The sequence below is a fragment of the Hordeum vulgare genome, chromosome 6H (assembly GCF_904849725.1).
Source record: "Hordeum vulgare subsp. vulgare chromosome 6H, MorexV3_pseudomolecules_assembly, whole genome shotgun sequence".
Lineage (NCBI taxonomy): Eukaryota > Viridiplantae > Streptophyta > Magnoliopsida > Poales > Poaceae > Hordeum > Hordeum vulgare.
Genome location: NC_058523.1, coordinates 442,564,919 through 442,637,007, shown reverse-complemented (window position 1 = coordinate 442,637,007; position 72,089 = coordinate 442,564,919).

Below are 72,089 nucleotides of genomic sequence, written 5' to 3'. Positions count from 1 at the left end.
GCTGGAATGACATCAAGGGCCAATTTCCGATAATTATATTATTCAAAAACCGGTCATAACAAGGCATGTATTCCGTTTATAGTCATACATGCTTATAATAAGATCTTGCATGCCATCTTTTGTCGTACCATCCCGGCGCACCGGGGTGCATAAGGAAACTAAGGGATATTAAGGCGTCCTTTTAATAGAGAACTCAAACAAAGCATTAACACATAGTGAATACATGAACTCCTCAAGTATGGCATTGACCGGAAAAAATACCAATTCTAGTCACCTTGGGTATGAGGATCATGACACGTAATCGGTTCGTATAACTTGAAAGATAGGATTCGAACACTCTCATATTCATAGAAACCTAATAGGTTCAGATCTAAAATCATGGCACTTGGGGCCTAGTGAGAATCATTAAGCATAGCAAAATCATAGCAACATCAATCTCAGAACATAGTGGATACTAGGGATCAACCCTATCAAAATAACTCGATTACATGCTCAATCCTATCCAATCCCATCAGTGTCCAACAAACCTACAAAGGAACTACTCACTCCCGGTGGTGAGCATCATGATGTTGTTGATGGAGAAGGGTTGGTGCTGATGACGAGATGAATCCCCATCTCTATAGCCCCAAATGGACTCTAGATCAGCCCTCCCAAAGAAGAATAGGATGTGGTGGTGGCTTAGTCTTGTATAACACGACAAAAACTTCTCTCATTTTTTTTCTCTAGAATCAGGAATCTATATAACTCGAATTAGGTTCGGAGGAGCCACGAGGTGGCACCAAGCCAATAGAGCGCACCAATAGGTAGCCCCCCTCTGGTGGGTCTTCGCTGTTGGAAATATGCCCTAGAGGCAATAATAATTAGTTATTATTATATTTCTTTGTTCATGATAATCGTTTATTATCCATGCTATAATTGTATTGATTGGAAACACAATACTTGTGTGGATACATAGACAAAACACTGTCCCTAGTAAGCCTCTAGTTGACTAGCTCGTTGATCAAAGATGGTCAAGGTTTCCTGACCATAGGCAAGTGTTGTAACTTGATAATGGGATCACATCATTAGGAGAATCATGTGATGGACTAGACCCAAACTAATAGACATAGCATGTTGATCGTGTCATTTTGTTGCTACTGTTTTCTGCGTGTCAAGTATTTGTTCCTATGACCATGAGATCATATAACTCACTGACACCGGAGGAATGCTTTGTGTGTATCAAACGTCGCAACGTAACTGGGTGACTATAAAGATGCTCTACAGGTATCTCCGAAGGTGTTCGTTGAGTTAGTATGGATCGAGACTGGGATTTGTCACTCCGTGTGACGGAGAGGTATCTCGGGGCCCACTCGGTAATACAACATCACACACAAGCCTTGCAAGCATTGTGACTTAGTGTAAGTTGCGGGATCTTGTATTACGGAACGAGTAAAGAGACTTGCCGGTAAATGAGATTGAAATAGGTATGCGGATACTGACGATCGAATCTCGGGCAAGTAACATACCGAAGGACAAAGGGAATGACGTACGGGATTATATGAATCCTTGGCACTGAGGTTCAAACGATAAGATCTTCGTAGAATATGTAGGATCCAATGTGGTCATCCAGGTCCCGCTATTGGATATTGACCGAGGAGTCACTCGGGTCATGTCTACATAGTTCTCGAGCCCGCAGGGTCTGCACACTTAAGGTTCGACGTTGTTTTATGCGTATTTGAGTTATATGGTTGGTTACCGAATGTTGTTCGGAGTCCCGGATGAGATCACGGACGTCACGAGGGTTTCCGGAATGGTCCGGAAACGAAGATTGATATATAGGATGACCTCATTTGGTTACCGGAAGGTTTTCGTGCATTACCGAAAAAGTTTCGGGCTCATCGGTAGTGTACTGGGAGTGCCGGGAGGGGTGCCGGGGACCATCAGGAGGGGTGTCACGCCCCAAGGGGTCTCATGGGCTATGGGAAGAGATAAACCAGGCCCTAATGGGCTGCAATAAGTTCCCACTAAGGCCCATAAGGTTTGAGAAGGAAAAACACAAGGTGGAAAGAGTTTGCAAGTGGGAAGGTGGAATCCTACTCCAAGTAGGATTGGAGTAGGACTCCTCCACCTCCCATTTCGGCCAAACCTTTAGGTTTTGAGGCTGCCTCCTCCCCTCCCTCCCTCCTATATATAGTGGGGTTTTAGGGCTGATTTGAGACAACTTTTGCCACGGCAGCCCGACCACATACCTCCACGGTTTTACCTCTAGATCGCGTTTCTGCGGAGCTCGGGCGGAGCCCTGCTGAGATTAGATCACCACCAACCTCCGGAGCGCCGTCACGCTGCCCGAGAACTCATCTACCTCTCTGTCTCTCTTGCTGGATCAAGAAGGCCGAGATCCTCGTCGAGCTGTACGTGTGCTGAACGCGGAGCTGCCGTCTGTTCGACACTAGATCGGATCGGATCGTGGGACGGATCGCGGGACGGTTCGCGGGGCGGATCGAGGGACGTGGGGACATTCCACTACATCAACCGCGTTTCTTAACGCTTCTGCTGTGCGATCTACAAGGGTACGTAGATCGGAAATCCCCTCTTGTAGATGGACATCACCATGATAGGTCTTCGTGCGCGTAGGAAATTTTTTGTTTTCCATGCGACGTTCCCCAACAGTGGCATCATGAGCTAGGTTCATGCGTAGATGTTTTCTCGAGTAGAACACAAAAGTTTTTGTGGGCGGTGATGTGTGTTTTGCCGCCCTCCTTAGTCTTTTCTTGATTCCGCGGTATTGTTGGATCGAAGCGGCTCGGACCGACATTACTCGTACGCTTACGAGAGACTGGTTTCATCGCTACGAGTAACTCCGTTGCTCAAAGATGACCGACGAGTGTTGGTTTCTCCAACTTTAGTTGAATCGGATTTGACCGAGGAGGTCCTTGGATGAGGTTAAATAGAAATTCATATATCTCCGTTGTGGTGTTTGCGTAAGTAAGATGCGATCCTACTAGATACCCATGGTCACCACGTAAAACATGCAACAACAATTAGAGGACGTCTAACTTGTTTTTGCAGGGTATGCTTGTGATGTGATATGGACAATGATGTGATGTGATATATTGGATGTATGAGATGATCATGTTGTAATAGTTAATATCGACTTGCACGTCGATGGTACGGCATCCGGCAGGAGCCATAGGGTTGTCTTTAAACTAACGTTTGTGCTTGCAGATGCGCTTACTATATTGCTAGGACGTAGCTTTAGTAGTAATAGCATGAGTAGCACGACAACCCCGATGGAGACACGTTGATGGAGATCATGATGATGGAGATCATGGTGTGACGCAAGTGACAAGAAGATCGTGCCGGTGCTTTGGTGATGGAGATCAAGAAGCGCATGATGATGGCCATATCATGTCACTTATGAATTGCATGTGATGTTAATCCTTTATGCACCTTATCTTGCTTAGAACGACGGTAGCATTATGAGGTGATCTCTCACTAAAATTTCAAAACGAAATTGTGTTCTCCCCGACTGTGCACCGTTGCGACAGTTCTTCGTTTCGAGACACCACGTGATGATCGGGTGTGATAGACTCAACGTTCACATACAACCGGTGCAAAACGGTTGCACACGCGGAACACTCGGGTTAAGCTTGACGAGCCTAGCATGTGCAGACATGGCCTCGGAACACATGAGACTGAAAGGTCGAGCATGAATCGTATAGTTGATATGATTAGCATAGAGATGCTTACCACTGAAACTATTCTCGACTCACGTGATGATCGGACTTGAGATAGTGGATTTGGATCATGTACCACTCAAATGACTAGAGAGATGTACTTTTTGAGTGGGAGTTCTTAAGTAATATGATTAATTGAACTAATTGTCATGAACATAGTCTAATGGTCTTTGCGAATTATGATGTAGCTTGTGCTATAGTTGTACTGTTTTTAATATATTCCTAGAGAAAATTTAGTTGAAAGTTGATAGTAGCAAACTTTGCGGGCTGAGTGTGTAAAACTAAGGATTGTCCTTGTTTCTGCAAGAAGGCTTATGTCCTTAATGCACCACTCAGTGTGTTGCACCTTGAGCATCATCTGTGGATGTTGTGAACATCCGACATACACGTTTTTGATGACTACGCGATAGTTCGGTGCAAAATACTTAATGGCTGCGTGGCGCCGAAGACGTTTTGAAACGTCACGGAACATGAGTGATGTTCTAAAGAGATGAAATTGTGATTTCATGCTTGTGCCCCTGTTAAGAGGTATGAGACCTTCGACAAGATTCTTTGTCCATGAAGTAAAGGAGAAAAACTCAATCGTTGAGCGTGTGCTCAGATTGTCTGAGTACGACAATCACTTGAATCAAGTGGGAGTTAATCTTCCAGATGAGATAGTGATGGTTCTCCAAAGTCACTCGCACCAAGCTGTGAGAGCTTCGTGATGAACTATAACATATCAAGGATAGATACAATGATCCTTGAGAGATTCGTGATGTATGACACTTCAAAAGTAGAAATCAAGAAGGAGCATCAATGGTTGATGGTTAGTAAAACCACTAAGTTTCATGAACGGCAAGGGCTAGAAGGGATACTTCGTGAAACAGCAAAACAGTTGCTGCACTAATGAAGAGACCCAAGTCTAAACCCAAACCCGAGACTAAGTGCTTCTGTTATGAGGGGAACGGTCACTGAGGCGGAGCTACCCGAGATGCTTGGTAGATAAGTAGGCTGGCAAAGTCAAAAGTAGTATATTTGATATACATGATGTTGATGTGTGCTTTACTAGTACTCCTAGTAGCGCGAGGGTATTGGATACCGGTTCAGTTGCTAAGTGATTGGTAACATGAAATGAAAGCTACGGAATAAACGGAGACTAGCTAAAGGCGAGGTGACGATACGTGTTGGAAGTGTTTCCAAGGTTGATATGATCAAACTTCGCACACTCCCTCTATCATCGAGATTGGTGGTGAAACCCAAATAATTGTTATTTGGTGTTTGCGTTGAGCATGAACATGATTGGATCGTGTTTGTTGCAATACGATTATTCATTTAAAAGAATAATAGTTATTCTATTTTCTTGAATAATTACCCTCAATGGTTTATTGAATCTCGATCGTAGTGTTACACATGTTCATGACATTGGTGACAAAAGATACGAGGTAATGATGATAGTACCACTTACTTGTGGCACTGCCGCTTGAGTCATGCTGGTATAAATTGCATGAAGAGGCTCCATGCCGATGTATCTTTATACTCACTTGATTTTGAATCACTAGTGACATGCAAATCATACCACATGAGCAAGGCCTTGTTTTCATTGAGATGAAACAAGATAGTAACTTGTTGGAAGTGATACATTTTGATGTGTGCACTCCAATGGGTGCTGAGGCACGCAGTGGATATCATTATGTTCTTACTTCAATGACGATTTGAGCAGATACAAGAGTATTTACTTAACGAATCACAAGTCTGAAATATTGAAAGGTTCAATTCTGTTTCAGGAGTGAAGTTTGTCGTAATAAGAGGATAAACTGTCTACGATATGATCATAGAAATGAATATCCGAGTTACGAGTTTTGGTACGCAGTTAAGACAATGTGGAAATTGTTTCACAATTCATGCCACCTGGAACATCATAGTGTGATGATGTGTCTGAACGTCATAGCCACGCACTATTTGGTATGGTGCATGCTATGATGTCTCTTATCGAATTACCACTATCGTTTATGGGTTATGCATTAGAGACAACCACATTCACTTTAAATAGGGCACCGCGTATTTCCGTTGAGATGACACAGTATAGACTGAGGTTTAGAGAAATTTAAACTGTCGTTTCTTGAAAGTTTGGGGCTTCGACACTTATGTGAAAAAGTTCCAGTCTGATAAGCTCGAACCCAAAATGGATAAATGCATCTTCATAGGATATCCAAAACAGTTGGGTACATCTCCTATCTCAGATCCGAAAGCAAAGTGTTTGTTTCTAGAAACGGATCCTTTCTCGAGGAAAGGTTTCTCTCGAAAGAATTGAGTGGGAGGGTGGTATAACTTGATGAGGTTATTGAACCATCACTTCAACCAGTGTGTAGCAGGGTGCAGGAAGTTGTTCCTGTGGCGCCTACACCAATTGAAGTGAAAGCTGATGATGGTGATCATCGAGCATCGGATCAAGTTACTACAAGCCTCGTAGGTCGACAAGGTCGCGTACTACTACAGAGTGGTATGGTAACCCTGTCTTGGAGGTCATGTTGTTGAACAATAATGAACCTACGAGCTGTGGAGAAGCGATGGTGGGCCCGGATTCCGACAAATGGCTGGAGGCCATGAAATCCGAGAGAGGATCCATGTATGAAAACAAAGTGTAGACTTTGGAAGAACTACTTGATGGTCGTAGGACTATTGAGTAAAGATGGATCTTTAAAAGGAAGACATACGACGATGGTGATAAGTCACTATTAAGAAAAGCTCGACTTGTCGCAAAGATGTTTCCGACAAGATCAAACAGTTGACTATGATGAGACTTTCTCACTCATAGCGATGCTAAACGTCTGTTAGAATTATGTTAGTAGTTGCTGCATTATTTATGAAATATTGCACATAGGATGTCAAAACATTGTTTCCTCGACGGTTTCCTTGAGCAAACATTGTATGTGATACAACCAGGAGGTTTTGTCGATCCTAAAGATACTAGCAAGTATGCAAGCTCCATCGATCCTTCAATGGACTGGTGCAAGCATCTTGGAGTTGGAATATACACTTTGATGAGATGATCAAAGATTTTGGGTTTGTACAAGGTTTATGAGAAACTTGTATTTCCAAAGAAGTGAGTGGGAGCACTATAGAATTTCTGATAAGTATATGTGGTTGACATATTGTTGATCAGAAGTAATGTAGAATTTCTGTGAAGCATAAAAGGTTGTTTGAAAGGAGTTTTTCAGAGGAATACCTGGATTGAGCTACTTGAACGTTGAGCATCAAGATCTATGGAGATAGATTAAAACGCTTAATAGAAGTTTCAACAAGATGCATGCCTTGACAAGATCAGCAAAGAAGGAGTTCTTGACTGTGTTATAAGGTGTGAATTTGAGTAAGACTCAAAACCCGACCACAGCAGAATAAAGAGAATAGACGAAGGTCGTCTTCTGTGCCTTAGCCGTAGACTCTAAAGTATGCCATGCTGAGTACCGTACCTGATGTGTGCCTTGCAGGAAGTCTGTTAAGAGGTACACAGAGTGATGCAGGATTGAATCACTGATCAGCGGTCAAAGTTATCCTTAGTAACTAAATAGACTAAGGAATTTTTCTCGATTATGGAGGTGGTTAAAGAGTTCGTCGTAAAGGGTTACGTCGATGCAAGCTTTGACACTAATCCGAATAACTATCAGTAGTGAAACGGATTCGTATAGTAGAGTAGATATTTGGAGCATTTCCGAATAGCACGTAGTAGCAAAGATGACATAAAGATTTGTAAAGAACGCACGGATCTGAAAGTTTTAGAACCGTTGACTAAAACCTCTCTCACGAGCAAGGCGTGATCAGACCCCAGAACTATATGGGTGTTGGATTCGTTGAAATCACATGGTGATGTGAACTAGATTATTGACTCTAGTGCAAGTGGGAGACTGTTGGAAATATGCCCTAGAGGCAATAATAATTAGTTATTATTATATTTCTTTGTTCATGATAATCGTTTATTATTCATGCTATAATTGTATTGATTGGAAACACAATACTTGTGTGGATACATAGACAAAACACTGTCCCTAGTAAGCCTCTAGTTGACTAGCTCGTTGATCAAAGATGGTCAAGGTTTCCTGACCATAGGCAAGTGTTGTAACTTGATAACGGGATCACATCATTAGGAGAATTATGTGATGGACTAGACCCAAACTAATAGACGTAGCATGTTGATCGTGTCATTTTGTTGCTACTGTAGTCTGCGTGTCAAGTATTTGTTCCTATGACCATGAGATCATATAACTCACTGACACCGGAGGAAATGCTTTGTGTGTATCAAACGTCGCAACGTAACTGGGTGACTATAAAGATGCTCTACAGGTATCTCCGAAGGTGTTCGTTGAGTTAGTATGGATCGAGACTGGGATTTGTCACTCCGTGTGACGGAGAGGTATCTCGGGGCCCACTCGGTAATACAACATCACACACAAGCCTTGCAAGCATTGTGACTTAGTGTAAGTTGCGGGATCTTGTATTATGGAACGAGTAAAGAGACTTGCCGGTAAACGGGATTGAAATAGGTATGCGGATACTGAGGATCGAATCTCAGGCAAGTAACATACCGAAGGACAAAGGGAATGACATACGGGATTATATGAATCCTTGGCACTAAGGTTCAAACGATAAGATCTTCGTAGAATATGTAGGATCCAATATGGGCATCCAGGTCCCACTATTGGATATTGACCGAGGAGTCACTCGGGTCATGTCTACATAGTTCTCCAGCCCGCAGGGTGTGCACACGTAAGGTCCGACGTTGTTTTATGCGTATTTGAGTTATATGGTTGGTTACCGAATGTTATTCGGAGTCCCAGATGAGATCATGAACGTCACGAGGGTTTACGGAATGGTCCGGAAACGAAGATTGATATATAGGATGGCCTCATTTGGTTACCGGAAGGTTTTCGTGCATTACCGTAAAAGTTTCGGGCTCATCGGTAGTGTACTGGGAGTGCCGGGAGGGGTGCCGGGGACCATCAGGAGGGGTGTCACGCCCCAAGGGGTCTCATGGGCTATTGGAAGAGATAAACCAGCCCCTAGTGGGCTGGAATAAGTTCCCACTAAGGCCCATAAGGTTTGAGAAGGAAAAAACACAAGGTGGAAAGAGTTTCCAAGTGGGAAGGTGGAATCCTACTCCAAGTAGGATTGGAGTAGGACTCCTCCACCTCCAATTTCGGCCAAACCTTTAGGTTTTGAGGCTGCCTCCTCCCCTCCCTCCCTCCTATATATAGTGGGGTTTTAGGGCTGATTTGAGACAACTTTTGCCACGGCAGCCCGACCACATACCTCCACGGTTTTACCTCTAGATCGCGTTTCTGCGGAGCTCGGGCGGAGTCCTGCTGAGATTAGATCACCACCAACCTCCGGAGCGCCGTCACGCTGCCGGAGAACTCATCTACCTCTCCGTCTCTCTTGCTGGATCAAGAAGGCCGAGATCACCGTCGAGTTGTACGTGTGCTGAACGCGGAGCCGCCGTCCGTTCTACACTAGATCGGATCGGATCGTGGGACGGATCGCGGGACGGTTCGTGGGACGGTTTGCGGGGCGGATCGAGGGACGTGAGGAAGTTCCACTACATCAACCGGGTTTCTTAACGCTTCTGGTGTGCGATCTACAAGGGTACGTAGATCGGAAATCCCCTCTCGTAGATGGACATCACCATGATAGGTCTTCGTGCGCGTAGGAAATTTTTTGTTTTCCATGCGACGTTCCCCAACATTCGCTCCAATAATTTTTATATTATCCAGGAAAAATCTCCAAAAAGTTTCATCCAATTCCGAGAACTTTTATTTCTGCACAAAGACAACACCATGGCAGTTTTGCTAAAAATAGCATCATTGTGGATTAGTTTTATTCAAATCATGTAAATTGGAGTCCAAAACAAGATCAAAAGTGTTTGTAAAAGTTGATCCGTTTGGGACATATCATAAGTATCGAACCCACATAGAGAAAAAAGGAAGGTGCTGCTTGCCTAATAAACGACAAGTGTAGGGGATCAGTTGTAGCCTTTTTGATAAGTAAGAGTGTTGAACCCAATGAGGATCTCAACATAGAATTAATATTCTCTCAACTTCTGTCAACCAGTGATACAACTCTATGCACACCAAACGGTTTCTTTACGGGAATAAAAAGATGGCTTTGTAAGATAATAAAGAACTTGGAAATAGAAAAATCAAGTAAAAGATATTGAAATGAAAAATGAAAAAAAAGATCATCCCTAAGCAATTGGATATAAAATGATAGTGATAATCATTTATTGTAGTTTTTTGCGCGGGAGAGGCCTACGCTAACGATTAGCAAAGTCCATTGTCTAGACGTACTTATGATTGGAACTGTAGCAAGCATCCACAAATACTAAATATTCATTAAGGTAAAACCCAATCATACCATTAAGTTCTAAGGTCCCCTTTTATCCCATATGCAACAAGTGACAAACTTGGGTTTAGGTTTCTATCACTCCCGCAACCCACCATTAGCAAATCAATCACATATTGCAATACCGTACAACGTGAATCCAACACTTGTGCGCGAAATTGTAGGCATCATAGTACATCACCATAATAGTATACAACTCATATCAGCCATAACCTATCACAATTAGCCGTAGGACAAACACAAATTATTCATACATAATAGAGGTGCAACATATCGTAGGATAATAATATATAACATCAAACACCATGTTCAAGTAGGGTTTACAACTGTTTGAGGGAGAATACTCTAGATCATAGGGAGGGATAAAGATGTTGATGATGACACCGAAGTTGATGGATATGATCCCGTGACGATGATTCCTCCGATAGCGTTCCGACGCCACCGAGACAGAGGGGATGAAAGTGCATGTTGCACTTAATTTTATTTTAGTGTGATGACAACATGGTTAGTGAAACTAATAAGTTTCTTAGTTTTATTTCGGAGTATTAGTTGCATGAATATCATGTTGGATATGTATGCCCCCCTATTCAAAAATATCAAAGGCATGATTTTCCCGGTGACTCCAAGTTTTTCGATTTGAGTCATAGGAAAAACTACAATATTAAGGACGGTCATCATGAATGGATATCATGTGGGAATGCTTCAAAATTTATACACCAATTCTCCCACACACCTACCGATATAATCCTGGCATAGTGCGCTTTTTGGCTGTGCCATAAGACTTTCAATAGAAATATGTTGGATACTCCGTGCATGCAGGGTCTTGGACCCCCTACGCACAGGGTAGTCAGCAACTTTGTGGACACGACCCCCGTGTGCACATGGTGGCATGAAACTCTCTATAAACCCCATGTGCGCGGGGTCCTGGAACACCATTCAAACGGGGTCCTAGACCCTCGTGCCCATGTGATGGCGGTTTTTCTTCTGGATACCCATTTGGCACGGGGATGATTTAGCCCGTGTGCACGAGTTCTAACACGGACAAAACCCCATCCGGCGAACAACACTATTAACCACCCCCTCTTTCATCTCCAACCCTAACCTTATGTCTTGTTGAGCTCTACCATTGGAACACTCCCTTTTTTATCATTCCTCTTAGTTCTTCGACTCAAACGTGTTGGAACTTTGGGGATTGAGGGGGCAAGACCCGATCTACACTTTGACCAAACAAATTCATATTTCATGCAAGATTTGTTCATTATTCACTTGTTACTCTTGTATCTTGTTCTCCTAGGCGGTTGGGGTTCGTCTGGAAGCCTTCTTGCTTGTGGTGTGCTCTAGAGACATATGAAAAGATGTGGTGGTGGCCTTGAAAACCAACTCTGAATGATTCAAGGTTAATCCGTTGGGAGTGATTTGAGGAGAATGCGACAAGATTTTGGTAGTGTTTCGCAAGCTTTGGATTCGACGCTGCTTCAACGAATATTAGCTCTTCCCCGAGGAAGAGTGAAATTTGGGATAAAATTTGCATCCCCGGTTCACTTGTGGTTAATCCTTTCCCACACTTTGCCTTGCCTTATATGCTTGTAGACTTGCTAATTAGATTGTTCCCTAGAATATTTGGCTTCAAGCTTGCTTGTCATATAGGTTGTGTTCAGCTATTTCATATCTAGTGAACCATATTTATCCGCCTATCCCTAAAATTGACAAACAAGATCAAAATGTGTAGTCTTCTATTCACCCTACCCCTCTAAAGGACTGTATCGATCCTTTTAGGGGGAGAGAGGCCCCCTCCTTCTTATTGCTTTCCCTTTTTTCCCTAGATGGGAGAAGGATTCCCCTCCTCTGGTCCTTGGCCTCCATGGCTCCCGAAGGGCGGGATCGCCTCCAAGATTGGAACTCTCCTCCTCTATTTCACTTTGTTTGATTATCTATTTCGGCATTGTTTCTTTGGGTGAGCATTATTTCTTAAATATATGGAGATCCATAACTCCAGTCAGTTTGGAATTTTAAGGGGTTTTCCCCCATAAAAATAGATTTTCCGTGGTGAAAGAATAGCTCAAACAAACATCCACATCCCCACATAGGCCCCTCACGCGGCTAGGGGTCTGGTCGTGCCCGTAGACCAAATGTCGCCCTGATGCATTAACTTACGCTGATTCCTTCACCCAAAAACCTGATAATTCTCAAATGAAATTCGGACAAACTTTCAGCGCGATCCGTCTCCGTGAATTTTTGACCTATATTTCCAAAAAAATTAGAAAACCTGAATTGTCCTTTGGCACCAGATTAATAGGTTAGTTCAAGTAAAATAATAATATAAATTATTGCCAAAAGTATGTACAAGCGGTATGATAATAGTATGAAACAATCAAAATTTACAGATATGTTTGAGACGTAAAACTGCCCCACAACTACATTGCCATATATGTAGCTACATTCGCACCCAATTCATGTTTGGAAATAGTATATTCTATCGGTTGCTAGGAAAACAATAATAAAGTGGGTATAACTAAACCAATAACAAGAAGGTAAAATAGTGAATAAAAGGTACTAGGCTAATAAGGACGACGCTTGAGTAATAAATGTGTTCTCAGGGGTTTCAAATTAATCACCACTAGTATAGTTTACGTAATTGTAGGAAAGCATAATTTTAGGTTCGAAACACTAAGCCACCTCTCATGTTTCTATAAGTGGGCAGATCCATATACAACATATGTGCATACGTGCAGTAGCCACATATCACACAATCTACCACCATTCCTCCCCACATTCAGGTTATGGTAACGATGATTAAGGGTATCCTTTTGGATGCAACCAATGGACGCTCTACGGGATTCCCCTATCAAATGATTAGATAGGGAAAGGTGTTGGAATTATGCCCTAGAGGCAATAATAAATATAGTTATTATTATAATTCTTGTATCAAGATAATCATTTATTATCCATGCTATAATTGTACTGAATGAAGGCTCATTTACATGTGTGGATACATAGACAAAACACCGTCCCTAGCAAGCCTCTAGTTGGCTAGCCAGTTGATCAAAGATAGTCAGTGTCTTCTGATTATGAACAAGGTGTTGTTGCTTGATAACTGGATCACGTCATTAGGAGAATCACGTGATGGACTAGACCCAAACTAATAGACGTAGCATGTTGATCGTGTCATTTTGTTGCTACTGTTTTCTGTGTGTCAAGTATTTATTCCTATGACCATGAGATCATATAACTCACTGACACCGGAGGAATACTTTGTGTGTATCAAACATCGCAACGTAACTGGGTGACTATAAAGTTGCTCTACAGGTGTCTCCGAAGGTGTTGGTTGAGTTAGTATGGATCAAGACTGGGTTTTGTCACTCCGTGTGACGGAGAGGTATCTCGGGGCCCACTCGGTAATACAACATCACACACAAGCCTTGCAAGCAATGTGACTTAGTGTAAGTTACAGGATCTTGTATTACGGAACGAGTAAAGAGACTTGCCGGTAAACGAGATTGAAATAGGTATGCGGATAGTGACGATCAAATCTCGGGCAAGTAACAAACCGAAGGACAAAGGGAATGACATACGGGGTTATATGAATCCTTGGCACTGAGGTTCAAACGATAAGATCTTCGTAGAATATGTAGGATCCAATATGGGCATCCAGGTCCCGCTATTGGATATTGACCGAGGAGTCTCTCGGGTCATGTCTACATAGTTCTCGAACCCACAGGGTCTGCACACTTAAGGTTCGACGTTGTTTTATGCGTATTTGAGTTATATGGTTGGTTACCGAATGTTGTTCGGAGTCCCGGATGAGATCACGGGCGTCACGAGGGTTTCCGGAATGGTCCGGAAACGAAGATTGATATATAGGATGACCTCATTTGATTACCGGAAGGTTTTCGGAGTTACCGGGAATGTACCGGGAATGACGAATGGGTTCCGGGATTTCACCGGGGGGGAGTCTTCCCCCCTTGGCTCGGCCGACCCCCTTGGGGCTCCTTGAGCCCCAAGGCAAGGTCCCCTCCGTCTCACCTATATATACGGAGGTTTTAGGGCTGATTTGAGACGACTTTTCCACGGCAGCCCGACCACATACCTCCACGGTTTTTCCTCTAGATCGCGTTTCTGCGGAGCTCGGGCGGAGCCCTGCTGAGACAAGGTCATCACCAACCTCCGGAGCGCCGTCACGCTGCCGGAGAACTCTTCTACCTCTCCGTCTCTCTTGCTGGATCATGAAGGCCGAGATCATCGTCGAGCTGTACGTGTGCTGAACGCGGAGGTGTCGTCAGTTCGGTACTAGATCGTGGGACTGATCGCGGGATTGTTCGCGGGGCGGATCGAGGGACGTGAGGACGTTCCACCACATCAACCGCGTTCACTAACGCTTCTGCTGTACGATCTACAAGGGTACGTAGATCACTCATCCCCTCTCGTAGATGGACATCACCATGATAGGTCTTCGTGCGCGTAGGAAATTTTTGTTTCCCATGCGACGTTCCCCAATAGTGGCATCATGAGCTAGGTTCATGCGTAGATGTCTTCTCGAGTAGAACACAAAAGTTTTTGTGGGCGGTGATGTGCGTTTTGCTGCCCTCCTTAGTCTTTTCTTGATTCCGTGGTATTGTTGGATTGAAGCGGCTTGGACCGACATTACTCGTACGCTTACGAGAGACTGGTTTCATCGTTACGAGTAACCCCGTTGCTCAAAGATGACTGGCAAGTGTCGGTTTCTCCAACTTTAGTTGAGTCGGATTTGACCGAGGAGGTACTTGGATGAGGTTAAATAGCAACTCATATATCTCCGTTGTGGTGTTTGCGTAAGTAAGATGCGATCCTACTAGATACCCTTGGTCACCACGCAAAACTTGCAACAACAAAATTAGAGGACGTCTAACTTGTTTTTGCAGGGTATGCTTGTGATGTGATATGGCCAACGATGTGATGTGATATATTGGATGTATGAGATGATCATGTTGTAATAGAAAATATCGACTTGCACGTCGATGGTACGGCAACCGACAGGAGCCATAGGGTTGTCTTTATACTAACGTTTGTGCTTGCAGATGCGTTTACTATTTTGCTAGGATGTAGCTTTAGTATTAATAGCATGAGTAGCACGACAACCCCGATGGCAACATGTTGATGGATGATCATGGTGTGGCGCCGGTGACAAGAAGATCGTGCCGGTGCTTTGGTGATGGAGATCAAGAAGCACGTGATGATGGCCATATCATGTCACTTATGAATTGCATGTGATGTTAAACCTTTTATGCACCTTATTTTGCTTAGAATGACGGTAGCGTTATGAGGTAATCTCTCACTAAAATTTCAAGACGAAATTGTGTTCTCCCCGACTGTGCACCGTTGATACAGTTCGTCGTTTCGAGACACCACGTGATGATCGGGTGTGATAGACTCAACGTTCACATACAACGGGTGCAAAACAGTTGCGCACGCGGAACACTCGGGTTAAGCTTGACGAGCCTAGCATGTGCAGACATGGCCTCGGAACACATGAGACCAAAAGGTCGATCATGAATCATATAGATGATATGATTAGCATAGGGATGCTTACCACTGAAACTATACTCAACTCACGTGATGATCGGACTTGAGATAGTGTAGGTGGATCATGAACCACTCAAATGACTAGAGAGATGTACTTTTTGAGTGGGAGTTTAGCAAATAATTTGATTAAGTTGAACTCTAATTATCTTGAACATAGTCTAAGTCCACTTTGAATATATTTGTGTTGTAGATCATGGCTCATGCGACAGTCGTCCTGAATTTTAATACGTTCCTAGAGGAAGCTAAGTTGAAAGATGATGGAAGCAACTTTGTAGACTGGGCTCATAATCTTAAGCTAATCTTACAAGCTGGGAAGAAGGACTATGTCCTTAATGCTGCGCTAGGAGATGAACCACCCGCTACGGCTGATCAGGATGTTAAGAACGCTTGGTTAGCACGTATGGAGGACTACTCAATAGTTCAATGTGCAGTCTTGTATGGCTTAGAACCGGGACTTCAACGTCGCTTTGAGCGTCATGGAGCATTTGAGATGTTCCAGGAGTTGAAGTTTATCTTTCAGAAGAACGCCCGGATCGAGAGGTATGAGACCTCCGATAAATTCTATGCTTGCAAGATGGAGGAAAACTCGTCTGTCAGTGAACATGTGCTCAAAATGTCTGGGTACTCAAACCGTCTAGCTGAGCTGGGGATTGAACTCCCGCAAGAGGCTATCACTGACAGAATCCTTCAATCACTGCCGCCAAGCTATAAAGGTTTTGTGTTGAACTACAACATGCAAGGGATGAACAAGTCACCCGGCGAGTTGTTTGCGATGTTGAAAGTCGCAGAGTCTGAACTCCGTAAAGAGCATTAAGTGTTGATGGTGAATAAGACCACTAGTTTCAAGAGAAACAGCAAAGGCAAGAAGGGTAATTCGAAGAAGAGCGGCGAGCCTGTTGCCAATCCGCCGAAGAAACCCAAAGCTGGACCTAAGCCTGAAACGGAGTGTTACTATTGCAAGGGTATGGGTCACTGGAAGCGCAATTGCCCCAAGTATCTGGCAGATAAGAAGGCGGCCAAAGAAAAATCAGGTATATTTGATATACATGTTATTGATGTGTACTTAACCGGCTCTCGTAGTAGTGCCTGGGTATTCGATACCGGTTCTGTTGCTCATATTTGCAACTCGAAACAGGAACTGCGGAATAGACGAAGGCTGGCGAAAGATGAAGTGACGATGCGCGTAGGAAATGGTTCCAAGGTTGATGCAATCGCCGTCGGCATAGTGTCACTTCGGTTACCGTCAGGATTAGTGATGAACTTAAATCATTGTTATTTAGTGCCTGCGTTGAGCATGAACATTATATCTGGATCTTGTTTATTGCAAGACGGTTACTCTTTTAAGTCAGACAATAATGGTTGTTCTATTTCTATGAGTAACATCTTTTATGGTCATGCACCGAATGTGAGAGGATTGTTCATAGTGAATCTTGATAGCGATACGCATATACATAACATTGAGACCAAAAGAGTTAGAGTTAACAATGATAGCACCATATTTTTGTGGCACTGCCGTTTAGGTCATATTGGTGTAAAGCGCATGAAGAAACTCCATGCTGATGGACTTTTGGAGTCACTTGACTTTGATTCACTTGACACGTGCGAACCATGCCTCATGGGCAAGATGACTAAGACTCCGTTCTCCGAAACAATGGAGCGTGCAAGTGACTTGTTGGAAATCATACATACCGATGTGTGTGGTCCGTTGAGCGTGGAGGCACGCGGTGGATATCGTTATTTTCTCACCTTCACTGACGATTTAAGTAGATATGGTTATGTCTACTTGATGAAGCACAAGTCTGAAACATTTGAAAAGTTCAAGCAATTTCAGAGTGAAGTGGAAAATCATCGTAACAAGAAGATCAAGTTCCTACGGTCTGATCGTGGGGGTGAATATCTGAGTTTCGAGTTTGGTACTCACTTAAGACAATATGGAATTGTTTCACAGTTAACACCGCCTGGAACACCATAGCGTAATGGTGTGTCCGAACGTCGTAATCGTATTCTATTAGAGATGGTGCGATCTATGATGTCTCTTACTGATTTGCCGTTATCGTTTTGGGGTTATGCATTAGAAACAGCTGCATTCACTTTAAATAGGGCACCATCAAAATCCGTTGGGACAACACCATACGAACTGTGGTATGGCAAAAGGCCAAAGTTGTCGTTTCTTAAAGTTTGGGGATGTGATGCTTATGTCAAAAAGCTTCAGCCTGAAAAGCTGGAACCCAAAGCGGAAAAGTGCGTCTTCATAGGTTACCCAAAAGAGACAGTTGGGTACGCCTTCTATCTCAAATCCGAGGGCAAAGTGTTTGTTGCTAAAAATGGAGCTTTTCTCGAGAAGGAGTTTCTCTCGAGAAAATTGAGTGGGAGGAAGATAGAACTTGACGAGGTTGTTGAACCTCTCATCCCTCTGGATGGTGGCGCAGGGCAAGGGGAAACCTCTGTCGTTGCGACGCCGGTTGAGGAGGAAGTTAATGATGATGATCATGAAACTCCAGTTCAAGTTTCTGTCGAACCACGCAGGTCGACGAGACCACGTGCTGCTCCAGAGTGGTACGGTAATCCCGTCTTATCAATCATGTTGTTAGACAACAACGAACCTGCAAATTATGAAGAAGCAATGGTGGGCCTAGATTCCAACAAATGGCTAGAAGCCATGAAATCCGAGATAGGATCCATGTATGAGAAGAAAGTGTGGACTTTGGAGGTACTACCTGAGGGTCGCAAGGCTATTCAGAACAAATGGATCTTTAAGAGGAAGACGGACGCTGACGGCAATGTGACCGTTTATAAAGCTCGACTTGTGGCAAAGGGTTTTTCACAAGTTCAAGGAATTGAATACGATGAGACATTCTCACCCGTAGCGATGCTTAAGTCCGTCAGAATCATGTTAGCAATAGCTGCATTTTTCGATTATGAAATCTGGCGGATGGATGTCAAAACGGCGTTGCTTAACGGTTTCCTTAAGGAAGAGTTGTATGTGATACAACCCGAAGGTTTTTTCGATCCTAAGAATGCTAACAAGGTGTGCAAGCTCCAGCGATCCATTTATGGACTGGTGCAAGCATCTCGGAGTTGGAACAAACGCTTTGATGAGGTGATCAAAGCATTTGGGTTTATACAAGTGGTTGGAGAATCTTGTATTTACAAGAAAGTGAGTGGGAGCTCTGTGGCGTTTCTAATATTATATGTGGATGACATATTACTGATTGGAAACAACGTAGAGTTTTTGGAGAGCATAAAAGGTTACTTGAATAAAAGTTTATCTATGAAGGACCTAGGAGAAGCTGCTTACATTCTAGGCATTAAGATCTATAGGGATAGATCAAAACGCCTGATAAGACTTTCACAAAGCACATACCTTGATAAAGTTTTGAAGAGGTTCAAAATGGAACAGTCCAAGAAAGGGTTCTTTCCAGTTCTACAAGGTACGAGATTGAGTAAGACTCAGTGCCCAGCAACTGATGAAGATAGAGAGCATATGCGCTCCATCCCCTATGCTTCAGCCATAGGTTCTATCATGTATGCAATGCTGTGCACTAGACCGGATGTTAGCCTGGCCATAAGTATGGCAGGTAGGTTCCAGAGTAATCCAGGAGTGGATCACTGGACAGCGGTCAAGAATATCCTGAAGTACCTGAAAAGGACTAAGGAGATGTTTCTCATGTATGGAGGTGACGAAGAGCTCGCCGTAAAAGGTTACGTCCAACTCGGTTTGGGGGGGGGAGTCTTCCCCCCTTGGCTCGGCCGACCCCCTTGGGGCTCCTTGAGCCCCAAGGCAAGGTCCCCTCCGTCTCACCTATATATACGGAGGTTTTAGGGCTGATTTGAGACGACTTTTCCACGGCAGCCCGACCACATACCTCCACGGTTTTTCCTCTAGATCGCGTTTCTGCGGAGCTCGGGCGGAGCCCTGCTGAGACAAGGTCATCACCAACCTCCGGAGCGCCGTCACGCTGCCGGAGAACTCTTCTACCTCTCTGTCTCTCTTGCTGGATCAAGAAGGCCGAGATCATCGTCGAGCTGTACGTGTGCTGAACGCGGAGGTGTCGTCAGTTCGGTACTAGATCGTGGGACTGATCGCGGGATTGTTCGCGGGGCGGATCGAGGGACGTGAGGACGTTCCACCACATCAACCGCGTTCACTAACGCTTCTGCTGTACGATCTACAAGGGTACGTAGATCACTCATCCCCTCTCGTAGATGGACATCACCATGATAGGTCTTCGTGCGCGTAGGAAATTTTTGTTTCCCATGCGACGTTCCCCAATAGTGGCATCATGAGCTAGGTTCATGCGTAGATGTCTTCTCGAGTAGAACACAAAAGTTTTTGTGGGCGGTGATGTGCGTTTTGCTGCCCTCCTTAGTCTTTTCTTGATTCCGTGGTATTGTTGGATTGAAGCGGCTTGGACCGACATTACTCGTACGCTTACGAGAGACTGGTTTCATCGTTACGAGTAATCCCGTTGCTCAAAGATGACTGGCAAGTGTCGGTTTCTCCAACTTTAGTTGAGTCGGATTTGACCGAGGAGGTACTTGGATGAGGTTAAATAGCAACTCATATATCTCCGTTGTGGTGTTTGCGTAAGTAAGATGCGATCCTACTAGATACCCTTGGTCACCACGCAAAACTTGCAACAACAAAATTAGAGGATGTCTAACTTGTTTTTGCAGGGTATGCTTGTGATGTGATATGGCCAACGATGTGATGTGATATATTGGATGTATGAGATGATCATGTTGTAATAGAAAATATCGACTTGCACGTCGATGGTACGGCAACCGACAGGAGCCATAGGGTTGTCTTTATACTAACGTTTGTGCTTGCAGATGCGTTTACTATTTTGCTAGGATGTAGCTTTAGTATTAATAGCATGAGTAGCACGACAACCCCGATGGCAACATGTTGATGGATGATCATGGTGTGGCGCCGGTGACAAGAAGATCGTGCCGGTGCTTTGGTGATGGAGATCAAGAAGCACGTGATGATGGCCATATCATGTCACTTATGAATTGCATGTGATGTTAAACCTTTTATGCACCTTATTTTGCTTAGAACGACGGTAGCGTTATGAGGTAATCTCTCACTAAAATTTCAAGACGAAATTGTGTTCTCCCCGACTGTGCACCGTTGCTACAGTTCGTCGTTTCGAGACACCACGTGATGATCGGGTGTGATAGACTCAACGTTCACATACAACGGGTGCAAAACAGTTGCGCACGCGGAACACTCGGGTTAAGCTTGACGAGCCTAGCATGTGCAGACATGGCCTCGGAACACATGAGACCAAAAGGTCGATCATGAATCATATAGATGATATGATTAGCATAGGGATGCTTACCACTGAAACTATACTCAACTCACGTGATGATCGGACTTGAGATAGTGTAGGTGGATCATGAACCACTCAAATGACTAGAGAGATGTACTTTTTGAGTGGGAGTTTAGCAAATAATTTGATTAAGTTGAACTCTAATTATCTTGAACATAGTCTAAGTCCACTTTGAATATATTTGTGTTGTAGATCATGGCTCATGCGACAGTCGTCCTGAATTTTAATACGTTCCTAGAGGAAGCTAAGTTGAAAGATGATGGAAGCAACTTTGTAGACTGGGCTCATAATCTTAAGCTAATCTTACAAGCTGGGAAGAAGGACTATGTCCTTAATGACATACTCAACTCACGTGATGATCGGACATGAATCTCGGGCAAGTAACATACCGAAGGACAAAGGGAATGACATACGGGGTTATATGAATCCTTGGCACTAAGGTTCAAACGATAAGATCTTCGTAGAATATGTAGGATCCAATATGGGCATCCAGGTCCCACTATTGGATATTGACCGAGGAGTCTCTCGGGTCATGTCTACATAGTTCTCGAACCCGCAGGGTCTGCACACTTAAGGTTCGACGTTGTTTTATGCGTATTTGAGTTATATAGTTGGTTACCGAATGTTGTTTGGAGTCCCGGATGAGATCACGGGCGTCACGAGGGTTTCCGGAATGGTCCGGAAACAAAGATTGATATATAGGATGACCTCATTTGATTACCGGAAGGTTTTCGGAGTTACCGGGAATGTACAGGGAATGACGAATGGGTTCCGGGAGTTCACCGGGGGGGGGGGGTAACCCACCCCGGGGAAGCCCATAGGCCTTGAGGGTGGCGCACCAGCCCTTAGTGGGCTGGTGGGACAGCCCAAAAGGGCTCTATGTGCCAAGAAGAGAAATCAAGAGAAAAGAAAAAAAAAAGATGAGGTGGGAAGGAAGGGAAGGACTCCCTCCCACGAAACCAAGTCCAACTCGGTTTGGGGGGGAGTCTTCCCCCCTTGGCTCGGCCGACCCCCTTGGGGCTCCTTGAGCCCCAAGGCAAGGTCCCCTCCCTCCCACCTATATATACAGAGGTTTTAGGGCTGATTTGAGACGACTTTTCCACGGCAGCTCGACCACATACCTCCACGGTTTTTCCTCTAGATCGCGTTTCTGCGGAGCTCGGGCGGAGCCCTGCTGAGACAAGGTCATCACCAACCTAAGGAGCACCGTCACGCTGCCGGAGAACTCTTCTACCTCTCCGTCTCTCTTGCTGGATCAAGAAGGCCGAGATCATCGTCGAGCTGTACGTGTGCTGAACGCGGAGGTGCCGTCCGTTTGTTACTAGATCGTGGGACTGATCGCGGGATTGTTCGCGGGGCGGATCGAGGGACGTGAGGACGTTCCACTACATCAACCGCGTTCACTAACGCTTCTGCTGTACGATCTACAAGGGTACGTAGATCACTCATCCCCTCTCATAGATGGACATCACCATGATAGGTCTTCGTGCGCGTAGGAAATTTTTGTTTCCCATGCGACGTTCCCCAATAAAAGGAACTAGTTATTGTCGTTGTTACACTACCATATACCACCATCACACGGATTAACAAAGTCTCAATGAGGGTGGTAGCTTCTGTCACCCAATACATCCGCTCCCAGCTTCATCCGGATTGTAATATTTGTCATGTACAAAAAGGAAAATATTGAATGGTGCACTTCACCCAACATCACAAATAATATTAACATAAATATGCAACGAGAGGATTTTGTATTCTATTGGTATTCAGTTCTAATACACACTACATAACATCCATATTCCTCGAGAACTAGTGCAATTACTCAAACATATAAAAGGTTAGGGAAAAGATAAGTTACATGCCAACATCAAGGGAAGGAGGCATGGAGGCATCGGTGGAGATGGCGTTGGCCCTTTGATCGGTGCGGAGCATTGACGGAGCTTCCCTCTTCCCTCATCCTTGTATTGTCCCCTTCTTCAATGCTGGAGATGGTCTTGCTACAGCAATGGAGGTGTGAAGCCATGTGGTGGCATATATGGAGATGATGGCCAGTGGCTAGAGTTAGAAGTGAATATATAAGTAGCCTCTATGGGTCTTCTCCATAGATCCTCCACCTACCCCTTCATCCAAGGACTCTAAGGGACCCAAATCCTCTCCCAATACTGCAAAGGATCACGTAGGAACAAGCCGGGACGAAATTGGTGAAGAATCACAAAAATATTGTTGATTTCACAACCCTCGGACACTTGTACAACCACGTAGGGTCGCACAAACGTTATCTTCTCTTATGGAGTTTGCATGAGGTATTTCATATTTTGGTCGCCATTTCTTCATACGAACTCTGGTTTGAGCATTGTGGGTATTGTTGCATTCGACTTGAAAAGGCCGACACATCAATGGTATTGAATCTTCAATTTGGGCTCTTTGGAAAATGTTATTTATCCAACTCTCCAATGGGTTTGGATATCGCTCTTATAAATTCTCTAGTTTGGTCCCAACCTGGTCCCTTTTAACGTGCTATCTCCAAGGAAATGCTAATAAACCTAACAAGAAAAAAAAACAAAGGAAATATAAGAAAATAATAAAAATGCAATGAAGCTGGTAAAAGTGCGTAAAGATCAGAAACTATGCATTGTGGACATGAAAAAAAAATCTTGATGGATATGATATGAAGGATTTTGCTGCTAGAAGTCACTCCAAATAGTGATGCACAAATCCACACATCAAGTTTGATATTAAAAAGAGATGGATGAAGGGATTGGTGTCTAGGGCTTGGATGATGATGATCGATGTTATAATCTCGTTAATCAAGACGATGGTGTGGCGGTGCTATTTTGTCGATTCCCCTTTGGATACCTTTTGGAGGTGATATTTTGTGGTTCCGATTTGTGGTTTTGGCCTCTTTCTTTTTCTTCTGCGAGATCTAATCACACGGGGTTATAGTAGTCGACCATGGTGAGGTCACCATACTGTAGGAGCGCATATGCTTGTACCGCATGTCATCTTATCTTGTGGAATGTGATGCACATTTGGTTTTAGTACCACGTGATCCTCTCTTCGTATGGCACTTGGTGAGATTACGCAAAAAGGATGCGTGAGGCGTGGTAAAATCCTATAAATCCTATGACTACTATGCAAAATAGGCTAAAACTGATGCAAAATGGACGCATTGGTATCTGCTTAGACTCGCTGATGCATTGTTTTCCTCCAAGATTAAAGGGTGACATAGCATAGCGACGACAAGTATTTCCCTCAGTTAAGAAACCAAGGTATCAATCCAATAAGAAGATCCACAAGATTATGTAAGCAACACCTGCACACAAATAGCAAATCCTCGCAACCCAACAAGTGGTGGGGTTGTCAATCCCTCGTGGGTACAGTAAGGATAGATTGATAGATACAAATAAGAGAGATAGCAAGAACAAGAACATCATTAATTCTTCCCATAGGTCTTTTAATAGTATAATCCGCCAAGTGCAAATTGAGAAACCATTCTTCAATATTGGTGAGACCAAGCACATCACAAAGATATTTCGGAATTGTGGAAAAACTAGCACCCAAATCACATAAAGCATAGCACTCAAAATTCTTGATTTCGATCTTAATGGTGGGTTCCCATTCATCATGTAATTTTTTAGGAATTGAAATCTCTAGCTCTAACTTTTCTTCCAAAGCTTTTATCACCGCATCCGAAATATATTTAGTAAAAGCTTTATTTTGTTCATAGGTATTGGGTGAATTTATCATAGATTGCAACATAGAAATACACTCAATCAAAGATAAGCTATCAAAATTTAAAAAAATTCAACCAAAAATAGTGGGTCCATCACTAGCTAATGTTTCGACCTCTTCAATCCCACTTTTGTCAATGTTTTAATAGGATTTTCACCCTCCAAATCATGGGAACGCGCTCTAGCTAAAGTTGACACTTCTTCAGTTCCCTCATCATTAATTTCAACATTACTAAACAGGGAATTAATAGAATAAACACCAATCATTCTAATATCTTCATCATTTTTATGAAAGCAATTGGGAAACACTCTTTCTAGAAATTCTCTTTTAGCTCTAAGCATAGAGGTTCTTTTCTTACTTTCATCTGTGGAAACATATAAAGCTTTAATTGATTCATTAATATCAACATTAGGGAAAAAATATTCTTGAGATTTTCTACATCATGTGAAATTCTATCAATGCTTCTAGACATATCATCAATCTTATTCAACTTTTCTTCTAACATGGTATTGAAAGCTTTTTGTGCATTGATAAATTCCTGGATATTAATCTCAAGATCAGAGGGTATCATAGAATTATTATTATGAGAATTACCATAGGAATTACCATAATTATTTAAATAACTTCTACGATACGACCTAGGATTAAAATTGTTCCTATAGGCATTATTACTAAAATAGTTTTGCGAGACAAAATTCACATCTACGTGATCATTATTTTGCTCGATTGAAGTAGACAAAGGCACATCATTAGGATCAATAGGAGTATGTTTACTAGCAACCAATTTCATAAGAGCATCATCGTTTTCACTCAAAGCACCAATTTCTTCAATAGAATTAACCTTTTTACTAGTAGGAGCTCTTTCAGTATGCCATTGTACGTTATTAGCCATAATATTATCAAGCAATTTAGTAGCACCACCCAAAGTAATTTCCATAAAAGTACCACGTGTGGCGGAATCTAAAAGATTTCTAGAAACAAAATTCAACCTCGCATAAAAAATTTGTATGATCATCCACGAATTCAAACCATGAGTTGGGAAATTTCTTATCATCAATTTCATCCTTACCCATCATTGAGCAACATGATCATGCTCAAGTTGTCTAAAATTCATAATATGATTTCGAAGAGAAATAATTTCCATGGGAGGAAAATACTTTGTGATAAAAGAATCTTTGCACTTGTTCCAAGAATCAATACTATTTTGTGACAAAGATGAAAACCAAATTTTAGCATGATCACGCAAAGAGGATGGAAATAATTTCAACTTGACAATATCATTGTCCACATATTTCTTATTTTACATATGACACAATTCTATGAAAGTGTTTAGATGGGATGCGACATCCTCTTTAGGAGCACCGGAAAATTGCTCTTTCATAACAAGATTCAGAAAAGCGGCATTAATACCATAAGACTCGGCACTAGTGGCGGGAGGAGTAATAGGAGTGCTCATAAAATCATTGTTGTTGGTATTCGAATATCACACAACTTAGTGTTCTCTTGAGTCATTATGACTACGTAAGCAAGAACACAAGCAAACAAGAGATCGGGCAAGAAAACGACAAACGGATAGAAGGCGAATAAAAGGCAATTTTTTGTGATGTGGGGGAGAGGAAAACAAGAGGCAAATGGCAAATAATGTAATTGCAAGGAGATGAGATTTTTGCGTAGGAACCTGATATATCTTAACTTGATCTTCCCCGGTAACAACACCAGAAATCCTGTTTAGTCTCACTGATGCGTTGGTTTCCCTCCAAGCTTAAAGGGTGATGTAGCACAACAACGACAAGTATTTCCCTCAGTTAAGAAACCAAGGTATCAATCCAGTAGGAAGATCCACAAGAATATGTAAGCATCACCCGCACGTAAAAAGAAAATCCTCGCAACCCAAAGCGTGGAGGGGTTGTCAATCCCTCGTGGGTAAAGTAAGGATAGATTGATAGATACAAATAAGAGTGATAGCAAATAGAACACAACATGATTTTTTGTGTTTTCTGATAATATTGATCTGAAAAGAAAAGGGTAAATAAAATAGAAAAGCAAATAGCAAAGTGGAGATTGCAAATAGATGATGTGAAGTAGAACCGAGGACCGTAGGTTTCACTCGTAGCTTCTCTCGAGAAATAGCAACTGGTGGGTAGACAAATTAATGTTTGGCAAATGATAGAAGAGCAAATAATAATGACTATATTCAAGACAATGATCATGTATATAGGCATCACATCCAAGATAAGTAGACTAACTTCTACCTACATCTACTCTATTACTCCACATATCGACCGCTATCCAACATGCATCTAGTGTATTGAGTTCATGGAGAAATGGAGTATTGCCTTAAGAACAATGACATGCTGTAGACAAGATCTATTGATGTAGGAATAGACCCCATCGTTTTATCTTTGATAGCAATGATGCATGTGTGTCATGTATCTTTCTGTCACTGAGATTAAGCACCACAAGATCGAACCTATCACAAAGCACCTCTTCCCATTGCAAGATAAAATATGAAGTTGGCCAGACAAAAACTGAGAAGAAATATGAGGCTATAATAATCAAGCATGAATATGTTTTCATAGATCTAATCATAAACTCACAATTCATCATATCACAACAAACACACCGCAAAAGAAAGAGTTACATCATATGGATCTCCAAGAGACCATTGTATTCAGAAACAAACCGAGAGAGAAATCCATCTAGCTACTGCCTACGGACTCGTAGGCATGATATGAACTACTCAAGCATCATCAGAGGAGCACCAGTGAAGATGGTGAACCCCTCCGCGATCGTGTTCATCTCCGAAACAGGCTTTAGATTGGATTTCGTGGTTGTGGAATGTGTAGCGACTGAAACGATTTTTCGTCGACTCCTCTAGGGTTTTCTGAATATTGGGGTATTTGTAGATATCACACGCGGTGGAGGAGGTGCCCGAGGGCCCCACTAGACACGAGTCCGAGCCAAGGGCTTGTGATGCGCCCTCATGTCTAATGGCTCCCATGGGCCTCGTTTGCTGCTCATTCTTGGCTTCCATGTTTCCTTCTTGTCCAAAAAATCTCCGTAAAGTTTTGTGGAAATTGCACCTCATCTAATATGGATTTTATGTGAAGAAAAAAAACAGCAAAAAACAACAACAAGCACTAGGCACTATGTCAATGGGTTAGTCCCAAAAAATGATATAAAGTTGCTATAAAATGATCATAAAAATCCAAGAATGATAATATAACAGCAAGGAACAATAAAAAATTATAGATACATTAGAGACGTATCAGTATGCATCCAAACTATTGCATGAAACAACCAGGTTTGTTGGTGGCCCCAACACATTTACATAAATCTACAAGACTTGGATGCACATGCACATCATCCAAAAAATAGATGATGGATGTTCTGTGCTTTAGGAAAAAACATGCAAGTAGGGCCACCAATTCAATTCCTTTTAATCATGTTATTGTTGACCACAATGGCATTATGCCAGATTAACGAAAGGTAAATCTGAATTTTGGATGGTAGTTTGGATTTATGCAAATGCTTACATAATATATCTGGTTCCACATTTGACGATTTCTCGTAAAAGATATTAAGTTTTTAAGAGTGAAATTGCCATCCTTATTTTTCATCCACCAAGGCCTATCAACAGGGTGATTCAATAGCACCCCAACTAGCATAGAATGGAAGTCATGCATTTGATCATATTCATTAGTATTTAGCCATCTCCTAAAGGAAAGATCCCATCCTCTCCCAGTCATCCGGTGAGTTATACACACCATATCATTGCTCATTTCATACTCCCTCTGTTCAGAAATACTTCTCATAGGATACATCCTTTTGTATACATTTTTGTGACAAGTAATTCTGGATGGAGGGAGTACAAAGTAGCGAATTTCACCATGAAGCGCTCTTCACCACACCAAACATCTCCCCAAAAATTAGTATGCCTTTGATTCCCCCACTACCATTATTCTGTTACCAATATAATAGGTTTACTTTTGATTTTTTTTCGACAAAGGGAATTTTATTACTTAAAATATTTAAGCATTACACCCAACCTCTGCATAACTAAGATGCACACAGCCATATGCAAATTCAAGTTCCAAAATAAGCAAAAACAAGAAATACACTTAATTAATTGTAGTCTATATAATGCCTAAGATGTAGGAGGGCCAATCCAGGGATGATGATGTCATCCATGTTGGGTAAAAGTATCCCTCGCCATGGCCTCCAAGCGTGTACACACCTCCATAATTAGGTCTCGATACCCCACACGTTGTAGAGACGACCATAAACGGAGCGTACCGGTACATCTACAGATAACCTGCATAAGAGAAGTACTTTTATCATTAATTTTTTTATCATTTGTACATAGCCAAAGCGACCAAATAATGGCAAGCGCTTCCACCCTAAGAAGAATTCTAAACTTATAGTGTATACCATGTAACCAGTTGCCGAATATATTAGCAACACTACATGGAGGATACAAGCCAGAAGCTACTTGAATGACTGACCACATAGAATGAGCCAATTTGCATTAAAAAACAAGTGTTTTATCGTCTCGTCGTGATGACAAAACATACATTGCGTACTTCCATTCCAATTCCTCTCAATAAGATTATCTTTGGTAAGAATGATTCCTCAACGAAGATACCACCCAAATATTTTATTCTTAAGTGGTATATTCATCTTTCAAATCGTCTTGTTGTTATCAACTAGCACTTCTAACTAGAGTAGAGCAGTATACATAGAGTCTACCATGAATTTACCATTGACATGTAAACTCCAACGAAATTCATCGGTTCCTTGTGATAGTTGTTTCATGGATAATCTCAATAATAGAGAGTTCCATGATTCAAGTCTAGGACCAATGAAATCACTTATGAACGTCACATACGGTGGAAATGAATCCAAAACCATTGCGATAGTATCACCTTTATGACGTACAATGTTGTATAGAGTAGGATATTGTTCTTGGAGTGTATCATTACCTAGACACTTATCCTCCTAGAATCTAATTTCCGGTCCATCTTTAATAACTAAGGATCCATAGCAGAAGAAGTATTTTTCGTAGCCATTAGCCCAACTCAAAAGTATCAGTCCCCAGGCTTCAAATATACTTGGGACACTGCTTTTGAGCCCACATATTTTCTCCTTAGGAGGGTTTGTCATACACGGTTTTCTATCAATAACCTAAACAATCATTTGCCAAGGATGGCAGTATTTTTGACCTCAAGGTCATGAATACCTAGTCCCCCTTGGTCTTTGGGACGACAAACCACACTCCATTTAGCCAGTCGATACTTCTTTTTCTCAATATCTCCTTGCCAAAAGAATCTTTATCGGAAATAATCCAATTTATGCAAGACTCCTTTAGATAATTACAAGAAATAAATCATATACAGTAACATATTACTTCACACTGAATTTATGAGGACCAATCTTCCACCTAGAGATAGCAGTTTTCCTTTCCAACTGCTTAGCCTTTTCTATAATCTCTCCTTGACGTGTTCCCATTCAGCGTTTGTGAGTCTCTGATAATGTATCGGTATCCCCAAATAGCTTATTAGAAACTAACCTAACCCGTAGCCAAACAATTTGGTGTATAGGTGTGCCTCGTCTTGGGCCTCGCCAAAACAAAATAATTCACTTTTACAGAAATTTATCTTAAGACGAGAAAGATGCTCGAATGTTAACAAAATTAATTTCATATTTCTTGTTTTCTCTAGGTCATGATCCATAAAGAGAATCGTATCGTCAACATATTGAAGGATAGAAAGTCCACCATCCACAAGATGATTAACTATCCCGTCAATTTGACCATCAACCTTTGCTCGCTCAATCATGATAGCTCACATATCAGCCACTATATTAAATATCATGGGCGATAATGAGTCACCCTGTCTAAATCCCTTCTTCGTTTGAAAGTAGCGACCAATGTCATCATAGGTTTACTTTTGATTAGATCAAACCAACACAGGGAGTCCAATACAAAGCTAGTGATTTGTGTAACCCCCGTTTGGATTTTGTATTCTTTTTCTTCTAACAATCTCCTGTCACATTCCATCCTTCTTGTCCAAATTTCACGAACACTTACAAAGTGAATTAACATTGTTTTTTAGATTACGTATTCCCAATCAGCCTTTTTTCTTAGCTTGTAAATCAGAGCCCACCTAACATTGTAGTAGTTTTTTTCATGTGTTCGCTACCTTGTGAGGAGAACCTTTTTAATGGACTATTCATTTTTTTTTATATTTGTGTTTCAAAATGTGTACATGGAGAAGTGATAAATCGGCATACCAACTCGGGAGGCCTTGATCTTAGTGACCCGACCACCTAGGGATAGCTCCCCTTCCTGTCATGCATCCATTCTCTGCACTAGTTTGTCCTCAACCAACACCCAATCCACCACATGCGACCTATTGCACAGACATTAACCCCTAAATATTTCATAGGCCAATAGCCATACTGAAAATTTAGCATATTAGCATATATGTGTTTCTTTTCATCATCATGCATCACTATCAAGACTTAGTTTCTTTGGAAACTTAGACTGGATATCTCCTCAAACGGATTTAGCAATAACTTCAGATTCCTCACACTTTATATGTCACTTGAATGAACATAAATGTATCATCAGCATATTCCAAAAATTCCACCACATTTTCAATCAAGTGTCGAATAAATCCCACAATATGTCCAATAGATTGAGAAATGTGGACCATTTTTTGCAGACGGCAAGCAAAAGTATGTCAACAACTTTCTACTATCCCCCTCCCGTGACGCTCCCGTGAGCGTGTGGGGGAGGACACCCTAGTCACACCCAACCTCTCTCTCCCACCCTCATCGTCGTCTTGGCGGCAACGTCTCCCCTTCCCTCTCCTCGTGTTGTGCGACGCAGTCCAAGGCTATCCGATGGCGGCGCGACAATAAGCACGGGGCACGGGTGAAGGAGTTGATGGTGAAGTTGTGGTGTTTTGGTGGCAGTGTGAAGGGTAGTCAGTGGCAGCATTGGACGCTGTAGTAGGGCTTGGTAGATCGGGCGCCCGTGACTCCCTCATCCCTCCGTCTCCGACACCACTTGTCCTCAGCCTTTGCGTGGATTGAGCAGGCTGATGGCCAAATACAGACTTCTTAGTGGCGGGTCACAACACACTTCAATTTGGTTCTCCTACTCTGCGAGGCTTCTCTGTCTAGGAGGTTGTTTCATAGCTAGGAGGGCCATGGCTGTCGCCTCTTCCTCCCTTGGTGGTCTCACTATCACCTCAGTGACCGCATGTGCTCGTGTTGTGGGGTGGAGGCAAATGTGGAAGGGTGCTTTCGGATAGGTCTGGTGTCCATGACCAATTCGGGTTTTCTGATCGTTGTTGTTGATGGTAGTGGTGTTGGTGTGGTGGGTGCCTTCGTCCATGATGTGTTAGGGGACATGAAAGTACAAGACTTTCTGTCCACCTACCGGTGAGCGTGGTTTCAATGGTTTTTCCACGTTAAGGAGTAGGGTTTCAGATCTTGGACGCTAGGCAGCAGCTTTGGGTGGCGGTTCGTCGGCTCGGCTTTTGAACAGGTGTCTTCACAATGATGATGTTGGCATCCTTTGGTCATGTGGGAGAAGGAGGATGCAACGCTTGGTAATCCTGGTGCATCGACAACAGCGGCTACGAGATCATGCCTTGGATGTCTTATTTGGTGACAATATGTCTTCCCTTGTGTGAGCAGGTGCTCGAGGTTCTATGATGTAGCGTGTGAGTGGACTCAGTGGAAATCCTGGTGCCCCGATACTTGCGGCACTGATGCTCGTTTGTGTTGTATCCCTCTCTGGGCCATCATTGTGGCACCTCGTGGCATGCCAGGGCTGTAGGTGAAAATCCTTAACCATATTATTGGTCTCAGTGAGAGCTACGCCTTGCATCATCTCACTCTTGAGGGCGTCGTCGTGGAGCTCGGTAACATTGGGTGCGTTGTTGCACCATCGAAGGTCATGTTTGGATCCTGGGTCAAAGTTCCCTCGTCTCTCGCATGGGCGATCACATTTGCCTCCTTATCTTTTACACGGGCCTTTGTTGGCGTCCCTCACGATCCACGTTGTTCGCAAGTAGGCTCGAGCTCCACGATCCAGAGCAGGAGGGCAGGGGGCCTCTCTGGTGGCACCTTGGTATGAGCAATGCAACGAGGCCTCGCAATTTCCCTTTGTGGTGAATCTTCTTCCTTGTAGATAGTCTAGGTTGCACTAGGGTTATATAAACCGGGATGAAAGCCTTCCTCAGTAACAATATTAAACATAGAAGGTGAAAGTGGATCATCGTGTCTCACCTCTCACCTCCTTAAAGCTCCCAAGGTTTCTACCCACAATGTCATTTATCTTGACATTCAAGGTACCACTCATTCATCCATATTTCATTCAAGCCCCTTTCCTGAAAACTATGAAATTGAAACCGTCAATTCACTTTATCATAAGCCTTCTTAAACTCTAATTTCAACACTATACCTTGTTGTTTTATTTTTCTAGATTCATGTAAAATTTGGCACAAAGACGACATATCATCCTTCTAGGGCGCGTTTAGTTGCCCGCACATGGGCCAACCAGGCCTGCGCGAGAATAAAATGGGTTGACTAGTTGTCTGTGTTCACTATTGGGCATGCATTGCACGAAGTCTAAAGCAGCTACAGGTGTGTTGTTGGTGTCAAAACCGGCGAATCTCGGGTAGGGGGTCCTGAACTGTGGATCTTGGATCGATGGGTAACACGTGACAAGGGAGACGATATTTACCCAGGTTTGGGCCCTTTTGATGGAGGTAAAACCCTATGTCTTGCTCTTGTTTATATTGATGATGGGGTACCAAATACAGAGTTGATCTACCTGAAGATCGTATGTTGTGGTCTAAAACCCTAGGAGTAATGATCTTATTGTATCCTACGGACTAAAGCCCTCTCGTTTATATAGATACCATGGATGCTAGGGTTACACAATGTCGGCCTTTATCATTTTCTGCGAGGGCTTTTTGCGGGTCCTACCCCACTTCGGCTGTGGTTGAAGGTCTTCAGCATCAAGCCAAAGGTACTTAATGGCGAGCAAGCAAACTATGGGGGAGCAATGATTAGCAAGCTCCCCCTAGTTCAATGTCCGAACGGTTCCTTCATAGACACCGTCAAGGTTTCGCAAGAGGAGTGGTTCTACATCACCGAACCACGCGACGCGGAGTTGGCGTCACGCCCTAGATTTAGATCTGGTCCTCCCTTCAGACTGGTGTAATGGATGGAGAAGGAAATCGATTGGGGGGGTGAAGTTGTGGAGGTGGAGGCTCTGCAAACATGCATCTCCATCTTGTTGAAGAAGAATATCAAGCTAACCAATGTAGTTCACGTCATGCTACACCGCTGCCTCCTCCCTCGTCAGCATCGGGCTGCTCCTATGTGGTTTTATAGTCCAGATGACCCGATCACTATGCAAAATTTCTTCCACACCACCCACGAAAAGTTGTGGAAGGTGCTATTCAAGCAGTAGAAGACTTGGCCGACCGAAGAGGAACATATCGGCATCGATGCAAAGAACCCACGTGGACAGGTAAGGTTTCGTTGTATGTTTTTGGGTTTTTCCCTTTTAACAAGGCTCTCACTCCCCTTTTTCCTCTGCTTTCACATATCTAGTTGGAGAAGCCCCGGTGGATCAACTGCCCGTCGCTGTTGCTCGAGGGCCGCAGAACGACTTTATTAACGTCGTGCTGGTCGAAAAGACGTACACGATGCCGAAGAAGAAGGAAGAGTAGAAGAAGCCCCGAGGAGGCCTCCATCCAAAAGGACCTCCAAACACCAGGTTCGAAGACACACACGTTCCCTCCATTTTGAAGGGAGAGGAGGAAGAGGGTGGGGATGAGAGCAGCTCCTCCCACACGAAGAAAAGGGCAGCATCCGAAGACGTCGAGGGAGATCTAGCTCCCAATGCCACAAAAAGGCAATGCAGGGCCAAGGTGGCCCTGTTAGATGATGTTTCGGACTCCGCCGAGGAGTCCGAGGACTTTGAAAGGGTTCCTCGAAGGACCCTCAGGGTGAAGCCCCAAGCGCAAAGGTATGAATATGAAAACCCTAACATCTTTCCGCATTGAGGTTTTATTATTAATGGTAGGCATACCTTTCGCATTGTAGCCCGCCAAGTGATTTTCACACCGATCAAGTCTCACAGGGAGACTCCTTGCCAGCCAACCAGGCAGAGAGCGGAACCGACTCACACAACACACCTCCCCCGATCATCAAGGAGACCGGGGAGGTGGTATCCAGAAGGACCCCCCCCCCCGGAGCAGGATACTAGGAATGGGGGTGATAATATCATGGCCGACTCTAATACCTCATCCGCCAAAGACAAGGAGGACAAATCCCTCCTGGTAAGAAAAGAGGGAGAGCCCAGACAACATAAGCTCTCTTTGAAGACAGTTTCGAAGACCTCCAAGCCTCCGAAATCATATACACCAGCTTCTCCGAGAGGAGAAACTACAATGCCATACCCGGAGTCCCCCGCAACAGAGCAGCCCCAAACTAGGTGGTCGTCCATGATGGAGGGTTTGAATGACTCCTCCATCAGTGAAGAATACCGCACTCTTGTGAGTGCGGTTGTACAAGGCATTCGATCTGTTGTCAACGAATTGAAGGAAGCTTTCGAAGGCCTACTGACGGGCTTCAAGGTAATTTACACAGTAACATTTTTATAAAGTAGTTTTAATTTATGGTTTTATACGCAATCCTGAGCCCTGTGTGAGTTTAAAAAACTAATGCGGGGGCCAAATTAGCACGAAAAACACACATAATATTTGAAATGAGCCGTAGCCCCCAAGACTCTAGTAGGATGATAGAGAAGACCTAGCAGAGGATTCAAAAACCTGATAACTTGGGAGTTTGAAACGTATGAATTAATTATGCAGGCCTCATCTTCGGCAACAGCCCCCAACTAGGTAGAGTTGGCGGAAATGAATCGGAATCTTAAGAGCTCCGAGGAGGAGCTCGACTTTCTTAACAAGCGGTTCAATGATGCACAAGGTAAGTCCAAACTAAACTATTATCAGTAATTTTCTCATCAAGTTGAGGTATTTTTACTTCTATCCTTAAGTGTGTTGTGTTTTTATGATGTAGTCGCCGTCATGGAGTCAAGAAGCTCAAGGCCGAGATAAATAAGGCGAGGCAAGAGGCTGCCGAACAAAAGGCGGTAGCCGAACGAGCAGCTATTGAACTATTGATGGCGAGGTATGCCGGTGACAAGCACAAGGCTAGGGTTGCTTGGGTGCACCAAGAGCTCAAGGACTCCTTCACGAAATGTGAGATACTTGAGCAGAAAAAAATAAGGAACAAGCTTCCAAGCTATCCTCTTTGGACACATCACTCCAGGAGGTAGGATGGAGGCGCAAGGCCATGAGAAGGAGATGCACCAAATCAAATGCATTGCGGATGGTAAGTCATACTTACTACAATGTATCTTTGGCAAGAAAAGGTTTGCATTTCTTACCCGAGTACGGAATTCTCCACGCATGTTTGCGGACCTCCCGAAGAGTGCGGCAGATGATTCAAGGCACTATGCGTCCAATGAAGGGATGTCGAGCTAAGCTTGTTCTGGGCGCAATCCCAAGCCCCTCCGCAACCTCTCCTCATATCTGATTATCGGAATCGGGGCTCCAGAGACCCGGAAAAGGTTCGAACTCTGGGGTGCGCTCGCTCTCCTACCATGTTCTTCCTCTCAACTTCACGGTGACTCTCCGGCGGCTCGATCTAAGGCAAACTAACTGGAACACATGGCAGTTTACCCAGGTTCCGGCCACCTTGCGATGTAGAATCCTACTCCTTGTTTTGGGATTGCTTGAGGTGGAAGACAAGTACAAAGGTGGGTTCTTGCCCCAGTGGAGATGATAGGGGTGGGATCTTCTCCTACGGAGGCCGGGCGAAAGGATCGATATGGTTGACTAGAGGGGGGGGGGTGAATAGGCAACAAACAAATTTTAATCTTTTATTTTAATAAATTAGGATTAGCAACAAATAGTTGTCTAGATATGCAACTAAGTGAGCAACCTATATGATGCTACCAACAACAATAGTAAGCAAGAAGTAAATACAAGTAAAGGAAAGAAATAACCACAAGTCGAACCGTTGAAGGCGAGGATGTGTTTCCAAAGTTCCTTCCCTTTGAGGGGAAGTACGTCTCCATTGGAGTAATGTGGAGGCACAATTCTCCCCAATATGACACTAAGGCTACCGTATTCTCCTCACGCCCTCAGAAATGTGAGGTGTCATGATTGCACTAAGTTGTGCCCTTGAAGGCGGCGACCGAACGTTTACAAACAAGGTTGGGGCTCTGTCCACAACTTAATTGGAGGCTCCCAACAAAACCACGAAGCTTCACCTTAATGGAATATGGCTTCGAGGTGACATCTTCCATCTAGGGTGCTCAAACACCCAAGAGTAGGAAAATCCACACAACAAACTTTGGGGGAATCAATTTTCCTTTGGTGGAAGGGTAGATCTAGATATCCTCCTTCAATACCTAGCAAGACAACAAGTTTGGGTGGCTAGGGAGAGAGATCGGGCAAGAAATCTTGGAGTGCATGAACGGTGAAGAGAGAGAGAGAGGTAAGAGATAAGAGTGAGGTGGAAGAACACCCCTTTATATAGCCCCCCCCCACACACTTTTCAACCGTTACAACCATTTTTACATGGCAACGTTCCAATCGGTGGCTCGGGTGGTACAACCAGGCTGCATAATATAGCGGTACAACCGCCCAACCATCGGACCAAAATAGAACCTTGTATGGCGGTTCGGCTCACCATGATTGCTGGGCACGGCTAAGTCCCAAGCGGTACAACCGCCTAGAAAACCGCTTGTACCGGACTATACTAATATAGCGGTACAACCGGGCCACCACCACCCAACAACCACAGCACAAGAGAACCGTGTCCGGTTATCGCCCGATGTTGGGTCGGTTCAACCGTCAAGGGTGTGGGCGGTACAACCGCCTGTTTCAGCGGTACAACCAGCTAACTTGGAGGAAAAGGGGGATCTCTGTTTGATGCGATGGAATGAATTGGGTGCCAAAGAATTGTGTGAGAGAGAATTGATTTACCCAAGAACTTCCAATGTGGATTCCCAGGATCCCTACGACCAAATAGAATAAACACATAGAGAACACCGTCTTCGATCTTTCCCGTTTGGAGGGAATACCTAACTGTCTTGTGTCTCACACATGATACCTGAACAACTTGACACCTGGTTAGATAACATAGTGAGTTGTCATCATCACCAAAATACTTAAGGTAGGAGAGTACCCTCACAATCCCCCACTTTTGGTGGATGATGACAACAACAGGATTTGCATTGATGGTCTCTAAAATAAAAGCAGAGCTCCCCCTTGTTGTTTGCCCCACATGAGACATGAACATGAATTGGAGCTCCCCCTTGATTTTAGAGACCAACCACTGGGTACATAGAGGGAATAACATTAAGGAGTGATTGTACGACATAATAAGTATAGCTTAATGACAAGGGTAAGAGTAAACTTAGTGTCTAGTGAAACTCAAATAGTCTCCACATAAGATAGGTTAATGACTGACTAACAAGAAAATAAGAGTTTATTGGGAAGAAAAACAAATGAAACGAAGACATGAAGACAATCAAAGTGCCCCATGCAAATTCCTTCATGATATACCTCTCTCCCCCTTTGGCATTAGGACACCAAAAAGGAAAAGAGCGATGCTAACGCCCCGGTGCTCAGTAGAGCTCGTCAGATCTGTCAGACTCCTCGGAATCACCACTAGCAGACTTATCATCATCATCACCATCATCACCATCATCCTCATCATTAGCAGCAGTAGAGGCGGAGGAAGCAGGCTAACCCGAGATCTCATCATCATTCCAAGTGTTGTGTTCATAGATCCACTGCTCCTCAGGGGTGATTGTCTTCTCAAAACCACTGGTGGTCTCAAGCTGGAGAGCTCACATTAATCTGAATCTGTCTACGCCTGGAAAGTTTATCGTGGACATGGGCTTCATAGAACTTCTTCTGAATATGAGTCTGGAGGAAGAAGGTCTTCTTTAATTTGTTGGAGAGCTTGGAGACCCAAGATGGCTTGGCTCCTGCGGGGAGCTCAAAATCACTATCACTGGAAGAAGCAAAGACATCCTCAGGGTTGACAGTTGGGAAGCAAGGTGCAAGATGCTTCTTGTTTGGGATTTTCTTGACCTCATGCTCAATGAGGTTGCCGGGATAAGAGAGAGGCTCGCCAGGCCTACGAACTGCACACATAGAATTGAGAAAACACATGAAGGAAGGAGCATAGTTGGGGACCTTTCTAAAGAAAACTATGGAGTACATCTCCTCCCACAGCGAGTTGGCAGCATCAAACGTAGCCCGAGAGCGAGCTTCAGTATTCATGGCAACCAGAAGATCAACAAAATATCCATGAATCTCATCTTGATTTCCCACCTTGGGTAGAAGTACATTCTCGAACACACGGTGCAAAATATCGTAGACCTGCTGCAGGCCTTTAGAGGTACGAGGAATCCCACGCACGGGAATGTACAAGGGGGCTAACTCCACCTTATCCATTGAAGTAGCCCGATCATGAGGATGGATGCCGCCATTCCCAGTGAGGTCAGTATCATCATAACAAAGTGCATTGCAAAAGGCACGCCACATGACCTCGAACAGCTCATAACGACACATTAAGGTAAGGGTTTCATCAGTGGAAAAAGTGAACAGTAACATAGAACTGGTGAATTAGCTGCACATCAAAGGGACAATTGATAGTCATGAGCTTGATTAAGTCAAATTATTCACAAAGTGCAAGCGCCTCCTCAAAATAATCCATGTTGCTCTTCCATTGCTCAATGTCAATTGTCCATTGCTTGACAAACTTGTTCTTGTGATTATCGGATTTCGGGCTCCGCAAAACCCTAAGGATTCGAACACAGGGGCGTGTGCGGCAATCTCTCTCGGCTCGACCTTACCTAGCCCGCTACTCGATGGAGATGGCGAAGAACTCACTCAATGGTGAGGGGAAAACAGAACACAATAGTTAACCCAAGTTCGGGCCGCTGTGAAGCGTAAAACCCTACTCCTGCTTTTGGTGGATTGCCTCTCATGGAGGTTGGTGGATGAACTAGTACAGTGCTCTTGAGCCTCCGGAGGCCAAGTGGCTAGGCGTGTTGCTCTGGGGTTTCAATGATCCGATCCTTTTGCCAAGTATCCTACCCTCTCTATTTATAGTGGAGGCCCTGGTCCTCTTCCCTTACCGTAGGCGGGATGGGGTCCCACAACGGCCAGTTTCGGTGGGGGACAAGGGAACATGCTTCCCCTATCAAAAGTGGTCTTCGCGTGTAAAGCAGCTGCCAGCGCCGCACAGGTGGGTGCTGTTGGAAATATGCCATAGAGGCAATGATAAATAGTTATTATTATATTTCCTATTTAAATATAACCGTTTATTATCCATGCTATAATTGTATTGAATGGAAACATAGATACATGTGTGGATACATAGACAAAACAATGTCCCTAGCAAGCCTCTAGTTGGCTAGCCAGTTGATCAATGATAGTCAAGGTTTTCTGACTATATGCAAGTGTTGTCGCTTGATAACTGGATAACATCATTAGGAGAATCATGTGGTGGACTAGACCCAATGTCACACCCCAATTTTTGGCTTTCCTGATTAAGTAACTTATTTCAAAATTTAGGACCAATTAAAATTTTTGTGAATGCTTGAGATGCTTGGAGTGACTATTGTCTGTCTGATTGTTTTGCATGTGATTGATCCCCATTAAGTCTTGCCACTCTCCTAATCATCTTCTCATCCCATGATCTCCTGCCTAATGATCATGCCATGTGTTAGGAAAAATATCTGTTTTACCAAATATTATTTTCACCAAAAAGCTTTTCTTTGAATTAAACTTTCAAACCCCTGAGATGAGGTTTGCACTACATGTCCTCAAATTAGGGAGTTTCTTTTGCACCAATCGTTTTATTTAAAACCTATTATCAAAATGACCTCCAAAATCCATCTTATTATTATTTTAAAGGTTATTTTATTATTTTATTTAAAAGCCCTTCTGTGAGGCCAGAAGTGGTCTCCTATGAAGGAAAGTTATTTTATTGCTTTCAAAATATTTAAGAAAGTTTAAGGAAACTCAGTGGATATATTTACTTCATATTTATGAGTTTCAACACATGGTCATGTTCAAAATATAGGGCAAACCCCTCCAAAACCATTCCTTCCTATTTCAAGCTTTTGGAATATTTCTATAAGAAATATTATCAATAAATTCCAGTAAAATTCTAGCACGTCATCTATGATATTATTGATGATCTTGCCAAGTTTCATTTCAATCCAAGTTGATTTGGCTCCCCTAATCACTCTAAAACCCTATCTGTCCAGAATAAAATTTGAGCAACACTACATTATGAAGTGTCTCCAATTGTGCTCAAATTTGGTGGAAATGTTCCAGTACTCCAATGAGGCATCCACACCAAGTGGTACACCAAGGAGAAGAGAGGAACTTGTCCTAAAACCCTCAAAACCCTCTCTGTTGTTTTCTGACTTTGACAAACTTTACATTATAAAGTTTGTCCAATTGACCTCATACTTTTTGTGCATGCCTTAATGCTCAAATAATGCCCCTACACCAAATATTGGATTTGTGGGAATTTATTTGAATAGGGTTCTAAGAAGAAACCCATTTCTACCCATATCTAGGGTTTTTCAAGTCTACATTCGAAAACTTATCCAGCAAATCCCAAATCTGGTGTGCAACCCTATTTTCATATATTATTTGATCCTGTTAAGTTTCACATCCATTGGAATCCATCTGATAGCCTAACTACAGATCAAACACCTTGTGTGCACTCACTAATTTGGCTTCTATTGCCCCTTCTACTTTTACCCTTGAGCTCAACTTTCTACCACAGCCTCACATAGTTGCATTTTACCTCCAGTAACTTTCCCATGGCCACTGGTCAATTATTGGGGAAGGACCCTTTGTAACTTTCTCTCATTTTCACCTTGGCAGCACTATTTTACCTCTTTTCCCATTCTTCTGCTTAAGCTATCACCCCCAATTCTTTCCAGAGCCTCCCTTGTGTGCCTAGGCTTCATTTAGATCAAAGATATGGCATGCTCATGTGGATAAAATGAGCAACACCTCTTCAAGTTCATTTTTGGCTGAAATGTGGCTTTGTACAGCAAGTACTAGCTACACTTGTTTTCTTGAGCTGCAACTTTGCAGTCTTGTAGTCCTTCGATAAACAAGAGTGCTAGACATGCTTTTATTCGATTATCTCCCAAGTTAGTGCCCTATCTACCCACCTTAAGTTTGCTGTTGCAAAGTTAACAGCAGTCAAACCCATCTTTAACAAGCCTCAAATGCTTCCAAACTCCAGAGTCACTCTCCTGCGTGTGTGATTTGAGTGCTGGACAGGTTTTGCTAGCCAAGCGGTGCCCCAGGACACCAGGTGGGGTGGTGACCACCACTCTGGCCTGCACTAATGGTGCTCTGCGCCATTTTCTTGTTCCCTAGCTCATGTCCCGCAGCTGCAGCATGCCCCAGCGCGCCAGGACGCTCCCCTTGACCATTCCAAGCACCTCCATCCACCAGCTAGCCTCCAAAGCCCTCCTGTGGTGCGTGGCATCCATGCACTAGGAACACCCGAGAGCTCTCGAACTCTCTTTCTCCCTCTCCCCCTCTTATCTCCTCTCCTCGAGACTCTCTGGTTCGCCACTTGAGTTCTCCACCCTCCCAGCAACCTCATGACCTCCTCCCCATCTCTCCCAAGCCCTCCTTTTTCCTCATACCCCGCCATGGCCGAAGCCCACAGGAGGTCGCCGCTCGAGCATGGCCAACCAGGGGATCTCCCCTTGCCTCTAACTCCCTGGGGTCTCTCCTAGGCGGCGCAGCTCCTCCCTGAAGCCTCCAACTCCTTCCCTTTGCTCCTGGAGCTGAGTCCAGAAAGGGTAGACGGCCTCCCCGCAACCTCCATCGCCGGCCTCCCTTGCGGCCCTCCCTGCGGGCGCCGAGCTTCGGGATGGGGGCGGTGCGGCTCCCAGAGCTCGCCGGCGCGCTTACCTCGGCTGGGGTGGCTAGAGCGCCGTCGGAGCCGGACCTACATCCGCCGACCCTACCTCGCTGCTCGCCTTCGTGCTGCCGGTGGGAACGGGATCCCAAGCCGATGCGGCACTCTTCCCCGAGGTGCGCTAGTGGCTGGAGAGGCGCCAGCAACGGCCTGAGCCGCCGGGAGTGGCCGGATGCACCAGGGCCAGCGCTAGCTGCTCTGCTGCCTCGCCCTTGGCATGCCTGAGTCGGGAGGAAGAAGAAGCAGGGAGATAAAAGAGAGAGAGCCGGCGGGACCCGCCGTCAGTGAGAGGGGCCTCGGGCCCGCTCGGTTAAGTGGAAACGGGTTCCTCACTTGTTGCCTCCCCGTGGAGAAAGCGCACTTCCCGTATTACGCCTTCGGCGTGGCCTTCTCCCTGGCCAGACCGAGTACTGGGCCAGCCCGAAGGCCTAATCAGCGCCCTGAGCGTTAGATAACCTAAGGCTAAGCCTTTTTCCCTTTTTCTCTCTGATTCAACTTATAAATTCCATTCAAAAATCATACTAACTCCAAATTGCATGATTCAAATTTCTGCAGGTTTCAAAATTCAAGCTCTATCCATATCTGTGCCTTGCACATTTTTCCAAGCAATTTTTCTGTTGTGTTATTTTTCAAATGTCAATCTATACATTGAAAACTCAACCTTTAAAAAATCCCATAGGCTTCATTTCAACTCCAAATGGAGTGATTCCAACTTCCAGAGACTTCTAAAATCCTTCCCTATTTTTAGAGACTGGGTCAAAAAATTTATCAAGCTTCATTCTGTTGCTTATAATAAATATCTCCCTACTGCTATTTATACCACATTAGAAATTCCTAGTAAATTCATTTCAACTCCAAATCCAGTGAAACCACTTCCTAAATATTTCTAAAATCCTTCTGTGTTAAATAGGTGCCTCCACTCATTTTTAACAGAAAGATTTCTGTGGTTATTCAATGGCCACCTATTGCCCTTTCCATCCATTCAAAAATCATTGATGACCCAAATATCCTATATCAAGCTTCAGGTATTTTTCTTATGACCAGAGAGGTCCAAGAAAAATATAACTTCTATTTATAGAACACTTTTATTCTGCTGGATGTGTGGCTTACTATGGTTATTTCCGACGTAGTTGACGGTAGACGGAGTACTCGGGGACGGAGCAGAAGACCTCGAAGACCCCGAGGACTTACGTGAGCAAGGCAAGCATGGCCTTTTGCCATGACTTAAGTAAATAAAATGATGCATGCTAGAATAGCAAGTATTTTCCGTTGCATGTGATCACGATGCCGGTTCATCACCGATGTGATGGTACCGAAGGCTTGTTCGAAGCACTTGCATTTCAGTAGTAATATTCACATGGCTCCTCAGAGCACAAATCTGATGAGCTTGATCCTACCATCTACGAGGATCATGCTACTGTCATGTTAGCTAGTAGAGTATAATCACTGCATTGAGCTTGACCCCGTGAGGGTCACGATATTATCATGTTGACAAGTAATAATAGAGCATTCTATCATGAGCATGATGTTGAGTTAAATAAAGAGTTTATGAAAACCCCGTCGGGTGCCACTAATGCCCGAGGGTGATGATGAGTTGGTGATCACTTTTGGTGAAGTGATGCACCGGTGATTTTTGTGTGAGTATGGTTTCGGAAATGGATTAGATTTATGATGTGTCGACCATCCCAACCTTACCCAGTACGACCACGATACCCCTTTATGGGACGGGGCTTTGTTGATTACTCTGGTCGGTGCTAGCAAAGAGCCACATTACTAGTGGCGGGAGTGATCGGTGTCACTCTCGTGATGGGGTCGTGCCAGGTAGGACGACTATGCCATTATTATGAGTTCCAGGCACACCATTGGTCCCTGCATGGTTGTTACAGTCCAGAGTCGGTGCTCATAAGACGTACAACATGTGGGTTGGGTACCAATCGAGTGGATCTCTTTGTCTAGTATCGTCAGGGGAAAGATGATGATCGGATACTTACCTCGGGTATATGTGATATACCGCGAGTCGTGGATGACACGGAAGTATTCTGTTTCTCGTGGGTCCAGCGTACTACCTCTGTAGAGTGTAAACTATTCAAATAGCCGTGTCCACGGTCAAGGACGGTTGGGTGGTGCTGTTTAAACTACGTCCTGACTCTTTGCATAAACCAAGTGTGTGTGTGTGTGGTGTTAAAAAGGTGTTGTTATAATCATGATAATCACAATAATATGATCAAGTTCGGTGACTTGACATATAGGGTAAACCCGGAAGGTTTAGCCCTCATTAATAACTTGAGGATATGACAAGTCCGATGACTTGGCATATAGGGTGAACCCGGTGTGTTCAACCCTTGACAGATATGTCAATATCTGTAACCTGATCTTCAAAAGTAATTCTTTAACCTGATGCATATACATGATCATCCCACCCAGATGAGTTACACTAAAGAAGCATGATACTGTTATCCTTCACTTTTATTATTCGTATCATGGACTGTTTGCGAGTACATGCAAAGTACTCATTGGCTTGCCACTGGTTATTTCATTGACCAGGTGTGAAACACAGGATATGACGAAGATTAACTCGGTGACGTTCTTGCGAGCTAGGGTGCTTCCCAGTCAGAATGCCTGTAGGTTAAGGCTGATGGCATGGGTTCACGCTTTCAACCAATAACTCCGCTATTGGTCTAGTTTGGTGCTTTGGCCTTTAAGGCCCTATGTATGTGAGACTCGACCGAAGAGGTCATTTATTGTATCAAACGGTATGTATGGATGTAAGACTCTATTATTTAGTATCTGTGTTCAGTGAGCATTGATCCTTGGGATCACTGGGCACGGCGATCTCGACTTACCAGTCGGGGTCCCCACACCCAAACTATGAACGTAGCATATTGATAGTGTCGTTTTATTGTTATTGTTTTCTGCGTGTCAAGTATTTATTCCTATGACCATGAGATCATATAAATCACTGGCACCGGAGGAATACCTTGTGTGCATCAAACGTCGCAACGTAACTGGGTGACTATAAAGGTGTTCTACACGTATCTCCTAAGGTGTCCATTCAGTTAGTATGGATCAAGACTGGGATTTGTCACTCCGTGTGACGGAGAGGTATCTCAGGGCCCAGTCGGTAATACAACATCGCACATAAGCCTTGCAAGCAATGTGACTAAGTGTAAGTCATGGGATCTTGTATTAGGGAACGAGTAAACAGACTTGTCGGTAACGAGATAGAAATAGTTATGCGGATACCGACGATCGAATCTCGGGCAAGTAACATACCGAAGGACAAAGGGAATGACATACGGGATTATATGAATCCTTGACACTGAGGTTCAACCGATAAGATCTTCGGAGAATATGTAGGATCCAATATGGGCATCCAGGTCTCGATATTGGATATTGACCGAGGAGTGCCTCGGGGCATGTCTACATAGTTCTCGAACCCGCAGGGTCTGCACACTTAAGGTTTGATGATGTTTTAGTATAGTTGAGTTATATGTGTGGTTACCGAATGTTGTTCGGAGTCCCAGATGAGATCACGGAAGTCACGGGGGTTTCCGGAATGGTCCGGAAATGAAGATTGATATCTATGATGGTTTCATTTGGTCACCGGGAAGTTTTTGGCAATTCCGGCAGTGTACCGGGAGTGATGAATGGGTTCTGGGAGTTCACCTGGAGGGGCCCACCCACCCGGGAGTGAGCCCAATGCCCTAGGGTGGTGCCACAAGTCCTTAGTGGGCTGGTGGAGTTAGCCCAAGGAGCCCATGGCGCCACATAAGAAAATACCAAAATAGAAAAGAAAAACAAAAGGGAAAGAGGGAGGTGGGAAGGAAGAGGAGGACTCCTCCTTCCCGAACTGAATTGGAGGAGGAGTCCTCCTCCTCCTAGCGCCAGTGCACCCTTGAGGCCTTGTGCCTCAAAGCTAGCCCCTCCCCCTCCCTCCTATATATAGTGGAGATTTAGGGATTTTTGAGACACAACTTTGCCACGTGCAACTCTAGCCTAAATGACACAGTTTCACCTCTAGATCGGATTTCTGCGGAGCTTGGGCGGAGCCCTGTAGGAGTAGATCATCACCACCACCGGACTGCCGTCACGCTGCCGGAGAACTCATCTACTTCTCCATCTTGCTTGCTGGATCAAGAAGGCCAAGATCATCGTCGAGATGTATGTGTGCTGAACGCGGAGGTGCCGTCCGTTCGGCACTAGATCGGAACGGATCGTGGGACGGATCGCGGGACGGTTCGTGGGACGGTTTGAGGGGCGTGAAAACGTTCCACTACATCAACCGAGTTTCTTAACGCTTCCTGCTGTGCGATCTACAAGGGTACGTAGATCCAAATCTCCACTCGTGGATGGACATCACCATGATATGTCTTCGTGTCCATAGGAAATTTTTTGTTTCCCATGCAACGTTCCACAACAGGGGTGGGGATGATGCTCGTCCTGCCGGCGGGTGATACGTCTCAAACGTATCTATAATTTTTGATGGTTTCATGATGTTATCTTGTCAACTTTGGATGTTTTATGTACCTTTTATGTCTTTTTTGGGACTAACTTATTAATTCAGTGCCAAGTACAAGTTCCTGTTTTTTCTGTGTTTTTGACTCTTTTCAGATCTGATTTTGGAACGGACTCCAAACGGAATAAAATCCCCGAAAGAATTTTTTCCAGAACAGAAGAAGATTGGGGAACTTGAGGGCCAATGCAGGAGAGCCACAGGGGGCCCACAAGCCCTGTAGCCGCGGCCAGGGGGGCCCGTGGCTACCAGGCTTGTGGCCTCCCTGGCGCTCCCCTGCCCTAGCTCTTTCGCCTATATATTCCCTAAAATCCCAGAAAAAATCAGGGCATCCACGAAAACACTTTTCCGCCGCCGCAAGCTTACGTTTCCGCGAGATCTCATCTCGAGACCCTTCCCGGTGCCCTGCCGGAGGGGACTTTGGAGTTGGAGGGCTTCTACATCAAGATCATCGCCTCTCCGATGACTCGTGAGTAGTCCACTTCAGACCTACGGGTCCGCAGTTCGTAGCTAGATGACTTCTTCTCTCTCTTGGATCTTCAATACAAAGTTCTCCATGATCTTCATGGAGATATATCCGATGTAATCTTCTTTGGCGGTGTGTTTGTCGAGATCCGATGAATTGTGGATTTGTGATCAGATTATCTATGAATTATATTTAAGTCTTGGCTGATTGCTTATATGCATGATTTGATATCCTTGTAAGTCTCTCCGAGTCTTGGGTTTTTTTTGGCCAACTAGATCTATGATTCTTGCAATGGGAGAAGTGCTTGGTTTTGGGTCCATACCGTGCGGTGACCTTTCCCAGTGACAGAAGGGGTAGCAAGGCACGCATCATGTTGTTGCCATCAAGGGTAACAATATGGGCTTTCATCATAAATTTGAGATTGTCCATCTACATCATGTCATCTTGCTTAAGGCGTTACTCTGTTTTTTCGAACTTAATACACTAGATGCATGCTGGATAGTGGTCGACGTGTGGAGTAATAGTTGTAGATGCAGAAAGTATCGGTCTACTTGTTTTGGACGTGATGCCTATAGATATAATCATTTCCTTAGATAACGTCATGACTTTGCGCGGTTCTATCAATTGCTCGACAGTAATTCGTTCACCCACCGTCTACTTGTTTCATGAGAGAAGCCACTAGTGAACACTAGGGCCCCCGGGTCTATTCACAACTATCATCTCCACTTTCACTTTTACTTTGCTTTGTTTACTTTTTGCTTTCAGTTCTCACTTTACAAACAATCTATAAGGTATTGACAACCCCTTCATAGCGTTGGGTGCAAGCTCTTTGTGTTTGTGCAGGTACTTGTGACTTGACGCGATCCTCCTACTCGATCGATACCTTGGTTCTGAAACTGAGGGAAATACTTACCTCTGCTGTTCTACAACACCCTTTCCTCTTCAAGGGAACACCAACGCAAGGCTCCAAGGCCGCGGGGAAATCCTTTGCATATTTTTCAAGGAAGTCCCTATAGGCGTAGCCCGTAGCAGAAGGATTACTGGCGCCGTTGCCACAGAAGGTCTATTGACACAGTAGCAGAAGGATTTCTGGCGCCGTTGCCGGGGAGTGATCAAGTCAAGATCTATCCAAGTAGGTGTCACAAACTCATCTCTTGCATTTACCTTTTTTGCCAGTTGATTCTCGTTTTCCTCTCCCCCACTTCACATTTTCGATTTTCATTTGCCTTTCTCCTTTGCCTTTTTCGTTCGCCCTTTTCTCTCGGTTGCTTTCTGTTCGCTTGTGTGCCATGTGCCTTCAATATGCTTGCATCTTCGCTTGCTGAAAATCTAGTGATATGGATCCTCATCCACTTGCTAATCTCTTTAAGAGATCCAATTATGTTGATCCAATTGCTAGTGAGTTGAGTGCATTTGACTATCTTTATGGAGTTTTGCATGAGATGCGTGAATCTGAAAATTGTGAGCAAGAAATTTACGAAGTGATTCACGAGGGCTCCTTGGATGAAAAGCATGATTGCAATGATTTCACTATAAATCCTATTAGTGACAATCATGCTAAAAATATGCAAAACCCTAAGCTTGGGGATGCTAGCTTTGCTATGTCCACTACTTGTTGCAATAATCATGAATGGGGTGATGATTTTTCTTATGATCTTGAAAAGCCTCATGATGAATATGATATTTGCAATAATATTGAAAGTGGGTTTGGAGAAGTCATGACTTTAGTTGATGATAATCCCACTATTTTTCAAGAGCGTCAACTTTGCATGCATGTGGATCATGAAAAGAATATCCTTTGTGATATCTATATTGTTGAATTTGATTATGATCCCACATGTAATTGCTATGAGAGAGGATCATATGCTTCTACTTATTGCAATAGTATCAAGCTTCCTCTCCATGTGCTGAAATTTTTGAAGCTATGCTTGTTTTGCCTTCCTATGCTAGTTGATTCTTGCTCGAACAAGTTGTTTGTTCACAAAATCCCTATGCATAGGAAGTGGGTTAGACTTAAATGTGCTAGCCATATGCTCCATGATGCTCTCGTTGTGCTTCAATCCTTATCTTTTATGTGAGCATCATTGAAATCATCATGCCTAGCTAAGGGCGTTAAACAATAGCGCTTGTTGGGAGGCAACCCAATGAATCTATCCTTTTTATTTCTCTTTTGTGTTTTCCACACTTTCATAATTCTGTTATGATTGTGTTTTTTGTGTTTCTTTTGCGTTTGTGCCAAGTAAAACCGTTATGATTAGTCTTGGGGATGATCGTTTGGTCATGCTGGAAAAGACAGAAACTTTCTGCTCACGAAAAGAATTTTCATTTTTTTTCTGTAAGAGCTTTTGAGTTGATTCTTTTTGCTTCTGATTGCGACACAAATTTTTCAGACTGTCGTAATGTTTCACAATTTTTGAAGTACCAGAATTATACGAAGTATACAGATTGCTACAGACTGGTCTGCTGTTAACAGATTCTGTTTTTGTTGACTTGGTTGCTTATTTTGATGAAACTATGGATAGTATCGGGGGGTATTAGCCATGGAAGATTGAAAATACAGTAACCCAACATCAACATAAGTAGAATTTAAGTTTGCTACAGTGCCTAAGGAAGTGGTGGTTTGCTTTCTTATACTAATGTTTTCACGAGTTTGTGCTTAAGTTTCGTGTTGTGAAGTTTTCGAGTTTTGGGTGAAGTTCTTATGGACAAAGATATAAATAGTGGAAAGAGCTCAAGCTTGGGGATGCCCAAGGCACCCCAAGTTGACTCAAGGATGCCGTAAAAGCCTAAGCTTGGGGATGCCCCGGGAAGGCATCCCCTCTTTCGTCTTCAATCCATCGGTAACGTTACTGGGGGCTATATTTTTATTCACCACATGATATGTGTTTTGCTTGGAGCGTCTTGTATCGTAGGAGTCTTTTATTTTTATTGTGTCACAATCTTCCTTGCTACACACCTAGATAGAGAGACATGCACTCATCGTGATTTTGTCGAGCTTCACTTATATCCTTTGGTTAGACAATTCAGCTCACATGTGCTTCACTTATATCTTTTGAGCTAGTTGATTTTGCTCTATGTGCTTCACTTATATATTTTAGAGCACACCGGTGCGTGGCTTGGTAGTTGATCTATGATATGAAAGTATTCTCAAAAGGGGTAGTTATCCAAAGGGATATGAAAACTTCCACCTTCATGTGCATTGAATAGTTAGAGAAGTTTGATTCATCTCAATTAGTTTTGAGTAGTGGTTGTGGTGATATTGAAGTTATATTAGTAAGGTGTTGTGGATCTAGAAATACTTGTGTTGATGTTAGTGATTCCTGTAGCATGCACATATGGTGAACCTCTATGTGATGAAGTCTGAGCATGATTAGTTTATTGATTGTCATCCTTTGTGTAGTGGTCGGGATCGTGCGATGGTTTATACCTACCAACCCTTCCCCTAGGAGTATGCGTTTAATGCTTTGTTTCGATTACTACTAAAACTTTTGCAACAAGTATATGAGTTCTTCATGACTAATGTTGAGTCCATGGTTTAGATGCACTTTCACCTTCCACCATTACTATCTTCTTTAGTGCCATGCAACTTTCGCCGGTGCACAAAACCCACCATTAGCCTCCCTCAAAACAGCCACCATACCTACCTACTATGGCTTTTTCAAAGCCATTCCGAGATATATTGCCATGCAAATACCACCATGACATGTGCCACCACTTCTACATTGCCATTGCATGATCGTAAGATAGCTACCATAATGTTTCCATTAATGTCTATGCCATGCTAGATCATTGTCACGGTACACTACCGAAGGCATTCCATATAGAGTCATCATTGCTCTAAGTTTTGAGTTGTAAGTGTGATGATCATCATTGATGGAGCATTGTCCCATGTGAGGAAATAAAAGAGGCCAAAGATGCCCACAAAAAAAAAGAGGCCAAAGAGCCCACAAAAAAAATGAGAGAAAAAGAGAGAAGGGACAATGCTACTATGTTTCAACACTTGTGCTTATTAAGCACCATGATCTTCATGATTGAGAATCTCTCGTTTTGTCACCACCATATAGCTAGTGGGAAATTTTCATTATATAACTTGGCTTGTATATTCCAATGATAGGCTTCCTCAAAATTGCCTTAGGTCTTTGTGAGCAAGCAAGTTGGATGCACACCCACTAGTTTTCTTTAAGAGCTTTCACATACTCTTAGATCCAGTGCATCAATTGTATGGCAATCCCTACTCATTCACATTGATATCTATTGATGAGCATCTCCATAGCTCATTGATATGCCTAGTCAATGTGACCATCTTCTACTTGTTTGCCTTGCAACCTCCACGACACTCCATTCCACTTATAGTGCTAAAACCATGGCTCACGCTCATGTATTGCGTGAGAGTTGAAAAGGTTTGAGAAAGTAAAGGTGTGAAAACAATTACTTGGCCAATACCGAGGTTGTGCATGATTTAAATTCGTTGTGAAAGGATGATAGAGCATAGCCAGACTATATGATTTTGTAGGGATAACTTTCTTTTGGCCTTGTTATTTTGAAAGTTCATGATTACCTTGCTAGTTTGCTTGAAGTATTATTGTCTCCACGTCAATAGCAAACTATTGTTTTGAATCTAATGGATTTGAACATTCATGTCGCATATGAGGAGTTACAAATGACATCTATGCTAGGTAGCATGAAAGCATCAAAAAGTCATTCTTTATCACTTCCCTACTCGAGGATGAGCAGGAGTTAAGCTTGGGGATGCTTGATACGTCTCAAACGTATCTATAATTTTTGATGGTTTCATGCTGTTATCTTGTCAACTTTGGATGTTTTACGTACCTTTTATATCTTTTATGGGACTAACTTATTAATTCAGTGCCAAGTTCCAGTTCCTGTTTTTTTTGTGTTTTTGACTCTTTTCAGATCTGATTTTGGAACGGACTCCAAACGGAATAAAATCCCCGAAGTAATTTTTTCCAGAACAGAAGAAGATCGGGGGACTTGAGGGCCAAGGCAGGAGAGCCACAGGGGGCCCACAAGCCATGTAGCCGCGGCCAGGGGGGCCTGCGGCTACCAGGCTTGTGGCCTCCCTAGCGCTCCCCTGCCCTAGCTCTTTCGCCTATATATTCCCTAAAATCCCAGAAAAAGTCAGGGCGTCCACGAAAACACTTTTTCGTCGCCGCAAGCTTCCGTTTCCGCGAGATCTCATGTGGAGACCCTTCCCGGTGCCCTGCCGGAGGGGACTTTGGAGCTGGAGGGCTTCTACATCAACATCATCGCCTCTCCAATGACTCGTGAGTAGTCGACTTCAGACCTACGGGTCCGTAGTTAGTAGCTAGATGGCTTCTTCTCTCTCTTGGATCTTCAATACAAAGTTCTCCATGATCTTCATGGAGATCTATCTGATATAATCTTCTTTGGCGTTGTGTTTGTCGAGATCCGATGAATTGTGGATTTGTGATCAGATTATCTATGAATTATATTTGAGTCTTTGCTGATTGCTTATATCCATGAGTTGATATCCTTCTAAGTCTCTTCGAGTCTCGGATTTTGTTTGGCCAACTAGATCTATGATTCTTGCAATGGGAGAAGTGCTTGGTTTTGGGTTCATACTATGCCGTGAACTTTCCCGGTGACAGAAGGGGCAGCAAGGCACGCATCGTGTTGTTTCCATCAAGGGTAACAAGATGGGCTTTCATCATAAATTTGAGATTGTCCATCTACATCATGTAATCTTGCTTAAGGCGTTACTCTGTTCTTTTGAACTTAATACCCTAGATGCATGCTGGATAGCGGTCGACGTGTGGAGTAATAGTAGTAGATGCAGAAAGTATCGGTCTACTTGTTTTGGATGTGATGCCTATAGATATAATCATTGCCTTAGATAACGTCATGACTTTGCACGGTTCTATCAATTGCTCGACAGTAATTCATTCACCCACCGTCTACTTGCTTTCATGAGAGAAGCCACTAGTGAACACTACGGCCCCCGGGTCTATTCACAACTATCATCTCCACTTTTACTTTTACTTTGCTTTGTTTACTTTTTGCTTTCAGTTCTCACTTTGCAAAGAATCTATAAGGGATTGACAACCCCTTCATAGCATTGGGTGCAAGCTCTTTGTGTTTGTGCAGGTACTTGTGACTTGACGCGATCCTCCTACTGGATCGATACCTTGGTTCTCAAATTGAGGGAAATACTTACCGCTGTTGTGCTACATCACCCTTTCCTCTTCAAGGGAACAACAACACAAGGCTCCAAGGCCATGGGGAAATCCTTTGCATATTTGCCAAGGAAGTACCTATAGGCGTAGCCCGTAGCAGAAGAATTCCTGGCGCCGTTGCCAGGGAAGGTCTGTTGACGCAGTAGCAGCGGGCGGCCGTGGTCTTGTTGCACCACAAGGGAAACCTTTGGATGATGCCTTTGGGGCCCTGATACGCTCCTTCCTATTTTGCACTAAAGGGGAAACTGCCCCATCCTCCCATCTGATGCTCGCGTGTCCTTCCATGGCGCCACCCTTGACTCCTGAGGCCCGGCCTTGCCTTAAAATATCCGCCGCTCTGGAGGAGTCCTGAGGAGGCCCCCTGCGGGTCTTGATGTCGCTCTTCCTCGCGAGGCTTGGCCCCTCCCGAGGGCCTTGTTCAGGGTGACGATGTTCCTTGCTGATCTTGTGTTGATGAAGTGGGCCAACCCTGGGCCGTAGGGAGGCAGGTCTGGGTACCCCCATACCCAGAAAGCGGACAGTAGCCCTTGGGCCTAAGGCGCATCTGGGTTGGCTTCTCGGCGAAGCCTTGAAGACGGCCTAGAACCTCGCGGGCCCCATTTGCCTGCGGGTTAGGCGACCCACGTATCTCGAAGCTGCGGCGACGCTCTCGCTCCTTGAGGCGCCCGGATGGTGCCAGGCCACGATGATGCGATTCCCAAGAGTCGAGGAGGCCATCATGTTGCTCATTGAATGTGACCACACCCAACGGCCCTCGCGGATGTGACCGATCGGTGGATAGGTGAGGCGATGTGGGCGGCAGCGCTTCCGTCGGCCCACCTCGCGGCCCTCGTGGGGCGTGGGATGCCGACGCTCCCGCGACAGTTTGTGGTCAGGGCTCGCTTATAAATTCGCCCAGCCCACTTCGGGGGGGGGGGGGGGGTCACCGCAACATCGAGCTTCTTCTCTGCTTCATCCGTCCGCCACGAGAAAACCTCTTCTCTCCCTCGCCCTTCCTCTTCATGGCGTCCCCCTGAGACGGTTCCAGCCGGGGGAAGCATGCGGCGCCTCCTGCGCCTTCGTCCGCCACCGGGAGCAGCGGCGGAGGGCCCTTAGGGCCCTCGCGCGTGCGCCACCGCTGGGTTATGGCCGGTGAGTAAGCTCTTCATTGTGTCTCTTTGCTAGTTGCTTCATCTGTTGTCCTGCAGTTGATCTTCCTTCTTCTTCAGCGCCCTCCTCCAAGAAGCCAAAATTTGAAGGGCTTCAGGAGCAGGCGGAGGGGCTGCAGGTCCGACTTGCGGATGCCGAAACCGCCTTTCGGGCCATCCGTGGGGACGAGGCGAAGGCTGTGGCGGAGTTGGCGTCGCTGCGGAAGTAGGTCTAGGAGGCGACCGACACCATCCTGGCTGCGAAGGGCGAGGCGTCGAACGCCCGAACGATGGCGCACCAGCGCGCCAGGCACTTTGCCGGCATTGCTAGCCGGGCGGTCGATGCGACGCGCCGATTTGTGGGGAAGGCCCCACCACTGCCCAACGTGACAAGCGACGGGGGCTACCTCACCTTCTTCGAGAGGGTGGTGGAGACGCTAGAGACCGGCGTCTCCCACGTGGAGGAGGACAACGTGGCCGACGCACGCGATCTTCTGGGCCTTGCCTTGACGCTTGTCTTCTCCAACCTGCGTCGCCTTGCTTCGGAGCTCGACCTTCGACGTGTCGTCGAGACGGTGCCTGCCAAGTCCCATCGTCTCCCTGGGGCGAAGTCCGCCCTCATGTGGCCTCTCTGGTGGAGCGGTGCGCCCGGGTGCCCGCGTGCAGCGAGGAGGAGGACTCCGACACCGACCCATGGTCAACAAGGGCGCTGTCGGTGGTTCCTCCCCCTAGGCGTCCCCCATCTTCTGCTTACCTATTCCTGCGATGTAAAAAAGACCCTGCCCTGTCGGGCGTTGAACCTTTGTCGTTAATACCTTTGTTGCTCTCCTCTTTTCTTTTGCTCCTGAGGTGATGGCTTGCATGTTGATGGTTGTTTTAGCCGGGCTGCAAAGCTTAGGTCCTGTTGCGGCACCTGTTGTGGCTTGGTACGACGAGGGAAGCGGAACCTTCTGGAAGTTCTGCCTTCCCGAGGCACCTCTCGTGCAGCCGCGTGCTTGGGTGTTGGACTCGCTTCCTGCTGCCGTCGAATCCTTAGGCCCTGCATCCCTTCGTTAGTGTGCATGTTTTTAATTCACCGTTAGTTTGTCGTAAAGCGAGAGGGTCCCGGTTGGGGCCTGTGAGGCACTTAGCCCATGGGTTTCTGTCGGTCCCTTGCGTAGGGCCTCCGGTGCAGCTCCTGTTTCGTATGCGGGATGAGGTGAAGATCCTTTCGACACTCTATGTCTGTAGGTCCCGGTCCCGCACATTTCCTTGCCGCTGTGAGGTTCAACCCGTTAGCGAGGCTGCTCCTTACGGGGCAAAGCCCCGGCACCCTAGGGGGCCGAGTGGCTTTGCGACCAGTAAGGCTCCTAAAGCGCACTTCTCAGGAGCCCCCTTTGATACTCAAGCAGCTCTGCGTCGTCAAGCCCCGACCTTAACGGCTGGTAAGGCTCATGAGGCATGCCTAGGAACCCCCCCCCCCTTTCTGGTGCCCGAGCGATTCCGCACTTCGTTCCTTAGGTCATCGCCCCAAGGGGCCATGAGGCCTCCCGAGACTCTCTGTGGTGCTATCAAGTTTCCGTCCGGACCCCCGAGCGGGGGTTGATCACTGAAAAATGTTGCCCCTGAGGTGGCAAGTCCTTGCATTCATGCTCCTTGACTCCTAGGGCTGGCGCGGAGCGGTTGTCTCCAAACACATCCTCCGGACGGGAGGTTTCAAAGCCAGTAAAATAAGAAACGCCACAGAAAGTTTTCCCCCCTTTTTATTTTTCAAACATCGGGCCTTGAGACTGGAAAAAAAACAACTTTTGAAATCAGCCAGTTCAAACTCAGCAGAAGATAGTTCGAATCCAAGAAAAAGCAAGCAAGCGCCGCGTCTGGCATTAAAGCTCGCATAGTCATTGGTAGACTATATCGTTTTCCTTGGCAGCTGCGAGCATGGTTATTGGCGGACCATGTTGATTGCCTTCGTCTTTTACCCATCACGGAGCTTAGGTCTTCCACTAGGCGTGGGGTGGACCCCTTCCACGTCCTCGGGGGGACCTCGGCATATATAGCCTCAGCTCGTTGTTACGTGAGAGTGTCACAGTGGGGGTGTATATCAGAGGTCGCGAGAACACTTTGGCCTCGTGAGTGTCCCTGCCCCCGAGGCATTGGGTTCTGAGCTTCTGGAGTCATTGGTGGACTGTGTTGTACCTAGCGTGGAGTATAGGTCTTCCACTAGGCGTGGGGTGGACCCCTTCTGCGTCCTCGGGTGGCCCTGGGCGTATACATGGTCGGCTTGTTATTACGTGAGAGTGTCACGGGATGAAGTAGGTTGCATAAGGATTGAAGGACGATGCAGAGGTGCGACGGGTTGATGCAGGTCTTGGGTGCTCCCTCCCGGGAGTCCAATTGAGGGCCTTTTATGACTCTACGTTGACACGTCCCAGTCCCGTACATTTTCTGACCGCCGTTGCGTGCGATCGAGTGAACGGACGTAGCTACGGGGTCGGGCCCTGCCTCCCCTAACAACGACCGGATCCAAGCATGTTGTTAAGGGGTTCAGATGGCCTTGTGACTGGTAAGGTCCTTGAGGCCCAATGCTCAGGAACCCCCCCCCTCTAACGTTAGAGCGGCTCTACATCACTAGGATCCAGTCCCGCACATTTCCTGACCGCCGTTGTGTGGGACCGAGTGAACGGATGTAGCCACGGGGTTAGGCCCTGCCTCCCCCGACAACGACCGGATCACCAAGGACGTTGTCGGGGCGGTAGCTGGCCTTGTGACCGGTAAGGTCCGTGAAGCACAATGCTCCGGAGCCCCCTTTGACGTTCAAGCGGCTTTGCGTCGCCAGGACCCGGTCCTGCACATTTGCCGACCATCGCTGCTTGCGACTGAATGAATGATCTCAGCTACGGGGTCACGCCCTGCCACCCGTGATAACGAACATATCATTGAGGCAGGTATCAAGGGAGGCAGGTGGCCTTGTGACCGGTAAGACCCCTGGAGCGCCATGCTCTGGAGCCCCCTTGGACGCTCAAGCGACTCTGATTTTATCATGTCGATTGTGGTCCCGAGGAGCCGTGGGGCTCCCCAATCCCCGCGTTGGGGCGATGCGTAGAGGCCAGTGCCCCCGAGTGAGGAAGGTGCATCACCGAAGGATGGAAGCAAGGCAGTGCGTCAGGTCTCCATGTGGATGCAATGGAAATTGTAAAGGATACGACTTGCAGAAGTATGCCCCGAGTAGTTGAAGTTCATGCGGTCAGCAGACACTCCTTAAGGCAGTAAATCCAAAAAATGACCTCACCGAATAGTTGAAGCCCACTTGCGCCTGAGGAGCGCCTCGCGAGGCGAGGCCCCCGACGCCCATGCCTGCATCGTGGTTGTCGCGGGTGATCCATGCCTCTGGTGTCTCGTCGCGGCGTTCGACTCATCCTTCTGAGGCCTGTGGGTTTGGCCTTACGTAGTCCTTCCGCGGGGAAGGTGGCTAGCGCCGCGCCCTGTGGCTTGAGGTCGCCTCCCTGCCGGCGCCTCTTGGGCCCGGATCTAGGAGGAGCCCCCAAAAGCTCCTCACTCCTGAGGAGGATAGGCTCCCGGGGGGACGCCCGAAGCTCGTCCTATTCGAGAGGGTCAGGTAGTGCCGCATACTCCCGCACGTACGTCTCCATGTAGTCGATCGACCATCCCCCATGGCGGGTCCGGAGTGCGACGATGGCGGTCCCTCTCGGCGGTGGAGGGGGATCCCCTCGGACGTGCTGCTCGTAGATCTTCCAGCGTTGAGCTTCCGCACAAAGTCGCTTGTTCCGGTTGCTACCACTCGCTGGTCCCGGCGCCACCCGATGCTGGCTCCCTCCTTGGTGTCTTGCAACGTCTCTGCTGTCGAAGTTCGTCCACGCCATCGCCTCCGCCATCTGCTGGCTGCGCTGGAGGGAGCGCTCCTGTCGAGGCCTGGGCCGTTGCCCAGCCACCATGCGCCTAGGTGGCATGGGTGGCCGTCACAGTGGAGATCATGTTGACGGCCTGGTACGAGCAGTCTGGTCCTGCGACACCGGCATGCGAGCTTCCATCCGTTGTGACGTGGCGGTCGGAGACCAGGTCGACGAGGCTTGGAGAGGCAGGTCGGTTGCCGGCCATCGGTGTTGCGGCCTGGAAAGGAGGAAGCTAGGAGAAAGCCTTCACACGCCCCTACCAGGCGCGCCAAATGTTGGATTTTGGGCTCCGCAAAACCCTAAGGATTCGAGCACACGGGCGTGTGCGGCGATCTCTGTCGGCTCGACCTTACCTAGACCGCTACTCGATGGAGACGGCGAAGAACTCACTGGATGGTGAGGGGAACACATAACACAACAGTTTACCCAGGTTCGGGCCGCTGTGAAGCGTAAAATCCTATTCCTGCTTTTGGTGGATTGCCTCTCACGGAGGTTGGTGGATGAACTAGTACAGTGCTCTCGAGCCTCCGAAGGCCAAGTGGCTAGGCGTGTTGCTCTGGGGTTTCAATGATCCGATCCTTTTGCCAAGTACCCTACCCTCTCTATTTATAGTGGAGGCACGGGTCCTCTTCCTTTATCGTAGGCGGAAAGGGATCCCAGAACGGCCAGTTTTGATGGGGGACAAGGGAACATGCTTCCGCTGTCAAAAGTGGTCTTCGCGTGCAAAGCCGCTGCCAGCACCGCACAGGTGGGCGCACGGATGACGCTTGTCCTGCCGGCGGGCGATCGTGGTCTTGTTGCACCCGAAGGGAAACCTTTGGAAGATGCCTTTGGGGCCCTGATACACTCCTTCCTCTTTTGCACTAAAGGGGAAACTGCCCCATCCCGCCATCTACTGCTCGCCTGTCCTTCCATGGGGCCACCCTTGACTCCTGAGGCCCGGCCTTGCCTTGAAATATCCGCCGCTCTAGAGGGGTCCTGAGGAGGCCCCTGCGGGTCTTGATGTCTCTCTTCCTCGTGAGGCTTGGCCCCTCGCGAGGGCCTTGTTCAGGGTGGCGCTATTCCTTGTTGATCTTGCGTTGATGAAGTGGGCCAGCCCTAGGCCGCAGGCAGGCAGGTCTGGTACCCCCATTACCAGAACACCGACAATGATGGTCATAGAGCTAATGCACAATCCACATTTGTAACTCATTCCAGAACTGAGGGGTAGTCCACCTGGGAGCAATAGGGATCACATAAGGATTTTAAAAACGAACCTATTCCGAGTCATCTTGATTCCAGGAGTGCACTGGATTGGCAGTTTTCTGCTTGGCGGCCAAGGACTTCTCACGGTGAGTTGGCTTGGTAGAAATCACAACTGCTTCATGCTCAGAGTCATCAACGAGCCTACACCTGCAAGCTCATTTCTTGGAGTTGTTATGAGGAACAGAACGAGAGCAAGAGCCACCTGAATATACACACAAGAGAAGCACACAAAAGAAACCCAGAAAAGATGAGAGGATTGTACACAAAAGTAGTAATAAATTGGGATTTTTATTTATGTGCCCCTCGTTCGTTAGTTCTACTCATTCATTCCACGCTCTTAACTTTTGCTCACTTTTCCCCACTCCCTTGCTCGAAACCCTCAGAACAGGTTACAACGGACGTTGCCGTCGGGACAGTGCTTTGCATGTTAACTCTGACGAGTGGGGCCGCGTAGGGCACATGTAACTGACCGCCGTCGTGGGGTAGCACGTGTCGATGGGGGTAGTCGATGGGACATGCCCGAAATGTCTTGCTACTTCTCAAACATCAGCGCCAGAATTTGACACGTTGACGGAGACTTGCTTGCGATGGTTTTTTCCTTGAAGAGGAAAGGGTGATGCAGCAGAGGAGCAGTAAGTATTTCCCTCACTTGAGAACCAAGGTATCAATCCAGTAGGAGAATCTCGTCATGTCCAGAGTACCTGCACAAACACAAAAGAGCTTGCACCCAACGCTATAGAGGGGTTGTCAATCCCTTCAAGATTGATTGCAAAGTGAGATCTGAAGGCGGAAAGTGCAACGAAGAAAAAGAGTAAGGCTGAAAATATAGTGTGGAGTAGACCCGGGGGCCCTAGTGTTCACTAGAGGCTTCTCTCAAAATAGCAAGTATTATGGTGGGTGAACAAATTACTGTCGAGCAATTGATAGAACCGCGCAAAGTCATGATGATATCTAAGGCAATGATCATACATATAGGCATCACGTCCGAGATAAGTAGAGCGATACTTTCTGCATCTACTACTATTACTCCACACATCGACCGCTATCCAGCATGCATCTAGTGTATTGAGTTCATGACGAACAGAGTAACGCCTTAAGCAAGATGACATGATGTAGAGGGCTAATCTCAAACCAATGGTGAAAACCCCATCTTTTTACCCTTGATGGCAACAACACGATACGTGCCTCGCTACCCCTTCTGTCACTAGGTGTGGTCACCGCACGGTATGAACCCAAAACCAAGCACTTCTCCCATTGCAAGAATCATAGATCAAGCTAGCCAAACATAACCACAACTTGAAGAGATTTACAAGGATATGAAATCATGCATAAGAGAGACCAGAAGAAACTCAAATAAGATTCATAGATAATCTGATCATAAATCCACAATTCATCGGATCTCGACAAACACACTGCGAAAGAAGATTACATCGGATAGATCTCCATGAAGATCATGGAGAACTTTGTATTGAAGATCCAAGAGAGAGAAGAAGCCATCTAGCTACTAGCTATGGACCCGTAGGTATATGGTGAACTACTCACGCATCATCGGAGAGGACATGGTGTTGATGAAGAAGCCCTCCGTATCTGAATCCCCCTCCGACAGCGCACCAGAATGTGCCCCAGATGGGATCTTGCGGAGACAGAAGCTTGCGGCGGCGAAAAAGTACTTTCGATGATCTCTTGATTTTTTCTAGGATTTTAGGGAATATATAGGCGGAAAACCTAGTACAGGGGAGCCACGGGGAGCTCACAAGCCTGCTAGGCCCGGCCCCCCAAAGCCGGGCCAAGTCGGCTTGTGACCTCCTCCGAGGTCCCCTGCCTTGGTTCTCAAGTCTCACGCGTGTCTTCTTTTATGGAAAAAATCATTCCGCATATTTTATTCCGTTTGGACTCCGTTTGAAATTCTCCTCTGAAAAGGGTCAAAAACACGGAAAAAACAGGAACTGGCACTTGGCACTGAGTTAATAAGTTAGTCCCAAAAAAGATATAAAAGGCATACAAAACGTCCAAATTTGAGAAGATAATAGCATGAAACCATCAAAAATTATAGATACGTTGGAGACGTATCAAGCATCCCCAAGCTTAACTCCTGGTCGTCCTCAAGTAGGGAAGTGATAAAGACTGAATTTTTGATGTGGAATGCTACCTAGCATAGTTGTCCTTTGTAAGTTCTTTCAGGTGACATGAATGTTCAGATCCGTAAGATTTAAAACAATAGTTTGCTATTGACATGAAAACAATAATACTTCAAGCAAAATAGCAAAGTAATCACGAACTTCCAAAATAACAAGGCCAAAGAAAGTTATCCCTACAAAATCATATAGTCTCGCTATGCGCCATCATCCTCACACAACTAATGTAAATCATGCACAACCCTTGTATTGGCCAAGTAATTGTTTTCGCACTCTTACTTTCTCAAAAATTTTATAACTATCACACAATACATGAGCGTGAGCCATGGATATTGCACTATAGGTGGAATAGAGTGTGGTGGTGGTTGTGAGACAAAAAGGAGGAGATGGTCACATTGACTCGACGTATCAAAAGGGCTATGGAGATGCCCATTAATAGATATCAATGTGAATGAGTAGGGATTTCCATACAAATGATGCACTAGAGTTATAAGTATGTGAAAGCTCGAAATGATAACTAATGGGTGTGCATCCAACTTGCTTGCTCACGAAGACCTAGGGCAATTTTGAGGAAGCCCATCATTGGAATATTCAAGCCAAGTTATAGAATAAAGATTCCCACTAGCATATGGTGGTGACGGAATGAGAGGCTCTCAATCATGAAGAACGTGGTGCTATTATGAAGCACAAGTGTGGAAAAAGATAGTAGCATTGTCCCTTCTCTCTTTTTCTCTCTTCTTTTTTTTCATTTGGGCTCTTGGGCCTCTCTTTTTTATTTGGGCTCTTTGGCCTGTTTTTTTTTATTTCCTCACATGGGACAATGCTCCAATAATGATGATCATCACACTTTTATTTACTCACAACTCAAATCTAAGAACGATGATGACTCTATAGGAAATGCCTCCGGTAGTGTACCGGGATGTGCAACGATCTAGCTTGGCGTATGGCTTTGAAACATCTCGCTAGCTATCTTATGATCATGCAATGGCAATATGAGAGTGACGGCACAAGTCATGAGACGGAACGGTGGGAGTTGCATGGCAATATATCTCGGAATGGCTATGAAAATGCCATAGTAGGTAGGTATGGTAGATGTTTTGAGGAAGGCATATGGTGGGTTTGTGCACCGGCGAAAGCTGCGCGACACTAGAGAGGCTAGCAATGGTGGAAGGTGAAAGTGCATCTATACCATGGACTCACATTAGTCATGAAGAACTCACATACTTGTTGCAAAAGTTTTTATTAGTAATCGAAAAAAAGTGCTAAACGCATACTCCTAGGGGAAGGGTTGGTAGGTGTTAACCATCGCACGATCCCGACCACAACACAAAGGATGACAATCAATAGATCAATTATGCTCCGATTTCCTAACATAGCGGTTCACCATACGTGCATGCTACGGGAATCACTAACTTCAACACAAGTATTTCTAGATTCACAACACCCTACTAACATAACTCTTAATATTACCAAATCCATGTCTTAAAACTAATTGAGAGGAATCAAGACTTCTCTTTCTACTCAATGCACATGAAGATGGAGGTTTTTGTATCCTCTTTGGGTACCTATCACCTTTGGGACTACTTTCATAGCATAAACCTACTACCAAATCACGCACCGCCATCCTCTAAAAGATCTAAGTGAAGCACATAGAGCAAAATTATGTAGCTCAAAAGATATAAGTGAAGCACGATAAGCATTCTAGCAAAATCATGATGAGTGCATGTCTCTCTCAAAAGGTGTGTAGCAAGGATGATTGTGACACAACGAAAAGAAAAGACTCCTACGATACAAGACGCTCCAAGAAAAACACATATCATGTGGTGAATAAAAATATAGCCCCAAGTAATGTTACCGATGCATTGAAGACGAAAGAGGGAATGCCTTCCCGGGGCATCCCCAAGCTTAGGCTTTTTGGTGTCCTTGAATTTGGCTTGGGATGCCTTGGGCATCCCCAAGCTTGATCTCTTTCCACTACTTATCTCTTTGTCCATGAGAACATCACCCAATACTTGAAAACTTCACAACACAAAACTTAAACAGAAACTCGTGATAACATTAGCACAAGAAAATAAACTACCACCTCTTTAGGTAATGTAGCAATCTTGATTTCTATTTATATTGGTGTTGGTCTACTATATTCTCACTTTTCCATGGCTGGTACCCCCCCGATACTATCCATAGTTTCATCAAAACAAGCAACCAACTCAACAAAAACAAAATCTGTCAAAAACCAACCAATCTGTAGCAATCTGTATACTTCGTATACTTCTGGTACCTCAAAAATTCTGAACAATTACGACTACCTGGGAAAAAGGCATATAAACCAGCAACAAAAAGAATCAACCCAAAATCTCTTTCTGAATAAAAATGAAAAATCATCTCGTGAGCGAAAAGTTTGTGTCTTTTTCCAGCAGGATTAAACAACCATCACCAAGACTAGTCATAAAGGTTTTGCTTGGCTCAAACACAAAAAAAACACAAAATACACAACCATAACAAAATTATGATGGTGTGTACGCAACAAAACAGAAAGAAAAAGATAAATTCATTGGGTTCCCTCCCAACAAGCGCTATTGTTTAACGCCCTTAGCTAGGCATTGATAAATCAATGATGCTCACACAAAAGACAAGAATTGAAGCACAAAGAGAGCATCATAAAGCATGTGAAAATCACATCTAAGCCTGACATACTTCCTATGCATAGGCATTTTATAGGAAAACAAATTGTCAAGACAACCAATAGTTACCAAATGCAATGAAGAAGAAAGAGACAATAGCAATCTCAACATAACGAGAGGTAATTTGGTAACATGAAAGTTTCTACCACAATATTTTCCTCTCTCATAGCAATTACATGTGGGATCATATTCAAATTCAACAATATAGCTATCACAAAGGATATTCTTTTCATGATCCAAATGCATGCAAAGTTGACGCTCTTCAAAAATAGTGGGATTATCATCAACTAAAGTCATGACTTCTCCAAACCCACTTTCAATATTATTGCAAATATCATAATCATCATGAGGGTTAAACAAATTTTCAAGATCATAAGAAAAATTATCACCCCAATCATGATCATTGCAACAAGTAGTGGACATAGCAAAACTAGCATCCCCAAGCTTAGGGTTTTGCATATTTTTAGCATGATTGTCACTAATAGGATTTATAGTGAAACCATTGCAATCATGCTTTTTATTCAAGGAGCCCTCGTGAATCACTTCATAAATTTCTTCATCACGATTTTCAGATTCATGCATCTCAAGCAAAACTCCATAGAGAAAGTCAAGAGCACTCAACTGACTAGCAAATGGTTCAACATAATTGGATCTCATAAAGAGATTAGCAAGTGGATGAGGATACATATCAATAGATTTTCAGCAAGCGAAGATGCAAGCATATTGAAGGCACATAGCACACAAGCAACAGAAAGCAAGCGAAAGAAAAAGGCGAACGAAAAAGGCAAACGAAAAAGGCAAATATTTTTGTAAATTTTTGTTTTTCAGAAGTGGGGGAGAGGAAAACGAGAGGCAAAAAGGTAAATGCAAGAGATGAGTTTGCGACACTTACTTGGATGTGTTCTTGACTTGATCCTCCCTCGAAACGACACCAGAAATCCTTCTGCTACTTCTCAAACAACAGCGCCAGAATTTGACACGTTGACGGAGACTTGCTTGCGTTTGTTTTTCCCTTGAAGAGGAAAGGGTGATGTGGCACAGGACCAGTAAGTATTTCCCTTAGTTGAGAACCAAGGTATCAATCCAGTAGGAGAATCTCGTCAAATCGAGAGTACCTGCACAAACACAAAAGAGCGTGCACCCAACACTATAAAGGGGTTGTCAATCCCTTCAAGATTGATTGCAAAGTGAGATTTGAAGGCGGAAAGTGCAACGAAGAAAAAGAGTAAGGCTGAAAATATAGTGTGGAGTAGACCAGGGGGCCATAGTGTTCACTAGAGGCTTCTCTCAAAATAGCAAGTATTACAGTGGGTGAACAAATTACTGTCGAGCAATTGATAGAATCGTGCAAAATCATGACGATATCTAAGGCAATGATCATACATATAGGCATCACGTCCAAGACAAGTAAACCGATACTTTCTGCATCTACTACTATTACTCCACACATTGACCGCTATCCAGCATGCATCTAGTGTATTGAGTTCAGGACGAACAGAGTAACGCCTTAAGAAAGATGACATGATGTAGAGGGATAATCTCAAACCAATGATGAAAACCCCATTTTTTAACCCTTGATGACAACAACACGATACGTGCCTCGCTACCCCCTCTGTCACTGGGTGAGGTCACTTCATGGTATGAACCCAAAACCAAGCACTTCTCCCATTGCAAGAATCATAGATCAAGTTGGCCAAACAAAACCCACAACTCGAAGAGAATTACAAGGATATGAAATCATGCATAAGAGAGATCAGAAGAAACTCAAATAAGATTCATAGATAATTTTATCATAAATCCACAATTCATCGGATCTCGACAAACACACCGCAAAAGAATATTACATCGGATAGATCTCCATGAAGATGATGGAGACTTTGTATTGAAGATCCAAGAGAGAGAAGAAGCCATCTAGATACTAGCTATGGACCCGTAGGTCTATGGTGAACTACTCACACATCATCGGAGAGGTCATGGTGTTGATGAAGAAGCCCTCCGTATCCAAATCCTCCCTCTGGGAGGGCACCAGAACATGCCCCAGATGGGATCTTGCAGAGACAGAAGCTTGCAGCGGCGGAAAAGTACTTTCGATGATCTCCTGATTTTTTCTGGGATTTTAGGGAATATATAGGCGGAAAACCTAGGGCAAGGGAGACACGGGGAGCTCAAAACCTGCTAGCCCCCCCCCTAGGCCAGGCCTGGTGGGCTTGTGACCTCCTCCGAGGTCCCGTGCCTTGGTTCTCAAGCCTCCCGCGTGTCTTCTGTTATGGAAAAAATCATTCCGCAAATTTTATTCCGTTTGGACTCTGTTTAAAATTCTCCACTGAAAAGGGTCAAAAAGATGGAAAAAACAGGAAGTGGCACTTGGCACTGAGTTAATAAGTTAGTCCCAAAAAAGATATAAAAGGCATACAAAACGTCCAAATTTTGACAAGATAATAGCATGAAACCATCAAAAATTATAGATACGTTGGAGACGTATCATGTCCCGTCATATAAAGAGGGGGAACCACCTCCCAGCGCATCGCCCCTGCCATTTCCTGTTCCCCTCCCTACCGCATCGTCTTCTTCGCCCCAACCGACATCATCTCGCTCTCCTCCAACTGCCGTCTCGCTATCTCCCACTGCATCCTCTTCCTCACCTTCATCACCTCCATCTATCCGATGGCGGATGTTCATGGCAACGCCGGCGCAGCGGCCAGAGATGTAGTGGAGTTGCAGGGCACGGTGACCGCGGATGAAGTGAAGGATGTTGGTGGTGTCCACGGCGGCGCGGGGAAACTCGCAACCGCTGCGGTTGTGGAGAAGGAGGTGGCGGTCTCCGCCTCAGTGCTGCCGGAGTAGAAGGTGATGGCGTCGAGCGGCGCAGTCCATCCCGATACCCGCGATGCGCAACCTGGCGAGGAGCAGGAGGTATTTGCACCTTCTTGTTAGTTGCAATATTTAGGATATTAGCTTGTAGAGTTAGTTGCATTGGTTAGATTGTGATTCATACGGTAGTACAGATGGTTAGAGTAGTTGGTTTGACGGATGGACTTGTGTTTTCTATATGGGGGGATGGGGGGTTTTCGTTTCAAAAATGCTAGATAGATCTGTATGAGAGATAGGGATCTCTGTGCTAAAATGCTACACATCTGTATGCTTATTAGATTTGTTTTTCATGCTACACAAATTGGGTTTTTTAATGCTACACACATGTATGCTTATTAGATTGGATCCCTATTAGATTTGTTTTTGAATGCTACACATATTGGGGTTTTGAATGTCATATGCCCAAATGGAATCCATTGATTAAAAAGTTATTTGATTCATTAGTATATAATTTTCTCCACAATATTTCGTTATATTAGCTCTGTTGTTCAATGTGTGTGCATGACAATGGAAAATGCAAATAACCCTAGTATATTAGCCCTATGATCAACGTGTCATGTGTGCATCTCTAAATTTTCAATTGGCTTCTGTATTTACTAGTGATGGATGTAATTGTATATTCAGGAGGATGATGGATGGGGGAAAAGAAGAAGCTCGCCTTTGCTGGGTTCGACCCATACGATCCAGGGTATAGTGAGGACAAAGCATATGAGGTAAGCCTACTTGAAATTTAGATTGTTCATTTAGTTCCTTCGATATGGTGTATATGAATCTATAATGTATTAATGCAATTCATTCATGTGTGCAATATGATTCTGGAGAAGATGTGTACAAGGACAACTTCAAGTCCTTTAAAGCGAAGGAGGTGGAGAAGATATGGCCAAGGGAGTTGCTTCCTTCTTCAACCGCAAGATCAAGAAGTGGTGCTGCCCCTACCGCACCACCAAGACAAAGCCAAAGGATGGCCGCTTCGATCACCTTGTGTCTCATGCACAGGATGTAGCGAATCGCGGAGAGGACAACATGATCAGGGGGCAGCATGCTTCCCTCGCGAAGGCACTGACTCCGGTGTGATGTGATGGTGTGATGAACTGAATGTGGAAGCATGTTTTATCTTTATCTTTTGTGTTACTTTTCGTAAACTGAATGTGGTTGTTTATGATTTGATGCACTGAATCTATGGTAGTAATGTATTAGGGTACCCAATGTATTATGGGAACCCATGTATTATGCTATCTATATTTCTCTATCCTTAAATTTGTCTCTGGTGTATGGTTACTTCTATTTAGATATTTTTTGAATTAATCATCATATTTTTACATTTTCTTTTGAAAATATGCTTTAATATTAAAATTGTTAAAAAACATGTTTAAAATATAAAATGTAAAACTAAGTTCAGATCCTTCTTATTCGCTTTGAAATAAAGCTTTGGTGATTTTTTTGATTTTTTTTAATTTTTCAAAAACAGAAGGTAACCCTAGATGTTGTGTCCTTCAATTTGTGTGAAGGTTTTCTCATGAAAATGTCCATAGAGGTTGTGTCCTTAAATTTTCTTGTGGTGTATGGTTACTTCTCTTTTGATGTTGTGAGCTATGAGTTTAGGTGTTGCAATGATCACAAAGGTTGTTTCAGTGTTGCTTCACTGATTAGACATGCTGCAAAAAAAACCTTGGCAAACTATCTAGGGTAACTATCTATGTTTGTATAGGAGATCATGTGTGCAAAATTTGAGGTGATTTAGAGGATGTCAAAGAAATTTCAATTTGAGAAATGTGCTCCAAATGAGCTCCCAGGCTAGGGTAAACAGCCCATTTGTAATCAAGTTTTTTTGGACCTACTCTAAATGAGACAAATCTTTTTTATTAACACCTATTCAATCTATATAGTGTAGATTCGAAGTCTCACTATTTTTTTAAATTAATCTTCATATTTTTACATTTTCTTTTGAAAATATGCTTTAATATAAAAACTATTAAAATACACATTTAAAATATGAAATTATAAAACTAAGTTCAGATCCTTCTTATTCACTTCGAAATAAAGCTTTGGTGATTTTTTTGATTTTTAAAATTTTTCAAAAACAGAAGGTAACCCTACCTCATCTCCTTAAACTCTATGAAATCTTGTAGGTGATAGCTCATATGTGTGAAGGTTTTCTCATGAAAATGACCATACACCAAGTTTATGATTTTTGGTCGGCAACAAGTCACATAAGACAACATTGTGCGCAGGTTTCATATTTTTTGATTTTTTTTAAATTAATGGTGCTCATTTGACCTCGATCGTGCCAACTAGGGTTTTTTCATGAAAATGACCATAGACCAAGTTTAGTATTTTTCCTCGTTAGTGTGTCTTATAAAACAACGAACGGTGAAGGTTTCATATTTTCTCGTTTTTTTAAATTAGTTATCCTCAGTCAAAGCTTTCATAACCCCGTTAACCAGCTCAAAACCCATCTAAACCCCGCGGGGTTTCGCCTAACCCTAGCTCCCAACGTCAGCCGTCCGATCACACCTTGGCGCCAAGCGACAGCCCTCGGATGTGGTCTTCTAGAAGGAATTTGGTGGGTAGGCTGCGTGCAGGCTACGGGCCGTTGGATCACAAGGGCGGATCTGCATCGTTGGATCGTGGGACGATCCGCGAGAGGCGATCCTGTTGGTTGTGCTCGGCTGCTCGCCCACCACTGATTCCGCATAATTTTTTTGCATCGTTTTTTTCTCATCGTTTTTTTGCATCGTTTTCTGCATCATTTTTTGCACCGTTTTTTGTGTAGTTTTTTTTGCATCGTTTTTTGCGTCGTTTTTTGCATCATTTCTTTGCATCATTTTGTGCATCGTTTTTTGCATCGTGTGTGAATGTGGTGGCTCTTTCAAATTTGACCGCAGTTTCCCACGCGTATACATTTAATCACAGTCCACTCATCAAACCAACCACAGTTTCCCACGCGTGTACACTCCTGATGCCGCTGTGGGTGTGAAAACGGGGCGGTTTAGGATTTCGGTTACAATGCCTATTTAAGTCGGACGGACACTCCCCTCCTCCAGCTATAGCTCTTCGCCTGCTCCATTTTCCCGCCGGACCGAGCACTTCCCTCTCCCAGCCCATCAGCCATGCCACCACGCTGCCAGTACTACACGATCGAAGAACGTTTCTACCTCCTACGGCGGACCCAATTCCGGAGGGAAGCGGGGCTACCTCTAGAGGATTTCGGGGAGCCGGAGGAGGAGGCGCCGGAGGTGGAGGCGCCACCGCAAGAGCCGGAGGTGGAGGCGCCACCGCAAGAGCCGGACATGGAGGCGCCGCCACAGGAGCCGGAAAGGGAGGCGTCGCCGGTCTACTATGTGTGGCCCGACCAAGTGGTGATCCTCAACTCCATCCACTCGGAAGCAGCTGCGCAGGCCCGACGTCTTCAATCATAATCAACTTCCTCCTCAACTGGCGTCGCAACGACAGGGGTTTCCCCTTGCCCTGCGCCACCATCTAGAGGGCTTAGAGGTTCGACAACCTCATCAAGTTCTATCTTCCTCCCACTCAATTCTTTCGAGAGAAACTCCTTCTCAAGAAAAGCTCCATTTTTAGCAACAAACACTTAGCCCTCGGATTTGAGATAGAAGGTATACCCAACTGTCTCTTTTGGGTAACCTATGAAGACGCATTTTTCCGCTTTGGGTTCCAGCTTTTCAGGCTGAAGATTTTTGACATAAGCATCACATCCCCAAACTTTAAGAAACGACAATTTTGGTCCTTTGCCATACCATAGTTCGTATGGTGTCATCTCAACGGATTTTGATGGTGCCCTATTTAAAGTGAATGCAGTTGTCTCTAATGCATAACCCCAAAACGATAACGGCAAATCGGTAATAGATCGCACCATCTCTAACAAACTATGATTACGATGTTCGGGCACACCATTACGCTGTGGTGTTCCAGGCGGTGTCAACTGTGAAACAATTCCACATTGTCTTAAGTGAGCACCAAACTCAAAACTCAGATATTCACCCCCACGATCAGACCGTAGGAACTTGATCTCCTTGTTATGATGATTTTCAACTTCACTCTGAAATTTCTTGAACTTCTCAAACGTTTCAGACTTGTGCTTCATCAAGTAGACATAACCATATCTACTCAAATCGTCAGTGAAGGTGAGAAA